Raw genomic sequence first — 61,548 nt, 5'->3', positions numbered from 1 at the left:
TAATACCTCCCACCCACTCCATGCCATGCTGGCTACTAACAGGAGCACGTTCAGTGAGAGACTGAGATTACCAAAAAGCACCACTGAATGACACAGGAAATCATTCCTGCCCGTGGCCATCTCCCTGTACAACCTCTCCATCTAATACAATGTCAACACTGCAATAGTTACACCCTTTATCCATACGCTCTTTTCTACTCTATAATGTTCTTGTCAATTTTCTTGATATTTATTTATAATCACCTTTGTTAATCCTTGATATTTATAATTGAGTGATCTGTATATATTGGTACTATTTCTTAAATGTGTAAAATCTGTAACATAATGTATTGTTTGGAGTTTAGCCTGTTACTGTTACTATTTTTACACTTTCTTCTTGGAGCAACTGTAACCCACATAATTTCCTTAGGGATTAATAAAGAATTATGATTATGATTGTTTCAGGATACATGACCTGCCATTATCCAATGACACATCTGCTTATCTGTATCTTTTGCTCATTTCTCCTCCTCTTCTTTTCTCTTTTTTCTAAACTGAGCACCTGATGGCTTTGACCTTTTCTTGTCCATCTCCCATTGGTTTTAATTTTGCACTCCAGTATGAACAAACATCCCCCAACCAGAGGATCACCACAACATAACCTAACAGACCTACACCTTAGTTCACGGATTCACTTTGTCTAGGGTACCGGTCCGTGAGTCGTTTGGTACCGGGCCGCGAGAGTTGAGGCTCAGGCGTGAAATGTATAGTTTTCAGGGTTTTTATCGGTTTTCAGCGTTATTTTGTTATCGTTTTTATCGTTTACTCGGTTTTCCTGGGTCTTTTCACGTGTGTTATGAATAAAAAAAATTTTTTTCGGTACCGGTACTAGTTTTATTTTTGTTGTATTTATCCGCGACACCTTAAAGGCCGGTCCATGAAAATATTGTCGGCCATAAACCGGTCAAAAAAGGTTGGGGACCGCTGGTCTAGGGTGTATTTCTGGGTTTTCGCACAGCCCGAGATTCAAATTATAATTATAATGGGCTTGGATTTACAACATTATGAATGAAATTTGCTCTATTTTTTATTTTGCGGGTTGGTGCTCCAGCCAGCCAGAGAGTCCCCTGCCGCCCAGCCTTCTCCTCCCTGTGCCGCAAGCAGCAACCCAACCCTGAACACACCACTCCCAGATGTCCTACATGTCCACGAGATCACAATTTTTATTAACATTTTTTATACCTGGCACGTGATCGGCAGATGTTTTCAAGTAAGCAACGGGACTGTTTTAAATCTGCAGGAGGATCTGTTGCCAGCTCTCTACTGAATCCGGATGTTGCGTTTAGATTGCAGCTGCCGAGGGCACACAGCAGAGATTCAGCCCAATGGTAGCCGCGGAGGGCGGCGTGGGCTGGACCCGTCACTAGGAGTGGTTTGTGCTCGAGTATAAATACACGCTTTCTGTCACTACAACGCCCCTGGAAACTCGGTGAGATAAACTTCTTCTCTTTAAGGCAACACGGTAAGTCTTTTGACTCCCAGGAAATCTTTGGCGTTGTAGATTCTGAACTCAGCTGAGTTTGGAGCGAGATTTGATGGCTTTTGGTCTCCTCTCCCCGATGAGATCTAAAGTTGCAGCAAGGTATATTGATTGGTGCAACTTACGAGGCGGAGGGGAGTGTGAGGTTAACGTTTGTCTTGACGTGCTCGGCTGTCCCAACTACGTAGAGAAGTCAAATTCTATCATAAAATCAATCGATATAAATAGATATGTTCTATCCCACATTATAATGTATGTCCGTATCAGAGATGAGAGTGGGTGTGGCCAGGGTGTTTGCTACAGATGCTTGTCATTATAGAAAACTGCTTATTGTAAATCAGAGTAGATATCTGGACTTGCACTTGACCTCTCCAACAGCAGATAAAAGAAACCCCTTTTTTTTTTTTTTTTTTTTTTTTTTTTTTTTTTTAGTTTAATGCTTTAGAACTTAGAAGATTGCCAAAAGAGTCACTACTTTGAGCAACATTTACAAAAAACTTTATTTTTAGATGCTCAACTGTTTCTCACAAGGAGAAACAAAACTTTAAATGCTATGATAAATGTTCATATTTGGATCAAACACTGCTGACTTTCTCCTTCTCCTCCTCTCTTACAGACAGACCACTCCCCACCATGTCTTTCATCCAGGCCTTCTTGGAGCAGAGCGTTTACTTGGGCATGCCCGATGATTCAGTACGTAACACTGTGGTTCCAGTTGCTAAGGCCAAACACCCTGTTTTTCTTTTTTTCCCCCCCGTCTCTTCCTGTGGTATGCTAGGGTGGAAAAACTGATCTGGCAGTACAGCAGAGTAGAAAATCGCTGCGTAGGAGGTGTCGATATAAAAAGATTGAATGAGTTTAGATGTTGAAGAGAGGAAGGAAATTAACTAAAAAAAAAAATGGTGGTAGATTAATTATAGAAACATCATTAAAGTAAAAAGGGGCCTGAACTGTAAAGATTATATGCACAGAGAATGATAACCAGAGAGAGTTTTGGGAATGTATGAGTCACTGAAGCCGGAATTTGAGCTCCTCCCTTTATAAACTCTGCAAACAGAACAAAATGGTACTTCTCCTTTCACCGATTTCTTAAAGTAAGTTTAGAAAAAGTTGCACAAGTTGTAGGATAACAGTTTGGACTCTTTCATTGTTCACTTCAGTCCAAACAGGGCATCTGCCAACATTTTAAAAGCTTTGTGTTGACATCTGAAATAATAAGGGAGGAACCGTAGGGGCTCCTTTTTTTTTCTGCCTTAATTTCAAGGATACAGTCACTGGGTTTCAACACTTTTGTAGTTAAAACATTTGAAAAATGCACCCCTGTATCCCACCTTGTACATTCCTCTAAACTGCAGACAAGTATTTACCAAACACAATAATCTGGCACGTTTCAGGCTTTAAAGAATGAAGGAACGGTGAAGCCAGCGCTCAATTTCAACCCTAGTGGAGATGCAGCAGTCTTGGACAAGGCCATCAAGACAAAAGGTGAAGCTGAAATGCATGAGGGACGCTTTGGAGCGTGTGCGAGCATGCTTTGGTGTTGCAATGTGTATCTAAGTGTTAAGTACAGACTTTCTTGTCTTCCTTGTCAAGAATCTTAACACCCTCTGCTGGCCATCATATGTGATTACATTCTGTTCTCTGTGGGATCACACACACCAAACAATGAATGCTGAACAGTCATACTGCTGCAGAATGACAGGAATGCTTGTTTTACTCGCTTGTGCAGGTGTGGATGAGAACACCATTATTGAAATTCTGGTCAAAAGGAGCAACGAGCAGAGGCAGCAGATCAAAGAGGCTTACCAGAAGGCCAACGGCAAGGTAATGACAATTAGACAAACACGATCGGAGCAAGAAGTTCCAAAACTGACAGGAAACATTACTTCCTCTGGATCATACATTTAATCATCCGTTGATACCTCATAGCCTCTGGACACAGCCCTGAAAAATGCTCTGAAGGGAGATCTGGAGGAAGTCGTGTTGGCTCTGTTGAAAACTCCTGCCCAGTATGATGCCCAGCAGCTAAAACTGGCAATGAAGGTACACAAACACACATTACTAAGATGAGCACATTGACAGAAAAAGCTATTAGAGTACTTGACTACATTTGTGTAAATGCTTTCTCTGGTATCACCATGATCTCTTATTGTTGGCACATGATGATATCCACCCACTTAAACATATTAATCCTTTGTTTTTCTAAAGGGAGGTGGCTAAAAGGTGTTTAACTGGTTTTGTGAAGCATTAAGAGACTTTGTCTCAATCCTTCTATCTGTGCATCTCTGCCTCAGGGTCTGGGAACAGACGAGGACACTCTGATTGAGATTTTAGCTTCCCGAACCAACAGGCAGATCGTAGACCTAAAGAAAGTCTACAAGGAAGGTTTGTGCCAAAGTTCAAGCAACAATCTTCAGTTTCCAGAAGCTAAAATTTGAACAACGACACAAGTGTCAGTGGGAAAACTAATTCCACTTTTGCGATTACTTTGCCAAGAATACAAGAAAGAGCTGGAAGAGGACATCAAGTCTGACACTAGTGGAGACTTCAGGACGGCCCTCATTGCACTCTGCAAGGTACTTGAGTGTGTTTTATTTACTGATCTGTTGCAGGATCTCAAAATCATTTATTCTGTCATAGCACCAGGATGCTCTAAGTTCTGAAACAACATAAGACTCCCCACTGAAGCTGGAACACTGAGCTGATTATAAAAAGCAAACTTACTCCCTAGACATGCACACATACAGTCACGTGTACTCTCATTTGGATATCTTACAAACTCAGTTCACATTTTAAAGTTGAAAGCCACATTTTAATTAAATTTTGAGAAATGTGAAGCTTTCTTGGTGAATTCAGTGGCATTAAATAGAACATTGTTTGTGCTTACTGTGCTTTTTCAGCTTTCCAACTCTTAAAAATATCTATGATTTATTAAATTAGCTAATTAGCTAGTTTGATTCCATCAGTACACCAATCAATCTGTTTCTTCATATCGCAGGCTGCCAGGACTGAAGGAGTTTGCGAGCAGCTGGTTGACAGTGATGCCAGGGCTCTGTATGAGGCGGGAGAGGCCAGGAAGGGCACGAACTGCGCTGTCTTTATCGACATCCTAACCAGCAGGAGTGCCATTCATCTCCGTCAAGGTCTGTTTGATGCACCGTTAAGACTTAAAAAATATATATACTTATCTTTAACATCTCCTTCTTAGGAATAGCACCTAATCTGTATTCTATTTCAGTGTTTGATAGGTACAAAAAGTACAGCAAAGTGGATGTGGCCAAAGCCCTTGACCTCGAACTGAAGGGAGATATTGAGAATTGCCTCACAGCAGTTGGTAAAGTCAAACCTCTGTTTACGAAACCTCTAAACTCTATTACTTTAGCATTAAATCAGTATATTCTGGATGGACTGGATTAAAACTTTAAAAATATATATATTCACAGTGAAGTGTGCTGGAAGCAGAACTGCCTTCTTTGCAGAGAAACTCTACTTGGCCATGAAGGTACAGTATATGTGCTGCTACAGGAACAACTGAATATTACAGGGAAAATAATTCACAAGTGGATTAATGTAGAAGTACTCCTTAATTTGGATGATGCCAATTGCCATTTGAAAAAACTGATTGGCTGTCAATGTGGCTCAGGTTTTAGAGCCAGTTGTCTGCTATTTAGTAGGTTGGATGTTCAGTCCCCAGTTTCTGCATCTATATATTGACGTGTCCTTGGGCAAGCTGTTGGTGAACAATGCTGGGCTGCTTTGGATCAGAATTTGCTAACTTTGGCTAATTCACATAAATGATCTAATCTGCTAAGTCACATAAATAATAAACCACTCAGTCAGTGTCGGAAATAGGCTCCCATGAACTGGAGAAGTGTCCCAGCATGAGAAACTTGAGCCATGGACAAAGGAGTCTTCATGCATTTAATACATTTATCACTGGGTGAATGTCTGAACATAGTAGCATCATAATGCTGAAAAAGGGTATTCCTTTGCCCACTGGAGCTCCTTTTGACATGTTTGATCTGTTTTTACTAAACAAGATAACTAGGTGGATGGTTTTTAAGTTACAAACTGACTTTCATTTAGTCAGTTGCATAGATATAGAGAGTAAATCCCCTATAATTTGTCCAGTTCTTGAAGTTCTGTAGCAAAACAGCTCTTCGCTAAATAGAAATAATAGTCAAATCTAAAACCTTTTACTTTTAAAAATTCCCATTAATCTCATATTTCTGTTATCTTTTCCACATATAATATAATCAATGGTATGTTATAATATAAATGTTTCATGACTGGCTCTTTTCTGCCCTTCAGGGTAAAGGTACCCGCAAGCCTATCTTGACCCGCATCATGGTGAGCCGCTCTGAAATTGACATGAAGCGGATCAAGGAAGACTACAAGAAGAATTATGGCAAAACACTCTACCAGGACATTCTGGTGAGCAAACATCTAAAAGTTAAACCCATTCCAGATGTTCAGTTTTGAATGGATTGTGCATATGACGGTACAAAAATGTCAAAAGAAAACATGTAAAGATTTATGGATTTAAAAAAACAAAAAAAACAAACTTGTATTTTTCCCCATTTAGGATGACACCGCAGATGATTACGAGAAGATTCTGCTCGCTCTCTGTGGGGGTGAAAACTAACAGCCTATCGCTGGGATCAAAGCTCATACAGCAGAATATCCATGCCAGTGTACAACTGTGGAAAATCGCCTGTTATCTCTTAAATACATAATGTGCCTTTTGTGCTTGTGGAGACCTGACAAGACTGTCTTTCTTTGCAAGACGTCATGATAGTTAGATGATATTGGCAATGAGCGAATACTAACCTGGAGTTGGCAGAGTAGATAGGCCGTTTCCTTTCTGAGAAATCCTTTTTATTTCAGCGCAGATCTCATAGCATTATGCCAGAAGATCTATGTTCTAGACAGACTTTGCTTGCACTTACTAGGTTCTATAACTAAAGTCCAAAGAGAAGCTGATGTGATCACAGTGCAGCTCATGTATCCAGATCACCACATGCCAATAGCTTAATGTTACCATTGCTCTTGAAGGAGATTTGATGTTCTGCAAATAAAAGCTTTTTTTACTGAAGTGGTCTTGATTATTTATAAATTCATACAACACATATCAGACATGAGAACAAATAAGTGGTCAAGGTTTACATGCATACATTATGGGTGTGAATGTCTTTGAATTGTTATGTTTCCAGGGTGGAAGGAGTTGTGCTGAAGGTTCTACAATGTCTTTAACTGGACAAAGCCAAGGCCTATTGACTTGATCGTGATTGACAACTAGTAGTTTACTTTTGCCAGCATAAACCAGATTTGTTAGAGCTATTTCTAAAGGGGGGGGAAACCCTGATAATTTATCATTTGTTATGAAAATTATACATAAGTACAAGTTATTTGGATATATCAACACTTTACCAAGGTCTGGAAGAAGACCCAAACTGTCACCCACAGATGACAGGAAATTGGTTAGGATGTTTAGGAACCACCAAGGGTCAAGCTTGTCATGAAATGGAAACTGCTGGAATGCCAGCGTCACACTCCTAAGTGAAGTGAGTTTTACATCACCATGAACTACAAGGGTGCCCACCAAAACAACAACCCTTGTTCCAGAATTGACAACCTCGAATGAAATTTGCAGCTTCCCACACGGACGAGCCAAATGTCTTTTGGAGATGTTTTATGATTGGATGAGAAATGAGCTTTCAGGCCATAATTACAAGATATCTGTTTGGAGGAGTAAATGTGAGGATTTCAAACCTAAGAGCATGATGGTGGTGGTGGCATCATGCTCTGATCTAAGTCATTAAATATGTATTCTGTGCAATAAATCCACTTTGTAAAAAGAAAAGTTCAAAGAAATTATTAAAATTTTCATCTAATCTAAAAATTTCACCTAATCTAAAAAAAACCCCCCAAAAAACCAAAAAACTGAATTTCTCGGAGGAACCCAGCCAAGGGATTAATAAAGTTTCATCTAAAAGCCCAAATTACCATGACATACATTTCCATGACATTTTATATGATGTTGCCAAATATTTACACATTGGTAGTATGAGTACAATATGAGTACATTTTAAATGATGGGAAAACGTGTTTTCCCATCATGTGCTATATAGAAATGCTGGTGTTGATTTGAAAACCGAGCCAGATGCAGAAAGCGTGTTCAGCCGTTATGTGATTACTAGATGGGTAGTAATGAAAATATCTTGCGTAGTAATTGTAAAAAAATTAAAAAATAAAAATAAAAATATTTAACCTCCTAAGACCCGAACTCTTGCATGGCATGCATTTTTTATTTTTCTTTGATATTTGGGCATATTGGGGCCCGATGAATGTAAAAACAAAGAATTACCAGATTATTATTTTTTACCTTATTTTTGTTTTTATGAAAAATAAGAGCCACATATGAGGATATTAGTTTAAAACTTTGATAGAACAGTAGCAGTATAATGTCCTCGTAAGTGGATATCAGGCCCTTGTAGAGCAGAATTGAGTATTTTGGTCTAAATAACCCACATATGTGGACGCCAGGTCCTAGGAGGTTAAAAGCCGGTATATATCATTTCACGTCAAAAAAAAAAAACAAGTTTAAATGATGGAAGAAACTATTCTTGGTTTAGCATCGCAGAAAGGGGGATTGTTTGGCCAGAATCTGGCAACCTCAAAGCTCATCCCGACTGAAAACAAGCGGAGCACCCTCTCCGGTTAGCTGGCACAGAGCTAACTAACTTTCCTTTAAGTATGCTTTAAGATTTTGCTTAGAACAGACGCTGATATTTTTCTAGTTACTTCCGGGTCAAAATAAAATTCCAAAAATAATACTGGACCTCTGATGAAATATGTTTTAAGCTAATCGCTTGAGTACGTTTAGCTTGAGAGCAAGCTAGCTTGCTAACGGTAGCCAGGCAACAAACTTAAATTGTGCACCTGTAGTGAAATGTAAACGATGCAAAGTCGTGTTTGAGTTGTGATGCAGGGTAAACGATGAACCAGATGCAATGACAACAGTACTGAACATGATTAGCACGAGTCATTGACTTTGAGGGGGCTCTCGTTAGCTGGGGCAACGTTGCTGGTAACTGAGCTGGGCAGAGAAGCAATAAAGCAGCAGTGAAGACCCAGCCTTTTAAGGCTGCCTGTATGAGCTGTGGACGTTCACTGTAACAACCTTTAATTTCACACTCTGTCTTTTATTTCAGGCCTGCGCACCTGGAACAACCCGTCCATTTGAGGGAGTCCCCTTTAATCAAAACAATGACGATGACCTGACCAATGGACCAAGCCAGTGTCTGCTCTACCACAGGGTCACGTTTGGGGATAGATCATGAATGACAAACTAGTGTTCTTGGGCCTGCTGTACTTTGTCCAGGGCATTCCCTATGGTCTCCAGTCATCGTTGCTTCCTGTATACCTGCGAGGAGCTGGGCACTCTCTCACACGCATCGGTTTTACCAAGATCCTTTACTTCCCCTGGGTACTCAAAGTCCTCTGGGCGCCTTTGGTGGACCGAGTTGGTACTAAGCGTCGCTGGCTGGTGGGAACAGTCTCTGGCCTTGCTCTAACATGCCTCTCCAGTGCTGCCCTGGCCCCAGAGGCACATATTTGGGGTGTAGCTGGAACCCTGCTGGCAATGAACACCTTGGCCTCTGTTCAGGACATTGCTGTAGATGGAGCTGCAGTGGGGTTGTTAAAAGGACGTGGGGAGCTGGGCCTTGGGAACACAGCACAAGTTGTAGGGTATAAAGCTGGGTCAGTGTTTGCCGGAGGTGGGCTGCTAGCTGTGATTGACGTGGCTGGATGGAGCTGGATGTTTATGCTGCTGACATTTGTGTATGCTGGTGTAGCCCTGTTTGTGTGGGGGGCCCCTGTGTTGGATGATGAGACTGTGAGGGGCCAGCAGGCAGACGGCAGCAAAAAGGGAGGGCAGGGAGCAGACGCTGTACGGCCGTGGAGGGTGTGGAGGAAGCTGCTGGCAGTGCCTGGCACACCTTGGACAGTTCTCTATGTGCTAACATACAAATTGGGTAAGTCTGATTATTATTCAAGCACTGGTTTAAGTTTAGGTAAAGTGATCTGTTGTGATAAATGTTCGCTTATTTTCCAGAAGGGCAATAATGCTCAGTATTTATTGTCAATGTAGTTATAGATTTGTTTTTTAATTGTTCTCTCATAGTGTATGGTTTTTTTTTCTTTTTAAAGCAGAATTTTCCTTTTTTGATATTTTCACTTATACACTTAACTGGCCACTTTATTAGGAATGCCTTGCTAGTACGGCTGCCACAAGCGATTATTTTGATAGTCGACTAGTCACCGATTATTTTTGCAATTAGTCGACTAATCAGATCATGCATCCATTGAACGTAAAACATACAGCTTATTGCACCAGCATGCATCTGCTCTTATATAAATATCATTAGCTTACAGGGCTCTAGACTAACTTTTTGCCATGGGCGTACCGGTACGCCTAACTTTTTAAAGTTAGGCGTACACAAATTTTATAATAATTTATATAATATAATGTGTTTTTCTGGATACACTGTGCTTTTTCAGCATTCAAAGATTGATGACACCGTGTCAGAGCACTGGCTATGAATTTCAGAAGGATCAGGCCTTAACTTAACAGAGAAGTTAGCAATAGTTCTTTTCCTATTACAGCTACATCCACTTCTGTCGTGCCTAGGCTGCTCACTAGGGCTGGGTATCATCACTGATTTCTATAATCCATTCGATTCTGGTTTTCAAAGTCCCGATTCGATTCAACTTAGCCCCAGACAGTCAGAAATATTATAATTCTGATCATTTATCAGTACTGACTTCATCAGAATTGTGAACATCACAGCAGATGCCTTTGTGTGAAAGTAACTGAGAATAAAACACAGAAAAACATGAAGGAGATTTTCCTGGTCTGGCTTTTTATAGCAGATAACCTTAAAAATATTCTACAATGTTCTGCATATAAAGTTTAAATTTCTTCAGTATTGAACAACAGAAAAAATAGGCTTTCTTGTCCGAGGTCATTTAAGTGAAAAAAAGAAAAGAAAAAGACAGCAGCCGACAGCGCTGTAAACAACGGTAGACTGGTGGGTAATAAGCGAATGAATAATACAGAAAACAGAGATTGGAGACGGGAAACTGTTCTTGAAGTACAGAGAGAGAGAGAGAGAGAGAGCTAGCTGTGCATGGAGTGTGATTTTAATAGTCGTGGAAGCAAAACAGCAAAATTCATGACGACATTGATCAGCGTGTCGGTCTACGGGCTGCCCGAGAAAGACAAAGTTGATTCTGATGAGTCGGTCCGCTCTGTGTTTACGTCTTTGTGTGGAATCCGTGTACCTGCTCTCATTTGCTGTTTGGTTGTTGTTGAAATGGTTTTGTGAGCTTTAATCTGAGAATCTGGCATTTCTGGCCAAACACAGTTATATTTAAAAGTCTATTCAGGATTTAATGAATTGATATCGCTTTATTCAAGCTACTCACCTCCCACTCCCACCTGCACTTTCAACTGGACCACGGCCAATCAGAGAGGTCCCGCCCCTTACTATCTCTGATTGGTTTAGTCCACGATAGGGGCATAATATGTGTCTGTTGTTGACCACAGGGAAGGTTGCAGATTTCTTTATTTTTTTTTGCTACCCGAACAGTTGGTCGCACAGGTGCAACCAAATGGTTTTTTTTAGTCGCACCACTGAAAAATTTGGTCGTATTTGCAACCAAATTGGTCGCACTCTAGAGCCCTGGCTTCCAACTTGAAGTGTTTAAGGTACATGCTAACTAAAAATAAAGACAAGATGATAGTTTATTAAAGTTTAATGAAATCTGTAGATTGTTTCGGTGGAGTTTAATAAACTCAGTCTCGTCTGCTCCTTGCTATCTAAAATATAACAGGACACCGGAGTATATTCTCAAGCATCTCACACTTCTGATAATCAGTTGTCTGCTTGACGTTTATTCAGCTGTGTAAAAACTATAACTTTATTTCTCAGCCAAACCGATTTACTCAGGAACAAATAAAATACTAAAAAAAAAGCCAAACAGTAACATTTTTAAGTTATCTAAGTGACTTATATTACATGTTTAACCTGAGTAGCGAAAGACAGCAGTGGGTTTGAAAACGATTTGCTGGGAGTCCGGTGTTCTCACCGGCTCTAATGAGCCTTGAACCCCGGCTTGGTGCTGTTCCCAAACCAGGTGCAGATGTTTGCCGTCAGGACGCTCTCGATGGTGCAGGAGTAGAAGTTCTTGAGCACCTTCAGTGGCAGATGGAAGTCTCTAAGTCTTCTGAGGAAGAAGAGACGCTGACGGGCTTTCTTAACCAGGGTGTTGATGTGACAGGACCATGACAGGTCCTGAGTGATGTGGACACCCAGGTATCGGAAACTGTCCACTCTCTCCACTGGCGTGCCACTGATGATGAGGGGTTTGTAATTCCTCGCCTCCTTGTACATGCAGTGTTGCCATCTTCTGTTTCAGTCCGTTATTACACTCTTAAATACTACTACTTATTCCTGCGTCTTCTGAGATCTTACAAAGCTTCAAACAACGCGTCGACTATCAAATCAGTCGTCGACGATTTTAATAGTCGACGTAATCGTTACTAGTCGACTAGTCGTGGCAGCCCTACTTGCTAGTATCAAGTTAGACCTGCTTTGGCCTTTTGGAACTGTCTTAATTCTTCATTGATCTGGTTCATTAAGCTGCTGGAAATATTCCTCAGAGATTTTGGACCATATTAACTTAGTAGCATCACACAATTGCTGCAGATTTGTCAGCTGGACATGCATGATGTTAATCTCCTGTTCTACTACATCCCAAAGGTGCTCTTTTGGACTGTAATCTGGTGACTCTGGAGGGCACTTGAGTACAAAGAACTCCTTGTCATCTTCAAGAAACCAGTGTACCAAAAAGATGAGTTCACTATGGTCATATGGGTATTGACATAGTCAGTGTCAAGGTATTTTAGCCCAGAGAAGTGCTGCTCATTGGATATTTTCCCTTTTCCGACCATTCTCCATAACTTTAGACATGATTGTTTGGAAAAAAAATCCCTGTAGATAAGCAGCTCCTGAAATACTCAGACCAGCCAGTCTGCCACCAACAACCATGACACATTCAAAGACCCTTAAATTCATTTCTTTCTGTTCACTTCAACTTCAGTAGGCTGACTCGATCATGTCTACAAGCCTAAGTTTATTGTGTTTCTGCCATATGATTGTCTGATTAGATATGTGCTAGTAAACAGTTGAACAGGTGTATCTAACAAAGTGGCCAGCGAGTCTATACTATTGCAGTGTCGGATTATTATATCAAAAAGTTTATGTATGAGTTTAGCAGTTTTCTCAGCCTTTGTATCATGTCAAAGGTAGGAAATACCTCTAACATGGTTTAACATGGTAAAAGTTGCAAGTGGCACCCGGCATGGTGGCACGGTGGTTAGCACTTTTGCCTCACAGCAAGAAGGTCCTGAGTTTAATTCCACCATCAGGTCTTTCTGTGTGGAGTTTGCATGTTCTCCCTGTGTTTGCGTGGGTTCCTCCCACAGTCCAAAGACATGCAATTTAGCTTGATTGAAAGCTCTAAATTGCCCATAGGTGTGAATGTAAGTGCGAATGGTTGTCTGTCTTTGTGTCATCCCCCACCCCCGAACCTAAAAAGGATGAGAATGGATGGATGGATGGGTGCAAGTACAGAAACCCCACCCACCTGCTGCTCAACCTTCTGTTATTGATGAGAGGCCCATAAGCGCAAAGCTTAAAGGGAGGCTTGTTTAAGAGAATGGATGAATTGAGAGGCTGTACCAAGGCCCGGTATAGGATAAATAAGTATTAAACATAGAGCTGTATTTGATTATAATACCAATTTTAGAAATAAAAACACTTGATTTGTTTTTATTTCTTTTCTGTTCAGTCCAGTCTAACTTTCCAGAGGCAATAAAATGCAGAATTTTTAGAAACAAGCCCTTTTTCGTCCCAGTTTGAATTTCTGAAGTCGCTGCTGTGTTGATGTAGGGCCCAAAGATCACCACTAGATGTCTCTGGTGGTGTTTCTGTGAGTACTGCACTCACAAGCGCAGTGAAGAAGTTAGAGAAGTGATCCTTGCAAGGCATGTCCTGCGTGCACATTGGGAAATGGAGACGTTAGACAGATAAAGCAGTTGTTTTTAAAGTCACAGTGACACACATACAAAGTTGAGATGAAAATGCATTCTTAATTGAATGCACAGTTTTGAATTTGAACAAGTTTCTTCCAACAAGAAGCAAAGAAAAAGAAAAGAAAGGGAAAAAAATTAAAGTAGTTTTGAAATAGTTGAGCTTGTGTGTATGGGGGGGAGAGAGAGTTGATGTGGCCAGAGTTTGGTGTTTGGTAGCAGAAGGGGATTATGTAAGGATTAGAGTGTCTTTGTGTCTGTGGCATTCAGAACCTGAAATGGAAGATGGCGCATCCTGGTGATGTGTGTTTCTGTGCGTGTGTTTACACTGTGCGTGGGTGGTGGGAATATAATTGTCTCCTCATATTTTCATAGTCTTGAGGTGTGTGTGTGTGTGTATACATGTACATATATGTGTGTGTGTGTGTATATGTACATATATATATATGTGTGTGTGTGTGTGTGTGTGTGTGTGTGTGTGTGTGTGTGTGTGTGTGTGTGTGTGTGTGTGTGTGTGTGTGTGTGTGTGTGTGTGTGTGTGTGTGTGTGTGTGTGTGTGTTGGGAGAGTGTTAAGGGTGGCTCAGTAATCGGATAAGCCCCAGCAGACGATACTACTAGACAAAATATGAAGGCTGGCTGGACCCCCTAATCTGTCTCGGGAGCATCCCCCTCCACACCCCACACTCTCTCCGTTACATAGCATGCACGCACACACACACACACACACACGTGCATGCCATTGGCTGATGCTAATGATAACAGCAATAAATGCCTTTGATATACATTTAAAGTCTTCTCACTTGTTAGGTTTTCATATTGGTTTGATTTAAACATCCCCCTTCTTTGCATTACAAAAAATAAATGGTTGTGTAATATTTTAGATTAGGCCTAGATGTGCCAGCATAATTGCCTATGTGAGACAGTATTGTTTTTGTTCAAGGGCTATGTGGGTATGTTGTGTGTTACACCCCTCTCCCTCATCTATCCCTAATGAACTCTGAGTTTGTGCTGCGTCCAACACTGTGGCCAATCTTTGGCAGCCTTGTGTATGAACTGTGACCCCTGTGCCATCTGAGGCTACAGGCATGATGGGAGAACTGTCTGGGTAGAGCAATGGACGGAGGGAGCGAGGGGGAGGGAAGCAGACGGAGAAAATGGGGGAAAAAGCCAAAAAAAAAAAGAGACAAACAATGGTGGATATGAGTTCCAAATAAGCTCAGTGTTGGACACAAACATTTTGATGTCCTGCTGTCATCCAATATTCCCATGGTGCATTTGGTCACTTTGGTTGTTAGCAAACTTCCATGAGGTTCCTTTACATCAGTTCATTAAATATCGGATAAGCTGGAATTTGATCCATAGGAAAACACATTTAGCTAAGTCACGATACTACGAGTGCACGTGGCTAAACAAAAGAGTGTTTGGACATCAGTGTGGGTATAAGGCGAACTGATTTATTAGATACTATATGTATGTGAATGTGTTAAAGACACTAAAAGTCAGCTTTCTATCCTTGGAATACAGATGCTTTAGTGTGTATGAATAGATAAATATAGAGGAAGTTAAAATCTGATTGTGTGTCCATATAAGCACTTTTTGCTGTACAAGTGTGCCTGTGCCACCTTTATTTATAATAAGTAGAATTTTTAAATACTAAATAAATACATCAGAGCAGCAATTTGCAGTCCACCACTTGTCAAACAGAGGCCCTGTATGCTTGACAAGTGTGAACCCTGGTGACTTTCTCCAGGAAACAGCTCAGGTGTAAGGATGGATGGATGAACAGTAGAAGTGAAGCTTTGTTCCTGCTTTTAACTTTAGCATTTCCTGCTCAAAAAATGGCTTTGAGGATATATGAATTTAGGAAACATAATATGAGAAACTGCAGCAGTGTACTGTGATACAGCTCATTGGCACCATCAACTAATGCCTCCAGGATAACCACAAAGTTGCATCAATGCCTCAGCAATTTAAAAAATATATAAGGTTTGCAAGGAAAGAATTTAATGCAGCACTGCTGCATTAGATTTAGCTAGCAGATTTAGAGAAAAACTTGGAGAGAGAGTGGGGGTTATTTTCCAGAGGGAAAAGGAAGGCCTGCAGGAAGGGAGGCTGAAGGAGGGGATGAATTAATGAACAACCGCCACATGGTGCCCTGAGAAACGGAGAGCAAAATGGAAAGAGAAATAAACACATTTATCCATGGGTGCATGATCATTTTAGACATTTAAAGATATAAATCCTCCTTTTTACCACATGAACCACAGGTATTTATGATTGATTTGCCTTAATGAACTGAAATCAACATCAGCTGCCTTTATTAATTGACAACTATTGAGGATATTCCCCTGATTGCTTGAAATGCTTTAAAAACCTAAATGGAAACTGTGCAGCTGCCTTAAGATGGAAAGGATGTGCATAGTAATACTGCACTCAGAAAATAAACACAAGTGACAAGCATAAGCAGCCCAGTAATGTAGCAGGTTTGAGTTGGAGTGATGATGTATCGTTCAGTGTTCAGTGTTCGTGAGACCTACGGGCCATGGGGAACATCTGCATCGATCTGCAGGGACTTGTTTGTGTCAATAGCCTAATATACACAGGATTATATGTAATTGTGTTCAGAGAGGGTTCTGTTTACTCTTCTGTCCTGAGGGAACCCAAAGAGCTGAAGGTGTATGTGTGTGTGTTTATACCTATGTTTGTGTGTGTGAGTGTGTGAGAGAGTGTGTGTAGTGCTTTGCTGAGACATGTAGTATGTATGAACCTGTCTCCTTTTACCTTGCTTTCACCAGGGAGTGATAAAGGGTCACTAAATGTTGACTGTGTGTCCTCGGTGATCTCTCCTGGACCTGCTCTGCCAGCTCTTTTGTTTAAGGTGCAGCATGAATGTCAGCATTTCACCCCAATGTCCTCGTTGACCTTTTCCCCTCATCTCAAGCTTATCTGTCTGTGATCCCTATACGTATAACCTGTTATCCCCCGTCTGCTGCAAACACGCTTATACAGACAACCGAGAGGCTTAACTCTTTCCCCCATAAAGGCGACATTTGATGACCTGCCCTATATCCTTAATGACGCTTTTTTGATATTTCTGTATATCTCAATAAATACGTGGTTTAATGACCAATAGTTTTCAGGTTTTTCCAAGGCTAGCCGATGCACTTCTCATGGACACACAGTCATTTTCTATAAGCAGGCCTGACATCTGACAGAAACCTCTCAGTTCAGAAGAGAGCTTCAAAGGTTATTCCTAGTAGACTTTTAAGGGGGTAAAGAGTTAAGGAAAAGTTGACCAGTTCAGTGAGAAAATCTCTGTTATGCATATTTTGGGCCCACTTGTCCTGCTTGATCTGATCACTTTTATCCTATGATGGCATGTTTTTGTCATCTGTTCTCCATCCATAGGGCACGTGGGTTCACTGAATGGTTTTGATATCTATCAGAATGATATGAGTCATCAGTGTCATCGATCAATGCCAGGTTTTGTATTTTTGTTATTCGTTTGTGCACTGGCACTTGCTAGCCACCCACCCTGATTCATACTGTGTGCCCCAAAAAACAACAGTGTTACTGCTCCTGATGAAAGAGAGGAAAAGACACACCGGGGAGCTTATTTCCCACTTCCAGCACAAAGAGAAATAACAAAGTATACCAGCAGGAGAGCTTTGTTGTCTGCTGTAATTAACAGAAGTGGACAGATATCAGCTGGACAGCTAAAACAGTATTATGTCATAACATTTGCCTGGCTCTTTTTGATTTCTTCCAACTTCTTTATGTATGTTTAAAGTAGCTCATCTGTCTGTCCTGTACTCTTCACCTACAGTTTTTCTCTCACGGCCACTCACACCAAGAGCTAAAAAGTTGAGGAGACATGATAAACTGTCATATGAATGCAATATTGATGGTAATAATTTCATGCTTTGATGAGAAAACAAAACATTCTCTTGGTTGTCAAGAGATCGTTGCTTATCCCAGAGATCATTGTCCATCTGCACCACCCTACTATAGGGCACTTTTTAAATTAGTAGAATAAACAGAGCTTCCTTCATGCTGTCACTCTTAATGTTAAATAATGCTGTCTTTTTGCTCTCTCTGTAAACACTTTTCTTTGAGCCTGCCATTCCTCCTCTGTTTCCTCTTCACTAACCTCCTAACATTGTCTCTGTTCATCTGCCCCTCCTCCTCTTCCTCTGTCTCTAGCAGTCTCCATCCCTGTCCTATCTCTCCAGTCATGTTTAACTCATATCATTTTATGTATTTTATGTATTTGCCCTTTTCACCTATTTCTTTCTTCGTCCTTTTTTTCTTTTTTTTGTATTCCTGTTTTCTCTTAGTTTTTCACCTTTTCTTTATTTCTCCCTCCTCACTTTCTTCTTCTCTTGCCATCTCTCTCCTTCAGTCTTGTTCCATTCGTTCTGATTTTCCCTCCACTCTGTTTAATCTTAGCGGATGTTTAATGAAATCCCTGCTGAAATGGACAATTGTTGCTTTGAGAATATTTATAGAAAGGAATAATCAGCCTTGTTTTGTGTGTGTGTGCATGTTACCACCCCTTCCCCCCTTTAAAGAAATAATTAGTTGAAGGCAGGACTGTGAAAGCTCTGAGCTTTGAGCTGAACAACAGACAGACAGGCACAGGAGCGCAGAACCATGGGTAAACAACTCTGGCATCATGGGTACTGCTGCTGCCAGTGTTTACTTTATTATGACTAACATGGTTATTGCTCAGTTGATGCAACTCAGAACAGTTCAGCACAGAGGATGACAGATTAAAATGTGAGTAATGCACAGACATCACCCACGGAGTGCGTGGACTGAAAGGATTTTACTGTTTTTTGTAGAAATTTGCTGCTATACCGTTTAAGTTGCACTTGACCGCTGAAAAAAATGTGCCATACTGTAATAAACAATAAATTCCTGTGTCACTGTTCATGAGTGTAATCTCTATAAGATACCAATGATCAAAACTAATATGATCTCCAGTGTTTTGGTTTTTTTCCTCACGAGGTGCATTAAAGTTCAAGGATTTTAATGTCTGCAGCATCGTTGTTACCACTCATTTACTCAGATTTTCCCTTTTCGCCACCGTTTAATTGCTTTGACTGCAGTAAAATATGGCTTGGGTTTTCTTTGTTTGTTTGGGGGGTTTTTTGTTTTGTTTTTTACAACCAGCACTCAAAAATATTTACTTTATCAGGATGTAGAAAAAGGGAAAGCATCATGTCTTTACATTTGTGTGGCGGGAACCCAAAAACATTCTGCTCTGAATCTGAATTTGCTCCTTGAAGAATTGTCAAAATTGTTCTGAATCCATTCTATAATTAGTCAAACTTTTTTAGATTTATTGTAAAAATAGTTTTGAAATAGTGAGACATTGATTAATTTTTAGTGATGCATCAGTGTAATATTATTTTTCCTTAATTATTATTATTATTATTTATGCACAAGTTCTGGATATCCTTTGTGAAATTTAAACTTCTGGTTTTATGTGTTGTTAGTACATGTGACTTATTCATTTCAAGTTAGCAATATAAATCAACCACTATTAAAATTGCACATTTTATGGGGTTTCCCTCCTTTGTGTGATGTAAGAAACCTTTTTAGATTTGCTGCAGTGGCAGTTCTTGGGTCAGTTTCCCATATTTTCTGAAGCACTAAACAACAAATATTTTACAGTCAAACACTTTTGTTTTAGAAGTAATCCTTTCTGACTAAATGACCTTTCAGGACAAGCTCGAACATGGTCATTCCCATCTCTGATAACCATATGCAAATTTCCAGCAGTAAAATATGAGTGACAGAGGAGGGAGACGTGGAGAATCCACGTTTCCTTCCCCGAATTTCCGCAGGCTTGTCACACCGCTGTTTCGGCAGTGACACTCTAATTCCGCTGCTGCACTCCCTACCTAGCTCCTCGGCTTTCTCTTATTATTTTTTTCATTTCAGTCTGTTTCATCTGTCTTTTTCCCCCCCCCTCGTTCTCTATTTTTGTTTGTCTCCTGGCTGACTGAGTGAGTGAGTCGTCGGTTGTGTTGTGTCGTATTTGACAGCAGTCTGGGAGCCAAGCTGTCACTCATACAGCTCCTTGGTCCCACTGTCTTTCTGAAGTCAGTCTCCATTAATATAATAATGGCGTATAGTCGGCACCACTGAATATTTTACTGTAATGTTCAGCAGAACATTACCCCCACACTCAATACCACACAGAGAAAGTCTTACTGCCTGACAGAAACTTTTTATTTTGACTGAAAGGTCTTTGTGCGGTCTGTTTCATCTGTGGAAGTTTCTGTGTTTTTGTTGTGTTTTCCTTTTTGTGCTTTAGGAAAAGTGCTAGGCCCCGTTTGATAAAGTGACTGAGGGTATTCTTTTTCTTGTCAGGCATCTATTATTGACACTTTCCAGGAATAGGCCTGGGTGCGCCACATGTTCCGCATTTGATTCTGCAGTCGTCATCCCAGGAAAACCATGTTTTATTTTTCAGTGTTGCAGGCTAAACAGTTTGATACAGCACCCTCATAATATTTGACTGTGATTGGAATAGGCATGTGTATTCAGAAAGTGTCTCTTATATTTACCGTTGGTGAAAATAGCAATGCTTAGTCAGATGTATACGGTAGATAATGCGTCTTTTACTCATTGTATCCTACAACCCCTAAACCACCACCCTGACCCTTCACCCATTTTAATTCATCATTCATTTGGACGTCTTCTTCTTGTCCACCTCTGTCTACTATCACTGTGTATGCAGGTGAGCAGGGTGCAGTAACCATGTTTCCTCTGTTCCTGTTGGATCACCACATGACTGCCAGGGAGCTCGGCTTCTGGAACGGCGTCATCGCCATGGGTTTCTCCATCTGCGGATCGTCCCTGGGAGGCCTGCTGCTCGCTCAGTTTAGGTAGCCTTCATCAGCACCATCATTTATCACTGGTTTCACCATGGCCTTTCTGTGGCAGAAATATTTTGTGACTCTTTTAAGTGGTCTCACTTTGCAAAACCCTTCAATTTAAGCGGCGTCTTTGGGGGGTGTTTGCCCTTGAAAAATGTGTAAAATGCCTGTGAAAAACTTTAAATTGCATGTTACTAACTCCACATTCTTCATGAAACTGTGTAATAGTCACCTGGGCTTGAAACTAAGATATTTAATCATGAACTAACCTGGCAGGTAGGTTTCTTCAGTTAATCGATTATTTAATATCAAGTGCTAAAGAGTACTGAAAAAAGTCCATCACCATCAATCCAAGAAGACATTGCAAAATCACTTTCTTATAGGTCTATCCATTTCTGTTATATAGTACTGTGCACTTTTTAAAGTGGTCTTGAACAATAGTTCTTTGGGTTTTCTGAAGGTCTATAAAATGTTTCTTGGGACATTGACTGCTTTGTCATTCATTTTCGGTCTCGTCCTTGAACCTGACCATTTTCAGAGTATGTTGTTGGGGTTTCTTATTTTTGTTTAGTTGTTTTTTGTTAAGCCACATAACACTGTCCCCTGAATCATTCATACATAAAAAGACTCCTTACTCAAGAGATGAACCTGTAATTTTTCTATACATAACAGACAACTGTAGCAAAGAACCAATTTTAAATTGTAGCTTTAGGTACTTTGTTACAAGCAGGCTGTACCAAAAACACATAATTTTTACCCATTTCTTTCTTTGAATCCAAGAATAAACTGCAGAGATAATAGTTTGATAGGCACCAACAAGGCTATTCTGTTGTTTCAAAAATTGGAGGTGAAGATTTGATTTACTCTCTAAACAAAAATCTTAAACTATTACTAATGTAGTCAGAAAATACACAAAAACCACTGTAGATTCAAGTTTAAATTGCATAAAAGAGTTTATTGAAAAGCAGTTCCAATAAACCCAAAGCTCAGACAAAAAAGAGACAAAAATGCCCTGGGGGATGCAAACAGTAGACAAACAAAATCAAACCCTATTAAAGACAGACACACCGGGCGGTAGGAGGGGGGGTCTTAATTTATAGAGAATGGCCTACTGTGCCCTCCCCCTCCTGCCTCCATTCTAGCAGGTATTCAGCTCTAATAAAATGGTACTCTCTCGTTTGTAGTTTATTACTTTTAGCTAGGTCAGACTTCAACGTCATACTATTTGTCAAAACATTCCCCTTTGAAGAACCCATTCCCTTTTGATGTAGCCATGTGTTCTCATGATCACCATCCGATGAGCCCAGGTGTTAGTCTTGTTGGATGGGTTTCACATCTGGTGTCCAAGCATAACGCACACACAAAACAATCACCTCTTTAGTGCAGATACTTGAGCACAACATGTCGCTAACTTGTGCTCTGAACACTATGCATGTTGTGAGAGTACAGTACTGGGCCATTATATGGAAACTAAAGTAAAGTGTCCTATAGTGCTAATCTTTTATAATACTCCAGTATTTATTGTAAATTTATAATGACTTTGAGTATTTCCAGTGTTAATTACTTTTTAGTGTTTACTTCAGTAAAACTGAGACAAAATAATAGTCCAGTAAACACACTGATTAACTAAGGATGGTGAAATAAACAGTAGTAATACTTTTCACAGTATGCAGTGTTGCATAGGCCAGAGTGGTTTCATAACGTGAAATATCAAACAATTCTCAAAGAGCTATTAGCCTTAAAAATTGTGCTTTGTGTGTATGTAGTGAGTCCTTAAAAATTTGAGGAAACTGGTGAAAAAGTTCACTTCACTTGTTTCACCTACTGTTCACTGAAGCTTTATCAGAAAGGGTCTAAGTGGAAGAGTGGCTGTCAAGAAATTACTTACCCACCATTATTTTCATCTGTGATTTTGTGTGCACTGACTGTCTCCTTTACTTCTCTATCTCATGTTTTAAGCCTCGTATCACTCTTTATATGGTTTGCAGTAATTTAAGTAAACACTGCCTTGTTTGAGAGCATGGGAACCCTCTCTCTGGAGCGTGGACATGAGCAGCAAATCCATCAGACAAACACTGATGTGTGCAAAGACACAATGCAAACACACACACAAGGACCCCTCAAGTTTGACACAATATCCACCTAGTTTTTTTAATTGTCACCTTTACAGACAGGTATAAGATGCTAGACTTTCTGCTACAGGTGACAGACAGGTACCTGTTAGAACATTCAATTGTAAATTACAACAGTTTGAGATGAATAAACATTGTCAGGGGTGGGATTACATCAGGGATCTGCTCTTAGCCCTTACTTGTTTCCAATAGTGATGAATAGGTTAACAGAGGAGTCAGGAAGGAAGACTGTGCGCTATGGTCTTTATAGATGGTAATGGTGATCTGTAGTTAGAGTAGGGAAGAGGTGGAAGATAGACTTCAGAGGTAAAAGTATGCTCTGGAGAAAAGAAGAATGAAAGTCAGAAGCAAGACAGAATGCTTATGGAATGGAGAAGGGTAGTAAAGGAGTTTGAATACCTGGAATCAACCGTCCAAAGCAATGGACAGTAGTTCACAAGAGAGGTAAAGAAGAGAGTGCAGGAAAGGTGGGGTGGGTGGAGACGAGTGTTAGTGGTGATGTATGACAGAAGGAAAGTGGCAAGTGAAGGTTTGCAAGATGTTAGCAAGACCATCTATGATGTATGGATTGGAGATGGTGACACTAACAAAAAGAAAGGTGGTAGAGTTGAAGATACTCAGCTTTTCACCGGGAGTGACCAGAATGGATAGGATTAGAAACAAGTACATCAGAGGGACAGCTTAGATGCAGTTTGGAGACAAAAAGGGGCAAGATGGTTTAGGCATGTATAGAGTACAGATACTGGATAAGATTAAGTTGCCTGGCAGGAGGAAAAGAGGAAGACCACAGAGAAGATTTGTGGCTGTGGTGAAGGAGGACATGTGGAGGGTTGGTGTGACAGAAGAGGATGCTAGGAATGGGGTGAGATCAGGTGAGATGGAGGAAGATGATCCACTCTGGTGACTCTTGAAGGGAGGAGCCAAAAAAGTAATCTATAAAACTTTTTAAAGATTCGTAAAGTTATGAGATTTGTTAATTACTGTTTATACCAAAAACCTTTTCAGGAAAAAAAACAAAACCTGTCAATCTTACAATAATAAAAAAAGACAAATTTCCATAGACTCTGGTGTATTTGAATAAACATCTTTTGTGTTAATAATATGATTTTTAAACATTTTCCATGTTAAATACAGATGACATAAAATTGTGCCATTTGCACCTGACCACAGTTATGTAAGATTATTCGATCTGCCTATAGAATCACTTTGTAGGACGGCCCTGCCTATGGCCATTGTGATGCGATGGGAACTGTGACTAACAACAATACCTGGACAGAGGATATTATGTTAGTTCCCACTCCATGCAGTGATGTAGTCTTAATATAAATCCTTATTCTTGCTATTAATTCACATCTTTGCTGATTAGAACATTCTGCACCTATGTGCATAAAGTAATTAGCATATGTTAGATGTACATGGTATAATGACGAGCTAATGGATAAGCAAAGTCTCTGTTGCCCTGTTTTGTTATCTGCGTCAGTGCTGTATGAGTGTGTTTGCTTGCCTGTTTGTTGACATGTATCAGTTGCCATGTGCTCTCTCTTATGTCAGTCTGTTTGTCCTTTTTCTTCCACTTGGATTCCAGGCTTTCTCCACTTGTCAGGTGACACTAGCAAACACAAAGAAAGCCTCCAAAGGCAAAAATTTCTTTTTTTTTTTTTTTTTAGGGAAAGTGCTTTCAAAAGATGTCATTGTCATACTTTGGCTTTTGATCTTTCACTCTCCCTCTCCATTTCACACCTATGTAACTTGTAAAGGCGGTAAAATCTTCACACCCTCACAACACAGAGAATACTCTCTAAATGTGTTATTTTGCACAAGATAGACAGATTTAGCCTGGAAATTATACCTTTAAATTTGTACAAGCCATCAATTTCATTACCAATCTTTTTTTCGTTTTGCAAGGTTTTGCACTGACCCAAAATATACTTAGTAAGTATTCTTGGTGATGTTTTAGGTTTAAAACCATTGTACAATAAAATTCAAAGACTGTACATTGGGAAATAAATCACTGGCTTCATCCAGTCTCAAACTGTCTTCCCCTGAAATGTATAGTAGTAATTTATTTGAACTGTGTGTAAAGCTCTGGGTTTGAGCGTGGGGGTTGCACATTCTCCCTGTCCCTGTGTGGGTTCTTTGCAGGTACTGTGGTTCTAGTTTGTCTCATCCGACCAAAGGATGGCCTCCAGTCTGCATAATCTTTTTCCGGGTTGTCCTTGACATGCTTCACTCTGGCTTGAAAGTGTGTCTTCTGCAAAAGTGATGTTTTTACTGGATTCTCACAGTCCATTCCTGTACAGGTGGAGTGAATATTTCGTATAATCATCTCCTGTTTTGTGAGAATCAAGAATTCTTTTTCTCAAGTATGAACTGTTTTTCTTTTATTTTTGGTATGATGCTTTCTCATGTGACCGCTGAAGATAACCCCTTAGTTTTAACTTGATTTTACAAGCTGTGAGAATTAAAAAGTGAAATCACATCATTGCACAGCAGTGGTTTGTGCCTGTGGGTCTGTTATGACAAATGTGTAGTAGATTCAGTGTTAAAACTAGTTTCTGATTGTACGTACACTCAGCTCCTCCACTTGGTTACTACTTCTCATCACCTGCACGTACACACACATACGCACACACAGAAAGGGCTGTTAGTTAGGCTGGGCTGTTGTTCCTCCTCTAAAAGCTCCGTTGGAAGGTATATCCTCACTACCATCAGAAACGGCTGAGTGGTCAGTGAGTGACCCCCTTTACAACTGCCCCTGGCAACCTGAGAACGTAGTTATTCTTATCTGGGCCTGGCCCGTGTGAGGTGGCAGCCAGGGAGGTTTCTTTTTCTCACACACACACATCCCTCAGCATCTCTTGAGAGCGCGTGATATGAAAGGCTGTCATTGAGAAGGGAGGCAAAGGAGCAACAGAGAGAAGAATGTCTTTAGCATGTGAATGATGCAGGATTGGTTTTCCAGTAGAGAGGTAAGGAAACGCTGGGTGCAGGGGGAAGAGAGAGCCAGATAAAGATACAGGGAAGAGTGAAAGAAGAAAGAGGGGGGGTCTTGAACAGAAATAAAAATACATTTAAATTAAAAGAGTTTATGGCATCAACTTGGGTTTTAGGTTTTGAGATGTTTTGAAACGCACAGGTTTTAATCCATTAATCATGTAATCAAATAACTTATCAATATAGTCGATAGCTCCGCTGGAAAATATAATCACGACAGCCCTGGTACAGATCTATTTGGGAACCATTATTTCTCCTCGTTTCCGGTCACATTTATACTGGCAGACATGTTTAAAGAGTCTGTCTGAATATGAAAGATAAATTCAGATTTTCTTACCTAACTAAATCAGATAACCTGTCTTGTGTGTCCCTTTCTTTCTCACAACCTTTTTTTAAAACACATAAATAATTACATGCAAAAAAACCCCATAAACAAACACACACAGTCCCTTGAGTGGCAGGTATCCTCTGAGTGATTGGCATTGTTAATCCCTGATGTCACACAACAGTGTGAGTGCGTGTGTGTGTTTTTATGTATGTTAACAGTGATTAATTATCTTTCTCATGCTGGGGATCTCCTTAGGTTATTGATTACGTCATGAACCAGACCCACAGGGGGATGATTTTCTTGCACTAACAGGGAATCAATTAGTGTCTGGGGACTTGTTTACTTATGCACGTGCACGTATGTAACTGTGTGCGCGCGTGCGTCTGTGAAATGCGAAGAAACAAACAAAGTGTCTCTAAATTTAATGATATTAGCTTGGAGTGGCTTTCATCAGGTATCACACTGCTCATCAATACACTTAAAAGTTAGTTAACAGCTCTTTGATGATCTTCTTGTTTGCTGGTTTTTCCTCAGCATCGGGGCCCTGATGCGGCGCGTGTTTGTGTTGCGAACAATCAGCATGGTCTTCCAGAGTTCTCTGCTCACTGTCCTCGAACCATCACCGCTCATGAAAGGTGAGAAGCAAACCCACAATAAGACAATGGTCACAAAGTAAATGATTTCAAAATATTTTAACAAATGCTACAATTCTGGATTATTTAGTCCGGTTTATGTTTGGTGCTCTGATGTAAATATGACAGAAGCGGGCAATGAAAACAAAGAGCTACATGTTTGGTCATCATGTCAATGAGCATATATGCAGTAATCAAATAAACAAGTGTTAATACTCACTGACCCGTATTAACCTAGAATCTTTATATTCTTTGTTTTAAAAATTGTGAATGGCAGTGAATAATATCACACACACACCAAACACAGTGAAGCTACAAAGCCTAACAGTGGCCACAGTTACAGTTTTATCAGCAGGGAATGAAGTCAGCAAAAATAATGCTGTTCAGTGCTTATGGCAGGCTCAGCAAGACACAAGCAATGATAGTCCCCAGGTTTACTGCAATGCTATTGTTTTATGGTATTTCTGCTAGTGCATTTAGGTTCTGGATATGTGTAAAATGAGTGTTAGTTCTGTGGTTAAGCAGCTGATATTTATTTATTTATTTGTTTCTTTGTTTGTTTATAGTGACAGTGACAGGAAAGTAACTTGATATTGAGGTTAAGTAAGACTTCGGTAGCAGGGTTTTACATTAGACATTTGTTGTGACAGGATAAGATGTAAATCTTTCAGTAGATTCATTCAGATTTAATGCATTTCCATGTGCACTTGAAGCTGACCTGTAGTCATTGGCCTAACACGTCATCGCTCCAGTCGGATATATAACAAGAGACGTTTAGAAGTAGGGCTTCCAAAACCTTCTTCTTTAAACTGGCAATTTGTATAGTGTGTGGTAGGAGTGACAGGTGGGTCTGAAGTGAGGGGTGCGATTACATCAGGGATGGGCCCTGAACCCCTTCTTGTTTCCAGTGGTGATGGACAGGCTAACAGATGAAGTTAGCTGGAGCCTATGGAGAGACTGTGATGTCTCCAAATAACATTGTGCTCTGTAGTGAAAGTAGAGAGCTGATGGATGAGAGCCTGGTTAGGTGGAAGTGTGCTCTGAAGAGAACAGAAGTGAAAGTCAGCAAAAGTAAGACAGAATACATGTGTATGAATGAGAGAGAGAGAGACAGGTATAATGATTTTAAATATCTCAAGTCAACCCTCCAAAGCAACAGACGGTACAGAAGAAAGGTGAACAAGAGGGTGCAGGCAGGTTGGAGTGGATGGGGGAAAGTGTCAGGGGTGATTTGTGACAGGTGAGGGCAGCAAGAGGGAAAGGAAAGGCTTGCAACTTGGTAGTGAGTCCTTTTATGATGTGTAGTTTGGAGATGGCGGCCCTGACAGAAAGACAGGTGCCAGGTGCTTAGTGACCAGGATGGACAAGATTAGAAATGAGGATATCAGAGAGACAAGGGTGAGATGGTTTTGGCATGTGCAGAGGAGGGATAGTGGGATTATTGGACAAAGGATGCTGAACATGAAGCTGCCAGGCGGGAAGAAAAGAGGAAGATTCGTGATGTAGTCAAGGAGGACATGCAGAGTGTTGGAGTGACGGAAAAGAATGCAAGGGGTTAGATGGAGGCGAACAATCCTATTGGGATCCCTTAATGGGAGCAACTAAAATAGGAAGATTGGGGAAAAGAGAGTTGTTGAAATCATGAATGACTACAATATAAAATGTTTGAGATTTTGAACACTTTTTGTGTCAGCTGTATGACAAGTGAAGAACCCTTAGAAGGAAAAGTGGGTCAAGTTTGAAAGGTCAAACTTTGGATGTAAAGCCTGGTACTAATGTCACTGGCAGTTTCAAATGCTGTTAGACCTTGTGTTAACCAGTGGCCTATAGTTCAAGCGTTCAGTCTTAATGCATGACGTGGAGGACGTCTGTAGGAGAGGTCTCCCTCCAGACAGTTATTCATTTATTAATGTCTGAATGACACATCTGATTGCGCTGAACAGCCGGTCGGGATTCACATTCACACCATTCATCTACTCCTGAGCCCGTCTCTTACCCTATCAAGCTTCTCCAACTCAAAGTAGAGGCATCTCCCGCCTCCATTTTAAACCCAGAACAAAGATTTCAGGAAAACTTGACTAAAAACCCTCAAAACAGAAAAAAAACATTCAGTTTCAGATTTTTCAATATTACATGATAACCCTCCGCTTCCCGTTCTTCCAGTCTGATCAGTCGGTGTATCTTTTTGACTCCACCAGTCTTATGTCGCTGACTGAAGAGTCTTGCTCGGCAAAAACTCTGGCGGCTTGAGTGAATAATTCAGTGTTAGTGGGAGCAGAGACAGATAGGCTCTGTGGTTCCTCTGTTTCCCCACTAACACTGCTCTGCCACTTCCCCTCAGAGGATACACTACATGTGTTTTGGGGACTGGGACTGAGGGGGGGGAGCTGCACTTCAGCAGATTACCGTTTCTCGCTGCTTTGTCTCTCTGCTTTCACTTTAACATAGAATTGTAAAGTGAGTAGTGTAGCAGAGAAAACAACGTGTAAAGCTGCAAGCTTTCTGCCTGCTTTCAGAAAAGGAACTGCTGGGTTTTCTGTTGTCTTATTGTAGTTAGACTCAGATGCGTCAAGGCTGGTTTTGATCCATTTTACTTGCGTGTGTGTGCTTTCTCAGGTATGGCAGTCTTGAGCATGAGTGTTCAACACTTCCTGGGTGGTCTCATCACCACGCTCACCTTCACTACCATGATGCATTGCACTCAGAGGGCCGAGGAAAGCATTCAGGTAAAAAGGAGTTCTGTCCATTCCCGCCAACAAGCTCATTAACTAGCCCAGGGCTGCTTTCATGTACAAGTTTTGCTCTGTTGTCATCATCTTTTTTAATGTTTATTGCGTTGTGCTTTACTGTTAGGTCTCCTGTGGCTCAACAAGCCAACAATACAGTCTTTTCATTGTTTTCACCCTCTGTCTTTCTCCCCCCCCCCCAACCACCTCTGTTTAGGTTAAATTATGTAATGTTAGCTCATTTCCTTTGGTTGTCAAAGTGATGCTGGAGAGGGAAATCTTTCAGCATTAAGTGCCATACCTTTTGTCACCTGTACCTGTCAGTTTTCATCAGCTGTTTCCACCTGGAAAATGTCAAGTTTCAGCAGCCCCAGTTTCCTTGCATTGCTGGCCCCCTTGCTGACATTGTCCCTCCTACTGCCTGTCTCTTTGTCATTCTCTAGTCTTTTAAACGCTCTCTTTTCCAACTCTGAATTTTTTCCTCTCCTTGCTCATTTTCTCCTCTTTGACATAACTCCTTTTGTCCCCGTCGTATCTGGGCCAGCGTTGCCTGGAGGTGATCGTTTTTCACACAGCCATTCAGACGTCACTCAGTCAATCTCTGAAGGTGACAAATTATCATTTAAATTGCTGTCAGTCCTAACGTGAAAAAGAAAGATGAAGGGGGAAAAAATCACAAGCTGAAGCACAGACACCAGGATCCAGTTATGAAATTTAACTTAATGAAAGGAGAGAGAACAAGTACAGCATTTCACAAGGAGAGCAGAGGTTAATCTGAGAGATTCTCATGACACAGACTGGCTGTTTTTCTTTGTAGTGTCGGTGTGGGATTTTGGTCTGTGTGTACATACATGAGAGGAGAGCATTAGCTCACCTGCGCTTGGTGTGTAAATGTGTGCGTTACTGAAGGTAGTGCTATCCAGTAACAGAAAACTGATACTGTGAGTGCTTGTTAACGATCCCCAGGAGAAAGAAACCGAATCCGTTAAACAAGTTGCTCAGAATAAAGGCACTTCACTTAACTGTGGTTACACAGGCTCTCAGAGCGCTCTACCTCAGCCTGCAGACCACAGACCCCACTCACCACTCATCAGATTCTGATATGATTTTCAGTCTTTGTTTTTTTCCAGTGAGAAATGCCCTCAGCTGATTTAGTGAGCATGGTCCATTCTCCAAAATCTAAAAAAAAAGTCATAAATAAGAAAAGAAAAGACGGTAGTGAACTGCAGAGTAGAGCAGGGCGATATGGCCAAAAATATTTATCACGATATATATTTGAAAATTTGCGATAACGATATAACTGACGATATAATTGATGCGAGACAAAATACAACTCCACAACATTACTAGCGCAAAAAGACAACCTTCCATTTATTTTCACTTAAACAAGAAGCTGGTTTTTATGTACATTAAAGCTTTATAAAAATGTAACTGTGCAAATGCAAATTCCTTGCTGAAAGTTTAACCAAAAGGCATTTCCAGTAGAAATGGGCTGACATATCCTGAGCATAACCATGTATAATATCCACTGAAGTTAAAAAGAGGTGCTTTGCAACATTAAACTGCAGTGTGCAGTACGCATTTTTCGGACCATAAGGTGCACGGGATTATAACGCACATTAAGTGAAACAAAGCAGTCAGATAAATCAAACTTTATTAAACTCATTCTTCTTGCTTCCTCCACTTCTGTACCATTGATTCATTAATGTTGAATTCTCTGGCAGCTGCTCTATTCCCATGTTGCTGCAGTATATTAATGACTAACCTCGTATTGTGGATGGATTATCTCAGTTGTTCTCCTGACTGAAGTTTGGTCCGTTTACAGCATCCTGCCATGCGATTGCATTTGTCTCTAACTATGAGGAACCTTCACGTTAACTTTTATAAGTGGAAAAGTGTTAGTGTTCGTCCTCCAGCTTCACTGTTTATGTTATGCTAACATAGCTGTGTCGCTAGCGATCAGGTAGCACATCATTATATACCAGCTAGCCCAACTTCAGTAACCCTACAAACGTCACTGCTGTTTAGTTTCCTGTCTTCATTTATGTTGGAAGTGAAAGCAGAGCTGTACGTTTGAATTTTTTCAGAAATCAGTCAGAACATGCAATATCATGCTTAGGTAACTAGCGAAACTAGCGAGCTAACTTCCGCTAGCTTCTGCTAACTTCTAACTCCATTAAATGTAATAAATTTTGTTTTCATGGATGCCTGGAAGTTAAACTTCATAGTTACACCTGGTAAAGCAGCAATGCTGATCGTTTTATTAAAGATGAAAGAATTTAGACAGTTTTTAACTCTCAGTGATGCTGCAGTGTTCGTTTGACCTGAAACATACGGAGTTTAGGACCCAGATTACTCCCAGATTTAAGAGCATCTTAGTCCGACATATACCACAATAACGACGGCCGCTTGCATGTTCTGCAAAAAAATGTGCTTTGTTGTGTATCTGACGGACAAACACCAAACCAGTTCCACATCACTGAAGTTGCACCATTTTTACAAACCAATTCTGGTTCATCTGTTTCACTCAACAATCTGCCATGTGTGTATGAAAACAAAGGCACTGCGCATGTGCGTTTTACTCATATTCTGTCGCGATATTTCATTTTCCTATCATTGCCTAACATTATACCGGTATTACCGTGAACGGTATAATATGGCCCAGCCCTACTGCAGAGAATATTAAATGTTTTTGCTTTAACAAAAAACAGAAATCAAAGTGATCCCAGTTAAGGGTTAATCTGCTGATAAATTATTGGACTAACTGTCATGGCTCTGTTCCTACAGTAATACAAATAATTTGCAGGAAACACTTAGTCACTTAGTAAGAAACACTTACGAGTATTTCTTGCAGCACGGGACATTTAAGGGATTGTAATGTTACCCTTGTTTATCTCGTTGACAGTGTGCAAACAAAAGCACAATTCTGAACCCGACAAAGTTGTAAAAACGTCCTATAAAGTTAAGTGTGGTATCTTTTTCCTCTTGTAACACAAAAACTAATTTGTAGATAAAATATTTCTTTGTCAGATAAGATAAGATTTCTTTATTAGCCCCAGAGTTGGGAAATTCACAATTAACAGTGCAGGCTTCTTGTAAATGTATTCTGATTATAGGACTCGAAGCATTTGTTCTAATGAATTCTGCTTTTCTTAATTTTAATTAATGTGCTCAGGTAATGGTCTAGGTGTCACTAGAGTTCCATGTTTGTCAGAGCTACCTGCTGCTCTTGGGCAGAGGGAGGAGGCTTGGGGAGATTAGGTAATCTTTTTCCTTCTTGTTCTCCCTCTCTCACTCCGCTCTTGAAAGCCTAAGGCTGAGATCAGATAGCCTGCTTCACTTGGCCTTTTTCCATCATCTCAGGCCATGATCTCACGCTTTCTCTTCCAGTATTCCAGCATTTTGGATTTTTCTCTTCTTTTGCAGTTTGTTTTTCCCAGAAGTTTTCAGATCAAATCTCTCGCCCTGTTTCTCCCTGTAGTGGTTAATTGTGTTAACCATGTTAATGCCTAAGAGACAGAAGGTGATAAGCTGTGCTGGTGGATAGGATGAAGTCTCACGTTGTTGTTGTTTTTTTTTGTAACTGTGTTGCACTCTACTCCCAATACTGCTATCTCTTTTTACTCACAATGTGTCTTTCTTTCCCAAACTCTCCATTTCCCCTTCTCTCCTCTCACTTCCTTCTACTTTACCTTCCCCTTTTAATCTCTTTTCCCCTCATCCTACCTCTCGGCTGCCAATTCTCCCTGTAGGCGACCCACTACAGTTTCTTGGCTACTCTCGAGGTGCTGGGGAAGCTGATGTTCAGCGCTCTGGCCGGAGGCTTGGTGGATTGGTTTGGTTTCCAAGTTGCCTTCCTCTTCTTCCTCACCCTCTCTGCCGGAACGGCCCTGCACGTGTGGACAGCTACCTTCACCGGTGCTCTTAGGGAACACCAGCAGCCCAAATGAGATCAGGGTGAAACATCCTGGCTTAGGTTCTGAAACAGTGGTGAAATAATTTGAGTATTTGGACTCATTAAAAAGCTCTTGAATCCTGTTAAATGTAACTCACATGACTTCAGAAACTCATTTCAGTTTACGAGATCTTGAATAAGTTTATCTCAGCCATTTTTAATGGAAAATCAGCCATGCTATTTAAGTACTCTGTCACAGAGTTTTTTTCTTGTTGAGTGTTTTCTTAATTGCACATCATGTCCCTGGCAGATTTGCGATATTTTATTTTTGCATATATAAAGTCTTAAAAATACTGGAGTACGGCGAGGCTTGCAGATACTGGGTAGGTAAGGATTAGTGTGTAGAGTTTTCTGAAGGGAGGATGATGAGGTGTGGATAATGTTGGGCAGTTTGGAGTCTAAAAGAATCACTTGGAATCAAAGGGGAAAAAAATCAAAGCCTTTTATAAAATCATCTGAGCTATTTTAATATTGTCATAAGACAGCAATAAGAGCTGTAGCCAAAAGCAATATTGCTTCTTTGTTATGCTTGTTCGGTCATAATGAACTGTATGTAAATTTGTTAATCATTCTCCTGGGTTGTATGGTTTACAGCTGTAAATGGAAAAAAAAATTGCTACCTCGTATCAACGCTGTATGGTACGATGCACAGGAGGAAAATACAGAGTAGCCAGACTGAGTAGAGCGGCAACACATACAACATGCTATCTAACAATTAACCAATGTAGAGTCATATTTACTGGGACTTTCTCATTAAAAAAAAAAAGAATTAAGAGTTACAGATTTAGTATTTACAGTCAGGGTCGTATATTATGGGGAAATAATGAGGACCATACAGCTCATGTAGCCCAGGAACGTGGATAAACTGTTTGTTACATGGCTGTAATACCCAAACACTTAATATTTTATCGTTTATTTATCCTAAAACTTGGGAAAATACTGTGTCACAGCAGCCAAAACATTAAGCACAACATAGCTTAAATAAAGTAGAATAGCTCTGTGAATAGCACAGTAAGGTAAAATGTTAAATTAAAGCTGAAAGTCTAAATTCAAATCAAATCTGTACTGCTTCGTTAAAAAAAAAAATCCATTTGTGGACTTTTAGAGTAAAACTGCAAACAAACAACAAAGGGCGTCTCTGTCCAAACACAAGCCGACTGGACTGGACCTGACTGTATTCTGTTTCATTTCTTTGCAGAGTACAATACTCCTTAATACTTCTTTTCTTTTGTTACCAAATACATTCATCCTTCACTTGGCTTCTTGTAGGAAACCTCAGCCTTACACACTGCATGGTGCCATCTCGTCTCACCTTTGAATCGAACTTGTTATTAAAGAAAACTTGAATGACCAACATCACTGGGAAACTGCAGTTCTTGACAACATTGTACTTTTTTTGTGTTTTTTCATGTTAAAAAAATATCAAATGCACAATATTACACGCTCTATATGCTGTAACTCTTTATGGTACTGTATCCTATAGAAAATAATTTTCTCCAGTTATAATATACGAATGAAACAGCAATGTAGAATGTTTTTCTTACAAGGCTCGGTGAGAATAAAAGTAAAATCCTTCACATAGCTGAATGTAATAATAGAAATTAAGTCTTAAAATTCATTGTTGGACAACGATGGACTGGTTTTAAATAAAGGCAGTAACCTCAGCACGTTTATCTAAATAAAAAAAGACTGCTTTCACTCACATGGCACATAAAGGGATGCCATAGCACATCTGTACTCTTTTATCCATGTAGCCAGGTCCGATGACTTGTGGTACGTATAAGCAAAGCATATCTCTTGTCTCTCAGCTACTGTGTTGCCTGAGATTTGCACAAAAATAAAGCTGCTGAGTAAAACGTTGAGTCTATTTTTGTCTTCCTGTTATTGAATTTTATCACGTTTTTATTCTAGAAAAAAAAGGTCCTATGTGGTCTTTGAGGGTACACCTGCCTTTGAAAATCCACTTTTGACTTGTGGCAACCCTGAAAACCACACTGGCTCTCTGTTGTGTCCTAGCTAAGGGCTACAGAAGTCAATAGGCCCCATGTCACATGATCCCCAACCCCATACAGCTTTAATGACACAACAAATGCTATGAAGGAGGATTAAACCAGCTTACATGGCACCTGAATACACCTCCACTTTACACTTCTTCACCCACTGTTGTTATCTGGGCATTTTGTTGTCTTGCGGGATAAAGGGGAGAGTTTCAAGTGAGCCTTATATGTATCTGTTTAGTTAGGTCTCCATAAGCCTTTCCAAAGTTTGCACTTCTCTCCATAAAACAATCCCTTCTTTCCTTTAATTTTTCCTCAGAGATCACTGTAAATGATTTCGTATGAAGAAAGAGGTTTGAAACAACTGCAGGCAAATAATTTGTGAGCTCTATTTTAAAGCCTGTGCAGATGAGAGTAAAGAAAGGTAAGGAAGTGGTCTTGATCCAGCAGTGCTGATGAGAGTGAGACCTCCTACTGCAGTTGCCAGATTGCCACAAACCTCCCTGTGGTGAGAGTGAGCATCTGAGGGCTGACCTCCCTGCCACAGTTGCCCATTGTAGTGACAGACTGGTGGTTTTGATGTGCGTGTTGGTGCACATGTTAACTCCTAACTTTGTGGAATAAAAATCCTGGGAATTGCATAAGAGCTGTTGCCAACTCGACGACAAGATGGCTCAATTCATCAGGCATTTGCTGCACACACAGAGCTGTACCTATTCTTTGAATCAGCAGTGCTTTGTGTTAGTCTATGTGTGGATTTTGTTGAGCTGTTATCACCAGAGATGCATTCCCTATATGGGAAGGTAAGGGTGTTTTGTTTTGTTTTTTTCCCTTTGCTTTTTATCAGCTGCGATTGTGTTTCGTTCATTAACAATTGGGTTGGGGCACAAGTCTGGTCACATCACCAACTTTATACCTGTATCACACAGGAGGCACAGCAAAAGGAGATGCCCCATTCACGCTGTGCCAAGCCTGATCAGCTAATCACAGTGTCACAAGACTCGCCACAATGACACCGAGACAATAGGAAACACGGAAATAATAAGGCGGATTTTATGCGCTGCCTAGAACGGAGAGAGTTCGCTGACAGTCACATCTCCTGCCTGGTAGAGTTACCTCTGGGGAGAGAGGGAGGGAGGCAGAGAATGCAACATGTTTTAATATCGGCAAACAAAGGTGTTGTATCGCTTTTTTCTCCCTCGCTTTTGTGTCCGAGTGCTTCGGGGGGAGAGAGGTGTTGGCTTTTGGTGCTGCTTTTGTCCTGCGGTTGGCAGAATGGTCTTCTGGGAAACCTGAGTGGGCAGGTGGAGGAGCGATCAGCAGCATCAAGTGTCACAGTGTTTCCTCCACCGGTGTTTACTTTTTGTTTATTTGGAGAAAGAGAGTCACGGACACCTCTCTCTCCCTCTCTGTCTCCTTCTCCTCTCACTTCCAAGCTCATCTCTCCTTCCCACCGCTTTGTCTTTAGTCTTTGTATTCCTCTTCTGCCATCTCGACTAACTTCACTCTAGGACATTTTTTGATGGGATACACAAAGATTTCAGACACTTCCTGTTACCTGAAATAACCAAAGAAAGATTAGGGAAATAAATACCATCTGACCATTTAAAATGCATCTAATGTTGATGGTATAACCAAAATGCCAGCATATTAGTCTTCAAGGTATTATATGTGTTACAGAATACTATGTTTGCCTTCTGTCCCCAAGCATTTATAGGCAAGCTTTTATTCTAATGGTTATGAATGCGAAGGCCAGTTACTGTCCTGTTGGAGCACTTTAAAAACATATCATATTATCATATGGATATCTGTACTAATGGAAATTAAACTTATCAACCCAAACAATCAGTGTGAAAAATTATGTGGGAAATTTCATGCAGCAGTTCAAAATGATACTCAGTTTGTATGCCCCCTCATGCTTGAATGCATGCCTAACAAAGTCTGAGCATGACCCTAATGAGACGACGGATGGTGTCCTGGGTGATCTCCTCTCAGGTCCGGACCAGATCATCACTCCTGGACAGTCTGATGTGCAACCTGGAGGCACTGGATGGATCAAAACATAATGTCCCGGAGGTGTTTTGTTGGATTTAGGTCAGGTGAGCGAGGGGACCATTCTGTGATATCAAATCCTTCATCCCCCAGGAACTGCCTGTGTATTCTCGCCACATGAGGCCATACATTGTTGTGCACCAAGAGGAACCCAGGGCTCACTGCACCAGTGTAGGGTCTGACAGTGGGTCCAAGGATTTCATCCTGATACCTGATGGCAGTCATGGTGCTGTTACCTAACCTATAGAGGTCTGTGTGGCCCTCCATGGACATACCTCTCCAGATCCTCACTGACCCAACACCCAGGGCTGAACAATGATACAGGCAGCATAACGTTCTCGACAGCTTCTTCAGACACTTTGGCATCTGTCACACGCTAGGTTTGACTTGCTTACATCGGTTAAATGCATAAGGTGCCAGTAGTGGACCTGCCAATTGTGGTATTCTATGGCAAATACCAGTCGGGCTCCACATTGTCAGGCAGCGAGCACAGGGACCACTAAAATATGTCGGGCCTTCTTGCCAATCTGAGGTGCTTAGCAGGCTCTGGCAGCTGTTTCTCCTTGCATAAAGGAGCAGATGGCCAAATCCAGCTCTTCTAGAGTAACTACCTGTCTGCTGGAATGTCCTCCATGTTTGTGAGACTGTGCTGGGAGATACAGCAAATGTGGCAATCATTTGTATTGATGTCCCATCCTGGAGGAGTTGGACTACATGTGCAACCCCTGTAGGGTCCAAGTATCGCCTCATTTTACCAGTAGTGACACTGGCCCTAGCCAAATGCAAAAATAGTGAAAAACAGTAAGAATAGGTGAAGTGGGTAAAAATGTCCAAATCATCTGAAACTGATCAACAGCTTACTCTGCTACTTAACAGACCAGATCAATATCCCAGAGGTTTAACTGACTCGATGCTGCACTCTGATTAAAAAGAGTCTGAAGTGTCTAAATGTGAAGGGAGTAAATGCACAATCAGTAAGAAGTCTGACCATATACTGGAATACAGGAGAGCAACCCTACTTCTTGATTTGTGTCACCAACAATACATTTCCCAGTTTATGGTCTTTGTTGCTGGTTTCAAGTTTTCTTCAGTTCTTCAGTATTGCACAGAGTTTGATTGATTGATTGAATCTTTATTTTGAACATGTTGAAAAAGTACAACAACATAGAATTAAAAGAGACAAATAAACAAAGCAAAACAAAAGGAAAACGAGCAACCACAACTCCAAATAACTTTCATGTTCAAAAAGGAGCAGGAAGAAGCATAAGCTTATTTAATCCCACCCCTTTTCCACTATCTAGTAATCAATAGACTACGGAAATACTTCCTTGCAATTTCATTATGTCATGTGTATTTTTTTTTTTATTCTTTTTTATATATATATACATATATGTTTCTATCTATCCATACATACGTATATACACATACGCACATATACACATTTTCAATAACCCCATTAACACCTCAAAGGATTCACAATCTACAAATATATATATACCCATACCAACATACCCGTGCACCCGCACACACATAAAAATATTAGACAAGAACACCCTATCAAATCTCTACCTCTTCCCTGTACCCTGTAAAAACCATGTCCTTAAACCGCTTTTTAAACTGCGCCATGCTCGGACATTGCTTCATATCTTTACTTAGTCTGTTCCACAGTTCATTTTGTATAGACTTGAAGTAGACTGAACACTGTTGTATTATAAAGACTATGAGATAAATGACATGAAAATATTTCACTCAATGTCATTTTTGAATGTTTCTGCATTTCAGCGACAGATCTCAAAAAGTTACTAAGACCAACAGTTTCAATTGCACAGGTCAATTTATGGGAGGCAACTACAGCAACTACACTATTATTTGGGGAGGAAAGTTTTAAATCGGTGAGGTTTGGCTGGACTAAATGTAAGTAGTCATTTCTATTTAATGTCAGGTTCTGTGAAGATGGAAAAAGATTTTCAATGTATTTTTATCAATTTATGACAGTTGACCACATTGCATGTAATTGCCTGATAGCAGACTGATTGCAGAATCTGTGTTGATGCACCAAAGCTGCCCTGAAGACATTAACTGACTGTTAGTGACCTAAGACCATGTTTCCCATCTTTGACGCATCCAATTCAAAAGCAAATTTGCAAATTCATTGCACAAGTTCACAATAATTTTTATTGTTCCCTGGTCAAAAACAATACAACAATAAAATTTTCTGTAAGAAACCCAGACAGACTGGTAGTCTTAAAATAAACCTTCAGTACTATATAATAAAAACAACCTCGTATGCAATGTCCTCTGTTTGCCTAAAACACTGCCGTTCCAACAATTCAAAGAGAAACCCTAACACACTCATAGGTTTTACAGGTTTAAGCACATTAGATATGTTGCAGTATTAATGTTCAAACTTCCAGGTGAAAGGCAATAGAAAAAAAAAGCAGAAGTGGAGCAGAAAGAGATTATCTGAAATGAGATATCCAGTGACTGAAGTGCTAAGAATGTGCAACAAATTAGTTTGATAATGCTGGCATAATATTACCTTATCACCTTACCCGAAAACACACATTCAACAAAAACTTTTTCCTATGAAATGGCAAATGATCCATCTTTACTCTTTACTCTGTCTAATAAATAGGTATTGTATATTTTGGTAGGGTTTTTTTTTTTTTTTTAGCACATAGACATATTCAATGGGAGTTTAGTAATTTAGGTAAAAAGGAATCCAGTGATCTTCGTTCAGATGGTGCTACTGTGGGTTCCTTTTTGCTTTAACTTGAGTTTGCTGTGTTCAGAAATTCTCCTTCAGTTCTATTGAAAACTATTATTTTATGTTTTCAAAATTGAAACAATTTGTCTCATACACATACCAAATTTGTAAAACACAGCCAGCACATGACCATCTATCTTATTCTGTCATTTCAGGGTTTCTCATAATCGTGTTTTGGAGAATTTTCTTTTGGGGGAATTAACAGAAATTCAATGCAATTCATCAAAACACACACGCACATGCACATAGACACACACATAATCCCCTTAACTTAATTGAGAAACAGCCATTTTCCATTTTGATGAAAGCCTGAGTAGAGTTTTCAATTAGTTGCTTCTGAAGTGCTACGAGTTCACCTTCTGAGCAGCCGTCTGAGCAGTAACAACAAGCCCAACCTAAATGAATAACTTAATGTAGGGATAAACTGTATGTTGTGCTCCCATCTTATTATTAATACACAGCTAATTTTCATTCAGGATCTCTGCTCCCTGCCAACATAATCATAGTAGTCTATTTTTAGGAGCGGGGTTTTAATTGGCATGAATATTCCAATGAGAGACAATGAAGCGCGTGCTGAAGGCGGCAGTGTAAACAGGCATTGAAAGCACAAGACACCGAATTTCACAGACAACATTAGCAAGCCACACACCAAGTGTGTCTTACTCATAGGGTGAGAGGTGAAGTACAGCCTGATCGGGTTTTGAGTCTGTCGCACCCATACTCAGTTGGGTTGGTTAACCCAAGAAAATATCCCCAACACCATTACACCACCGACCTTTGAACCCTTGATAGAAGGCAGGATGGACCCGTGCCTTTGGGTTGTTTACAATAAATTCTGACCCCACTACCTGAATGTGATGGCAGAATTTCAGACTCATCAGATCAGGCAGTTTTTATTTAAACTTCTATTATCCAAGTATGGTCAGCCGGTTTGAGTTGTAGCCTGAATTTCCTGTTCTTAGCTGACATGACTGGTACTTGGTGTGGTCTTCTGCTGTTGTAGCCCAAGCTCTGACATGTTCTGCATTCAGAGATGCTCTCCTGCATATGTGGTTGTAACGTGTGGGTATTGGAGTTATTCCTGCCTTCCTATTAGCTATAAGTTTCCTATCAGCCTCTGACCTCTGGCATTAATAAAGGATTTTCCCCCAGAGAACTGCCGCTCACTGGATATTTTGTATTTCTGGATCATTCAAGGTTCAAGGGTTCAAGGTTCAAGGTTCTTTATTTGTCACATGCATAGTTATACAAGTATAACACACAGTGAAATGTAGACTGATACGCTCCTCGACATGTGCAAAAATTGGGGGGGGGCTGTAGAGGAAAAACATTATATATATATATATATATATATATATATATATATATATATGTGTGTGTATATATATATATATATATATATATATATATATATATATATATACATTTATTCATAGATTCTTTGTAAACCCTAGACATGGATGTATGGGTATATCAGCAGTTTACTCAGAGCATCTTGTCTGATACTAACAACCATGCCCCATTCAAAGTCCCTTAAATCACCTTTCTTTCTAGTTCCAAGTTTAAACTTCATGTAATCGTCTTGATCAGAGCTGCATGTCAAAATCTATGTTGATGCTGCAATGTGATTATTATTATTCATTAGCTCAAATGAACAGAAGAACAGGTATCATTATTAAAAAGCAAAAATATTTGAGGATTCAGAAAAGCAAGCTGTGAGTAGCATCATAGCATGTTATTATCAGTATCATAGCTAGACTAGTTAATAGTTTGCATACCAACAGAAGACCAGTGTTGCTAATTAACTGCAAAAACAGTTTCCATAGCCGTGTACACCTATTAATACAAACCAACTGAGACACTGTCTTACACTTCAGGTAACTGAAAGGCTAAATGTCCTATGGTAAGAAGTAGAGCTGGGCGATAGAACGATAACGATATGTATCGCGATATAACTTTTACTCGATAGAGAAATTAAGCTATCGCGATAGACCTCGCCGCTCTTGTCCTCTTTAAAAAAAAAAAAAAAAAAAAAAAAAAAGGTCAGCCAATCCAAATTAAGTAGCGCAGAGCCGAACCAATCACAGCCGCAGCGTCACGTCGCGTGACTTGTTACGTACAGCACAAGTGCCAAGCCACACGTGTGTTTGTTTGGGAAGCAGCCAGCGCGTAATGGAGGAAATGAGTGTGCCGACTAAAAAAAATCAACCGAGCGTGACCGAAGAGAAAACAGATGATGGTTGCAATGCCGGAGAGATTGTCGAACGGAAGAGCCATAGAAGTTCCGTAGTGTGAAGGTATTTCGGCTATTTCAAGTCTGACAAAAAACAGAGTAGCGTGCACTGTAAATTGTGCCGAAAGCAAGTCTGGAAATACAATAAGCTGGTGCATGCGTCACACTGTGCGCCACGTTATTGTTTCGGTGAAATGAATTTCTACAATACTGTTACTGTTAATTCTACTCTCTGCAGTGTTTAAATGCTTACATACACACACAGTTACTGTCCCTCCACACATACGACTCGGTTCTGCTTCTATGCCCCAGCTTTGTTTACTTTTTCCCACCGAGGCTTCTAGACTTCTGATTGGCCAACATTTCTGCACGGTTAGGAATCTAGCGCCACCTGCTGCTTTGGCATGTTCATAGCAGCGTTTTCCTTCATTTCTGCCTTTATGTGTGGACGGGATTATTTTTAAAACGAAAACGGAAAATCTCCGTTTTCAAAAATACCCGTGTACGTGTGGACGTAGCCTCAGTCTCTGACTGGAAGCGCTAATTCGTCATTCGGCTTTTGTCAGACTAAAGTAACTGTTAAAACTGTTTGAAAAGCTAAGCTATACAACAAGGAGAGATTGAGAATTTCCTTTTAGTTCTCAGTTTATTTGATATTGACAAAAGTTAGTCAGTTTTGTCTGTTCTTCTGTAAAACAAACTAAGATTTATTTTTAGAATTTATATTTTGTTTCTAAGTGGAATTGACAATTTAGTCTGTTTCGTTTGTTCTATTTTGAAACTTAAACGCTTTAGCGGCTGCCTTTTGTGTAGTTTGCAATATTTGCCTTTATCTATCTGAAAAAGTCTCATGTTCCTTAAGTACATCTACCCTGTTGAACTTATTATGGGAAATAAATATTTAAATAAAAACAAGCTGCTGATTATTTCACATTTTACTTGTGAGCAACGGCACATTTAAATCTTACAAATATAGTTATTTGGCTTATATCGTGATAGATATCGTTATCGCCTGAAATGAAAAAAACATATCGTGATATGAAAAAATCTCATATCGCCCAGCTCTAGTAAGAAGGTACTGATCGTAGTGTATTCATCGAGACATCAGACACATCCTGCTTCTTGTTCCTCCTGTCCATTCTCCCGATCCTGATAAGACTGGCACTCAAACATGTATTGATGGATTTGAAAAGTTTATATTTTCAGTCAAGAATAAAAAAAATTATATCTTTTGGTAAGTTTGGCTGACAATTTACCATTGGAGCCTGCTTGGTTTTAAGCATCTGGTCCTGTTTGTGGAAGCCAGGTGAGCAGCAGCCAACCAGAGGAAACTGATGTTACAGCAAAGGGGTGGTATAAAAAGGCATGAGCTCACTGAATGATCTGAACTTTTTTTCTCAAAGTTTGATGCGCATGTGTTTTATCACAGCTGTATTTCCTGCAATGCAGCTTTTGACGTTTAACAAATGAAAGATTTGCTCAGACTCAGAATAATTTCTCCTCAGTTGAATCCAGTGATCGTAGCATTTCCTCCACACTATTCTGATTTTACCGTGATTCTTTTTTAATGAAATTAAATAAATAAATGAAAAAATAACATTTAAAAATGAAATAATCTAAACCACATGTGTGAGAGTTTGAAGTGATTGGAGCTGCTCTGTGGCGAAACAGCCTCTGCTATCCAGTCGCTCGGTGACGGGCTGGGATGTGACAAGCTGCCAGCTCATATGGTGCCTAGCCTGAGTCACTTAGCTCTGGTCTGCCTAGACCCCTTCATCCTATACTCTTCCACGTCTTCACTATCTCTCTCTCTCTCTCCCACCACACACACACACACATACACAGCATCCTCTTCCCCAGCCTCATTTGAACCATTAGAGCCAGGACAGGAGAAGCCTCATTCTTGTGCACACACCCCACTTTTTCTCTTTCATTTTCTGTCATCTATTTTCTGACGCCTTTGGTACACTCCACCATCTCACTACCCTCACATGTGGACAACCCATGGAGACTAACTCCTGACCTGATGATGGAGCCTTTCTAGGTCGTCTGTCTGTCCATCCATCCAAATGTTGTCTCTACAATGTCGTGGTGAGTGATGGCTTAGGAGCATCACTGTAACTGCCCAGTTATTTGTGATGTCATAGTGTTATAAATTCAGCAGAAAGGCAAACTAGTAGTGCTTTTTAAATATATGATTAAAAGAAGGGTTTATGTTGATGGAAACGTAAAGTTGAACTGAGCCAAAATTGAAGGCAAAACTTTTCAGGCTTCTATTATCTAGCTTTGGTGAGCCTGTTAAAATCATAGTCTCAGTTTCCCATTCTTAACTGACAGGAGAGTCACTCGGTGTGGTCTTCTACTGCCGCAGCACATCTGCTTCAAGGTTTCACGTGTTGTGTGTTCAGAGATTCTCTTCTGCATACCTTGGTTGTAATGAATTTGAGTTACTAGTGACATCAACAAGGCATTTTCACCTTAGAGATGGTTGTGTGGGAAAATCTCAGCAGATCAGCAGTTTCCAAAATACTCAGCTAATGAATACGTGAGATAACCATGCCATGTTCAAATTCACTTGACTCACCTTTCTTCCTTTTTTGCTGATTTGGCTCAGTTTGAAATTCAGCAAGTGATCTTTGTCATGTCTACACACCTAAATGCATTTAGATGCAGCTATATCAGCTGATTCTGTTATTTGTTTTAAATTGCTGCTGAAAACTTATTTTACAGGTTAGCTTTAGCCCTTTATTTTTGGCTATAGTTTGCAACTATTTGCCTGTATGTGTGCGTGTATGTTGTAATGAATGTCTGACTGTATGGTTGATTATGTGTCTATATGTATGAGCATGTGTTTTTTGAGTAATCCTATACAATGAAAGTTATTATTATTATGCGATTGGCTGATTCGATTATTTACGTTAACGAGCAGCTAAAATTTGAAAATTTTTGTCCCCATCCTGAAAACGTGACTCGATGAAAGAAGCTGGTTAGGGCATCTGGTTAAGATGCCTCCTGGGCACCTCCCTTTGGAGATTTTCCACGCACCCCTAACTGGTATGAAAGCCTGCAGTAGACCCAGAACGGGAGAGAGAGATATATCTTATCTGGCCTGGGAATGCTATGGGATCCTCCTCTGGAGGAACTGGAAGTGCAACCAGCAAGAAGGACATGTGGAACACCCTGCTTAGCCTGCTGCCACTGTGGCTTCACTTTGAATAAATGGAAGACAATGCATGGATAATATTCCACATTTCCTTTTGGTCTCGTATTGGACAGAATTCCAAGTCTTTTTGATGAACAACCTGTGTTTGATCTGTTCATCCACAACAACATCGCCTTTATTTGTCACTCTACACTTTTTACACTGCAGGACAAGCTGCACTTGACTATTTTTCCTCCACCTGTTATCTGCAATGACACAACATTAACACTATTGTGTGAACAACAGCAACAAGGCAAAATCAGACACACAAAATACAGTTAACTCTTGTTTTCTTTTAATGGATTTTATGCTTCTATCTATTTGCTTTATGATATAACCACTAAGAATCTGAAGCATTGACAAATTAAGACAAATTAAGAGCATGAGTCAGATATGTGTAAGTTTTAATTAAGCACAATTAACCATAACACCTCCTCCAGCTTGTCCGGGGGAACGCCAAAGCATCCCCTGGCCAGGCGAGAGATGTAATCTCTCCAGTGTGTTCCCCCAGACAAGCTGGAGGATGGATGGATGGATGGATGGATGGATAACACAGAACACCAAGCCTATTTTTAATCAACTAGGATAGGCCATTTAACATTTTTTCATTGCAGACATTAATATCTGCATCTTCATCTTTTTTCAATTTTCAGCATCTTCTATTTCCTGCACATGACTTGGATGTAATAAAGTGATAGAGTGAAGGATTGGTGGAGAACCATGGATTAGAAAAAGGAAGAAAATAAAGGCTAAAGGATAGAGGGGGAGGTACAGGACCATTACTGGGCTCTCTGGCATCATCAGGGATTCAGCCTTGGGTCAGAGCTACTAATGAATGTCTCTCTGCCATGCTCTCAATCTTCCCCAATCTCACATACACAACAATCATATTCAAAATGCACACTACATGTACAGTTACGCATTCATGCACGCTTGAGTGCTTTGAGCCATACAAGCAGACACATGTGAAAACCCAAGTGCACAACTACGTACACAGACACACTCACAGCTGAGCCGCCATGTCCAATCCAATAAGGTTTTCACACAGTGTTAAAAAAAACAAATAGCTGAATTTATGCTTCCTTCTGGGGTCTCAAACTGTTTCCATCTTAATTCTGGTGCAAAGCCATTTGTTGCGTACATGTTATTTTCTTGCATCGAAATCTCTTCAGTAACACAGCACAGGCCTGTTCATCCCATTTTCCTGTTGCTTCATGGAGAAACTAATCTTGTATTATCATTCATGTAAGTCTCGATGTGTCATCTGCAAGACAAAAGAAAAACAGTTTAGTCACCTATATCTCCATGTACCTTGAAAGCCACACCACTTGTGCATCTCTGCAGTCTTTCAGGGAAAAAGGGCTTACAGTGCCACGCTGCTGAGAAAAGCCAACTCATCCCCACCAGCATTTGTTGTGCTCCCCTTAATCTAATTCAACAGCTAGAACCACTGTGACAGCAGCTTCTTGCTTCAAGCACTAAATTATAGTCTTGCAGGGAAACGGCAGCAAAAATAAAGATGATATGGAGAATAAGCAAGAGTGGAGACAGAGCAACAGAGAAGATAATGCACGCGGATAAATTAAGATGGATGTGGGATAGAGAGAAACAGGGGCAAGTATACAACAGAGCAGGGGTGTATCTGGTGGGACCGTCAGAGAGACAGTGCATGGATTGATGTAGACAGCTGGACATGGGGTTTTTAATCTGTCTAAATAGGATCTGCCCAATGCAGGTTTTTCTCCCAAACAGCAGGCCCAGCACTGGGTTTGCGACAGCCAGACAACAACTCTCAGAAATGACACCACTGTTCTGCGTGTATGTATGTGTGCGACTGTGAGAGTGTGAAAGTAAACAAAATATATTTATGTGAAGAAGATGAGGGAGAGAAGCAAACGGTAAGACAGGCAGTCAAAATGCCTGCAAGTCTTGCTGACAAAAGTGTCACATAAACTTTGTAATTTTCATTTCGAGTTTCTACCTGATGCCAAACATTTGGTGATGCAGATTCATGGAGCTAATTTCAGTTGATGTCTGTGATGTAACGTAGATACAGCAGTGAAGATTCCAACTAAAAGCAAAGCAAATATCAGTTGAGTTTCCAGAAAGTCTGCAAAAGAAATTGTGCATTAATATGTGATTCTATCTACTGTCATTATGCATATAATTTGTCTAACTCCCTAGAATTAATGAAATAATACTCGAGCCAGGTGACAATACTAAGGAATAAGAGAGTGCAAGAAGATGCGATAATGACACGATGTAATAGGTGTCTGAAGTTGCAAAGGTCAATAGCCATGCTATTATTATCCCAAAGAAAACTCTGCTTCCAAACCTCCAAGTTTTTCATAGGTGAAAAACAGACTGCAGAAAATGAATATCATCATACTTCGTAGATATCTGTACTCAGAATCCTTTTTAGGGTGGACAGAAACTGGAAGAGATAACTGTGGCCACCATGACTTCATCCTCTGGTTAGTTCTGTTGTGAAACCTCAAGCTAAGAATTAAATTCTGGTTTGATGACAGGAGCACAGCACTTCACTGGTGGGTCACTTGTCAGTCAAGCATACCCTGCTTTATCCTTTTTTTATGACTACAGTGGAGAGTATAATTTATAAAAATACATTCAGTTTTCATTTTATTAGACTTGAAACAAGTTGCTGAGATATAAACTCCATCAGAAAAGTGCTTAATGCAGTCACAGAGTGAGAAAACTAACGGCTTTTTGGAAGCTTGACCCATTGTTCATAAACAGTAGTAGTGTTCTGTCAGGGGAAGCAAGGCAGCAGTGCTTGTCCAGTGAGATCAAAAAATAGGCATCGAGTAAAACATGCCAGCGTTCTGTCATAAAGCTTCTTGCTTGTTTGCATAAATCCTTGAAATTAGTGCCATCTTAAAGCTCCAGTTGTCTGTAGAAGCAGGTTTGCCACTGGAATCTACAGTTTCTGTTATTTTCATGGGCGTGTCCCTGTCCTATTACCAGAGGCTGAAGCTTGTCAAACTGAGAGGCCAGCTGCTGTTTCTGGCTGTTTGTATACACACGTGAGGCCAGTACAGGAATTATGTTGCCAGTAGTACATTTCTATGGATTGAGTTGTTTACATAATGTGGCACTACTGCTATTGCTAAAGGACCACTTCAAAAAGAAGGGAAAAAAAATGGGACTTTGGAGATTTGTACTGCAAGTCTATGCTGCTTGGTGAAACACATTATTACAACACTATAAGCTACTCTTAATCGTCATTGTATACAACCACAAAAACAAAATACAAGTTGACATTGCATTACCAGCTGCTGTTTTGTCCAAAAGTGGCTTATTAGTCCTGTGCAGGGCTTTTTGCAGCCCAGCAAAAAAATACAACAACAACAAAACAGAGAGAAATCATAAAAAGAAAAAACCTTGGGAGAAGAGGGGATTGAGAAAGAAAACAGAAACACATATACTTGCTAATTTTGTAGAAAAAGAATACAAATATCAGTAAAGAGTTTATTAGAGATTTCTGCCAGCGAATATATAGCTGAGGTTTAATGTGGGTACACGGGTATGTGTGGCACATAGTCGACTGGGTGTGTCAGCCTGCTCTACTGTCAACTCTTTCAGACAGGCTAACAGGCTCTTGGGTTCCAGGACGCAGAGATTGTGATGGGAACACAATTTAATTGGGGTAATCGGCGCGCTTTTAGGGACCTGCTTATTAAGGGAAACCCCTCACACAGACGGGCACCTCAGCAAAGGCAGACAGGCAAGCAAAGTGACAGCTCGGCTTCACCATCCAGTGTCTTTGCCCACATTCCTGCATCAAAGACCCCAAATCAGCGGGCAGGGATGCAGTGTATGATCGCTGATGTGTGTGCCGATGTGTGTATGTGACATCTCTGTAACACTAACAATGTTTAACAGTACTTAAATGTGTCAGTGATACAGTGCCTATGCCTGGAGATGAGAGGGCATAAAAGGTGTGGCGGTCACAGTAAATACAGACCTCCATGAAACGTCCCAACCAAAAATAAATTACATTTTTCTGAACATTGTATTTGGGTTTTTTGCCATGATGCAATAGTTAATATCAAAAATCAACTCAGAGGCTAAAAAAAAAAGATTTGTTTAAAATCACAACCTACTAATTAACTTTTGAAACATGTCAGTGTAAATAAGTACCTTCAGTATAAAATCATAAAATCTTAATTCCCATAGACTGAATATGCTTTGGTTTTGTTTTACTAAAAAAAAAAATCTCACTGAGCATGCTCAGTTTGACTGAAGCCCAACTGAATCGACAGACAACAGTTTAATTCATTGTTTAAGGTAACAATAACTGAGATTGTTTTATCTCGTCTCATCCGCATTAACGTAGTCATAAGCGAAAGGGCTGTGAGGATTAGACACTGTCTGACTCTGCCCCCAACACACACTCACCTACAAACTCATGCAACTCACGCAATCCTTTCCCAACACCCCACGTGCGGTCTTTTTCCTCTCCAATATGAACGAATCAGCCTCCATGTTGAAAAGTGTCGATACAGTAATCACATTTAGCATTATTTCAGTCTCCTCATTAGGGACAAACCTTCCTTTTAGTTTTTCATTTCTCTCTCCACATTAAATGTTTCTTTGTTTTTCCTCCCTCCCCGCTCTTCTCCCATTATCCATGCATTCATAACTTCATGAAACTCCACATTAAAACTCTTTAGCGAGGTGGGAATCCAGTTTTCTGAATCCCATTTCCTGTCCTAACTCCCTCAACCCAACACAAAAGGGCTTTTATTTTATGCTGTGTTTTCAGTGGTCTTAGAGATGTTGCCCCATCCTGACTGAGGGTCAACACATATTGTTTATGAAAAACAAAAGGATGATGACGTGATGTCATGTCTAGACTCAATGCAAATGAACAAGGTTCTTAAAAAAAAATCTTGCAAGCTTGCGTACAGTATTTTCAAACCCATGTGATCACACACACACACACACACACACACACACACACACACGGATATCTAATAAACCACACGCACACACACATACACACAGTAGCAGACAAAGTGGGAATGATTATGGTAATGATAATAATCATGGCTGTCATCACCGTCTCCTCCACAATGTTAAAAATTAATCTGAGTTAACGGTAATCCATGTCTCCTCATTAGATTACTGGTGTGGGGAGTGGAGACTCACAGGCCATCTGTACATCATTAACAGAGTCTCAGTGACAGCTCTCTCCTCTACTACTACCTTCCTCCATCTCTCTCATCCATCCCTTCATCTCACTCTGCGTTCCTGTTTGTCCATCTCATCCTGTACCACTGTCACTCGTTCTCCTCTTCCACTCCCTCATTATTCAGTGTGTCAGTCTATGTGTGTGTCACGTTCACAAATCAAACCCAGTGACAGAGAGGATTTAAAAGCCACACTGATGTGAGACTGTTTCTCGATCTCGCAGGGGTGTCATCATCAGCCAGCCTCATTATCAGCCCATCATCATCATTATGATGATGATGATGATTATTATTATTACTATTATTAAAACACATCTCTGTTAAGTCACTGGACACTGTTGCATCTGATGCTCCTGCTCTTACTCTCCTTCCTACACACATCACTGGTGAAACAAGTCCAAGCAAAGCTTTGATTCATGATAAAGGTCAAAGGTCAAGGTCAGCGCTGTTTGGAAGTGGACAGGGGTTTTTCTCAGAGACAATTTACTGATGGCTTTAATCTCCAGGAAAAGGTGATCTTTTTACATAACCGACTGGCTCCTCAGCTGCAAAAAAAGAGAAAATTTTGACACGTCCATCATCGAATGGTGTTGCTCATGTCACCGGAACAAGTACAGACAGGCAGAAAAAGAGAAACAGAGGAAGATGCTGCAAGACATATACAAAAAATGTCAATGACATTGAAAATGACATTGAATGGTGTTGAAATCTAGGCAATTCGCATATTTTATTTATTTTTGTAATGTTTGGCTGACCACATCAGGCCGTCAGAATATATATATATATATATATATATATATATATATATATATATATATATATATATATATATATATATATATATATATATATGTAAAAAGAAGTTTTTGGCCAGATAGTGGTTGACTACCCTGGAAGCTTCAAAGTATTGAACATTTCCCCAGAGGCTAACTCATCAGTAATGGGCTCCCAGATCAATCTCTCATGATAAATGCAAAACAACCATCATTTGCTAGTTAACTTGTGTGACTGTCTCTCTTTAAAGGCAGACATCTGCTGTGTAGCAACTAAGAAATTACTGTAGCTAGCCAAGAGCGAGTAAAAACCCCTTAACAGCAGTGTATCTTTAAAATATAGTTAAATGCATTAAAAAACACTATGAGTCTTGTTACATACAAGGAAAACTGAAGCAGCTGTTTCCCATGTATTCCCTCACAAAATTGAGGTGATTGAAGTATCTTTATAACACCTAAAATATTGTTAAATTCTTTAACAGAATTAGTGACTGCAGACTAGACAGATTCATAATTAAGCAAAAGAAAGTGGTGATGAGGATACACAGTGCAGTAAATGACTCCAAGGCTCTTGATAATTGATAACATCTGTACTTTAATTTCATTGCGGGGCAAGTCTCCTCTGCGGTCTGTCCTGCTGTGGGCAAACATTCTCCACAGTCTACTTATTTCCAGTCAGACATGCTTACTACAGGACAATGCCGAGGTTACACCAGTGAAGTGTTTTCTGTGAAGACTCGTGGAAATCACTCCCCCGGTTGTTTCCTGCCTGAGCTTTTGAACTGTCAAGACTCCCAAATCAAAGCATAATCTCACACAGCACAATGCGAAGCAGCCACTGAATGAAATCGACAGCAGAGTCCGTAAGACTCAGGTGTGGTTTCACATCGCTTTAACCTCAGCCGGTTCCCCGGCTATCTCATCTCGACAGGCGTTTGGGACGAGAAGCTCATCAACTTTTCCTGTGACATCTGCCAGTGAGGAAACTGTGAAAACAAACGGAGAAGTTCAGCTGCTTCTGCTGCAAGATCTTTTGTCTCTGTCAGCACAAATCTGTGGATTTTTTTTCTGCTAACTTTATGTTCAGCTTTTATTCTTGTTTCAAGGTGGAGCTCACAGCATTTGTGAGTGTGCACTCATGAGTGCGTGTGTTTGTGTATGTGTGTGTGTATATTGACAGATGGCTGTCATTGTGTGAGACCCGGTGTGCACATTCATATAATAGAGGCAGAGAAACATAGTAAACATATGTAGTGGACAGCAGGGTTCACTGACTGGAACTAAAGGATGCACGTTCAAAACACACGGCACACACACTTTGATTGCATCAATTATATCCACGCTCTGCAATATTTCAGCTGCATGTGCAATGCAGGTTGTGTGGCTTGTGTGTAACATGAGTAGCAGATAATCTGTATTTTTTGTAGGTTTTGTTTTGTAAATGAAAGCGAGATGAAGAGAATATCAGGGAAAAGACTGATACACCACTATTATGTATCAAAAAGTGACACAGCTGAGGAAATCTTTAAAACCACGAGGAAAGGAAACAAACTGAGAAGTCACCAAAGAAGTCTCTGGACCAACTAGCTTTTTGTATTTATGTATGTATGCGTGTGGAGGCCTCACCACTCCACTGGCCCTGCGCAGCAGCCTAACCGTTCCTGACAGCCAGTGGCTCATTAGAGCTGCTGTTCTGTGGTCCTACCTCCATCCGCCTGCTCCCAGTTTCCTGGACCCAGCCCGCAAAAAAAACAATAGGTGTGTGTGTGTGTGTGTGTGTGTGTGTGTGTGTGTGTGTGTGTGTGTCAGCTGGCTGTGCTCAGGCTTGAACCAGGACAGGCACAGGGGGCAGTGGGGAAGAGCGAGAGAGGGGGGGAGTCAAGGCCTATTCACGGGCACAAAGACATAATTAACCAAATTGGCAAATGGTTCGAGAAACTGTCTCTTGAACATTGTGTGCTAGCCTTCTGTTGCTATAGCAACTCTAAATTTGCGTCTACGTTTGTGTGTGTGTGTGTGTGTGCGCGCGCACGCGTGGGAGTTTGTTCAATGTCCACATTAAAAGTCACAAATGATTATCAATCACGTCTTCCAAGACCACACACGCATATTAATCATCCAAAAATGCTTCGGTTTAATGCTGCAAAATCATTTTTCTGACAAAAATCTAGTATGTTTTTTAAAGACTTCCCCTGTAAAGATTTTTAAAGATTACCCGATAAAGAATATATAAAAGTATTAAACAAACAGATGTGCTGAAAGCGTGTCTGTTTTTCTGTCTGCCTGCTTCATCCCTGTCATTAGAATGATGACGGAAAAGGCGGCAGCGTCACTCACGCTCTCACACATCTTCATCACAGGTGTGTGCGTGCGTGTCTGTGTGTCAGTCAGCTGACTCTTCCCCAGTTCGTCAATAAAACATTGATCACAATGACAGTGGGGCAGACATCAAGGACAAACTGTCCACTGATCAATGGATGCACGGCTGCTCTGTGCGTTTGTGTAAGTGCGTGCTGAAAGCTTTCCTACCACAGAAGATAACATTTCATATTCACACTGAAGCTGCATAAGAAATCGCTGTATCTATCAAATATAAATTTCACGGCTGTACAAAAGTTGGAAGTTAAGGATTTGTTCTTCAGAGCTGCACTAAATTTAATCCATAGAAAGTTGCTCTTCTTCAGAGTTACAGTAAGGTTGCAAGGTTTGTTTGTTTGTTTTTGTAAACTTGTCTTCCTCCCGACGACTCCAGCCCCGTTTTGAGGTTAGTTTCTGTAAAGTTGTGCCTTTTGGCACCAAGCAGCATTGTGGTTTGGGAGCTCGAAGCTTGGTTAAAGATAAACTTCAGGTCTGACTGAAGAGTTCACTCTTTCTCGCTCTCTTCCCCTCCCCTCTGTCTCTCTCCCTCTCTGTTTCTTCCCCTCCCATCCCTCGTTCGGCCCCCAGAGTCACAACAAGAAGCAGCAAACAGCTTGTGCATCCCTCGTACCAGGAGAAAATGCCCCATTTTCGTCTGTTTGAATCTGACATTTTTGGCACATTAAATATTGGACATTAATAAATTAAACGTAATGAACTTACATGAAAGAAGAAAAAAGTCCGTTGGTACAATGCAAGAAAGTATAAAAGGCAAGAGTGCAAAAGAAAGAAGCACAACAACAACAAAAAAGAAGGCTCAAACTTTTTTCTTTAATTCCAATTAGCTATTGCCTTCTGCAGCCATTGGAGATTATTTTTCATGTTCATTTATTCAAACAAATATTGAATAATTTATCGTGGAGGGAATAACAACATGAGAAATCACAAGCACTCAGTGCCAATGTAGGGAAAGAGGTCTGTCTATGAGGAGTGTGGCTGATGAGCGCGCTTAATAAGTGCAACTTATTGGTCATTTAATCTAATTAGACCTCCGCTGGGTGTTTTGTAACATTGAAATAATCATAACTGCTTGAAGATGCAGCTGATGCAGCTGATCCGTGACCAACAACAGCATCGATTTACTATTTAGTTAAACTTATTGGAAATTATGAACTACTGTGCTTTGATCAGTCATTACAGACTATTACCTTCCGTATCACTGATGGCATATTTACTGTAACGTTGACAGACTGCAGCCCATTATGTGTGGCAAGGGGCATGTGTTTCTAACACCTGTGTCTACTTTCTGGTGCGTGGTTCGGTCTCATTTGCGTCAGTGTGCGGATGTGTGTCAGTGGTCGGTACACAGTATGTAGGTCAGGGTAAGTGAAACCAGGGTCACACCCGACTATTTTGTTGCATAATACATTGACTTCCAAAGATCCCATAGCACTCGTCTCTGTGTTGCCTGCCGGTCCAGCTGCTGGGATCCCTGCAAAACTCCTGCTGTTGTGGTTTCAACCCTCGTGGCTAACAAGGACTTAATTATTGAAATTATTCAGCAAAAATTATGCTTTCAATTACCAGTTTTTACTACTATTACTTATTACTTCACTGTTTCCAAGTTTATAACCAAACGGATTGTTTTCTGATGACCGCCTCACACACTGCAGCACTCTGTTTTAAGGTTTAATCAAGTTTAACGCTACTGAAAATTTTCCGGATTAGAAAAACATAGTTAAGGTTATTGAACAACTTCGGCTAATAAAAGATGCTGATTTGAAACCGCCATGTTAAAGTCGAGGGGAGTAAAAGAAAACAAAAAACGGAAACAGTCACATTCTCTTAGTTTCTTTAAACATGTCGATGTCAATAACCATTTAAGAACATGAATGGATTGCAGGGAAACTGCAGTTTAGTAGTTTGGTAGCTTGGATGGTGATTTTTGCATCACCAAAATCATAGAGGGTGTTTGGTATATAATGGTAAATTGAGACGTTCAGACAAGCTTGTGCTTAAGGCGTAGCTAGGATTAGCATATGGCATAACACACATAAAGCGCCTGGTCTTGGTCACTAACCAGTTATTAAACCCAAAAATGAATCATTAAGACTAAAAAGTGCCAGTGTGGCTATGCTGAATAGCCACTTTGCATTAGTATTTTGTAATGTGCAGTGCTTGTAAGAAGAAGAAAAAAAGTACAGGCTTCTAAAAAACTTGCAAGGATTTAAAAAGACAGCAAAAAAAGACAGTTGCAGATCAGCTTTTTTGCCCATAGAACCTGTTTTAGGAGTTTGAAGCACTAACAGACTGGCCAAAAACTCAAAGAAAATAAATAAACAATGACATGGATGGTGACCTGCTCTTGCTTTTGCACATTGCAAATTGTATGCTCAAGGTATATTTGAATTGGGGTGCTAAAGCCCCAATTTTTACTTTTTGCATTGGCAATGAAGGCTTAAGTCATGTGGTATAAATCTTTGAATGTTGTTCCCAGGGCACTGCTTATTTTCACGTCCAGTGTTCTGCTTACATTGTTGATCATTCGCAGGTGTATAGAATCTAGAATCTGTTTCTAGTTCTCACGAAATAAACGGCACATAGCGTCATTATTTGTTACCACAACACATTGCCCTTTAACAATGAATAAAAACAGCAGAGCCTCTCTATTTTGCATTTTTTTAAGACCGGTGTTTTCCCAGATGAGTATGCAGTACCATGATTTACAGCACCTTGTTAAAGTGAATAGGTGTGAGCTTCTTGGGTAATTTGTAAATTGTACATGGCAGCACCTATGAGCCTGTGTAGGCACCTCAGGACCAATTATCTCTTCCTCTCATCGTCCCATCTAAGCAAAAGGCCCCATTAGAGGTCCATAAAGATATCACAGACAGACTAGAGACCAATTATGAGTCCCTGAACTAATAACAGGTACACCAAGTGACAATATGGACATCCAGTCTACATCTTTCTCTCATAACAGCTTGTGAGAGAGTAAGAAATTGTGACAAACAAATTCCCACGGCCCTTTCTTCACTGCTACACTGCTACACCTGTAGAAAGGCATAGATAGTTTGACTGACAGATCAATAGTGTTTCTGTGCATTTCCCTGTGATTAACGGACATTTTATCGTCATTAATCACGAACATTTCTTAGATTTTTATATCAAAAAAATGCTGTGAAATTATTTTCTCCTGATGTTTTTTTTAGAAGTTTTAGATGCATCCCATGAATTTAATCACATTCCCAAAGCCAGCTGTGAGTGATTTTTATTTATGCTCAAGCATATCTGCGCCAAAAAGTGGATGCCAAAAGTGGCACCAGTATCCTGAATCTCCTACCCGCACCCAGTTACTCTGTCCAAACCTCCCTCTCACCCTCTGATGGATTGGCCATCTAGAGAGGGTAAGTCCAGGTCGGGTGCTCATCAATGAAAGAGCCATGAGACTCCGGTACAGCGATGAAACCAGAGGGGGAGGAGAACGGAGGGAGACGAATGGCAGCGATGGAGAAGAGGAGGAGACGGAGGGGGGGGAATGGACTTCAAAAACAACAACGGCAAGAAAACAAACAACAGGGGGAAAAAAACAAGTGAGAGAAAAGAGAGAGGCGCAGAAGAAGCTCAGAAGCACCCAAGGTCCTCGAACTAATTAAGATGATTTGCATTTATTTATGAGGTTTAATGAGCAGCTTTTCAATGGTTTGTTTTCCCCTAATATGAATATTTCCTTTTCATTATGTTACATAGATGGAAAAACTCATTCTTTCCAATAATCACATCCTGCCCTTTCAGTATCTGTAGATACCGTAGCCATTAAATGTGTGTGCATTTATTTGCTACTCATAAACTTCTATCTATCTTGTAAGTAAATAAAACCTTGGAAGAATAACAACACAGGACATGGTACCCATGTTACATGTCACTATTTAGTACTCTTTTACTTGTTCCATCAGAATTCAGAGGGTAAGTAGCAGCCAGGTGCTGCTAAATCAAATGCACTAAATTAACTGATGATCACCAGTAAGTATAATTATCCATAAAAGCAGGTAATTGGACTTTAAACTTTGTTACTCTGGAGCCAAAATTCCCTCACAGTGATGTGAGAGACTGATAAAGTCATACAGAAAATAACAACTTCAAGTTATTGTTATTTCCTTATTAAATTTCGACAAGCTCCTGGGTGTACTAACACAGTGCTTCTCCTTGTCATCTCTTTGTTCAACAGTGAAATATCTGGATACTACAATCACCAATAGGTTGTGTGCACAAACTCATATTTTTCATGGTATAGACAGTATGTGATTATGTACAATTGTGGCAAAGGTTTGCATACACTTAATGTTGGCATGAATCTGCATGATTTCTTTGAACTATTGTTTGTTGTTAGAGACCCAGCTTTTCAGCAAAGTCCAAAAAATGCCAATTCGGTTGAGGTCAGAGTTTTGGGAACTCCATTCCAGAAGGTTAATCTGCCATTTCTAAACAACTGCAGATTCCAGGACCATGAGCTTAAATAATTGTACGTAAGTAAAAGTTATTCAGATGTGTCACCACGTTTCCAAAGACTGGAAGAAGATCCGAGATGAGTGAATATTGGTTATGATGTTCAGTAGCAGCCCAGGAACCATCAAGGCTCATGTCTGCCACAAACTGGACACTGCTGGAACACCAACACCATTATCCACAGTGAAGCCAGTTTTACAATGCTATGGACTGAGAGGGTACCAAGCAAGCATGGAAGCTCTGCTCCAAAATCAACACCTTCAAGCTTGACTGAAATTTGCAGCTGTCCACAAGTTTTATTGTCAGATAAAACAAAGCCGTTTGTTTGGAAGAGTAAAGGTGAGGATTTCAAAACTAAGAAAACTGTACCAACTGTCAAGCATGGTGGTGGTAGCATCATACTCTGGGACTATTTTACTCCCAGTTGTACTTGTTTCACAAAGTGGCTGGAATAATGAAGAAGGAGGACTGCCTCCAAATTCTTCAACTTCACCTCAAAACAAACTTAAACTTGGACAGATGGGTGTTCCAGCAGGACAATGATCCCAAACACATCAAAGCTGGTTTTGGATAAAGCATGCTAACATTAACCTTCTGGAATGGTGTTAAGAAGGCCCTGACCTCAACCCTATAGAAAATGTGCGAACAGTGCTTAAAAACTGGGTCTGTACCAATTGAAATGAACTCTACCAAAGGAAATTTTAATTAAATATTAACTGGTGTGTATGTGTATATTTAAACCTATACTTATACTTTATCTCTGTGTGGATAATGAGCTTTTTTAAAAAAAATTTCCTTTTTTTTTTCAGAATTTTAACTCTTTGTGGTCGACAATCATTCAATCATCACTGAAAAAGAATATTTCAAAGAAATCATTAAAGCCTCAAGAGTACGATGACATCCATGCCAGTGATGAGTTCATGTAAACTGTAAGGTGCCACCAACAGTTAAAAGTTGCACTTTGGTGTGTTTTGTATAGATGTAAGAATACAATTTTGTATCGACACCAACTTTCCATTAATCCAAAATGTATAGAATCTGGATGTTCTGTACAGTGTTTGCATATGCCTTGATTTATGATGAAATGTTAACAAAAACAACTGTACTTACGTTCATGGTCTTTGGCATCACACTGATGAGTTATTGACTTTTCATCCAGGACCATCATCACAGTGATACGACTGCTATCTGCAGAACTAATAACATTAGTGCCACTCTTCTGTCTATTTTGTGTTTATTGCCTGTCTGTAAATGATCAGCACACTAACAAGAATCATCCATCTCCTTTAAATCCTGTACTCTTTTTATTTCATTTTTTGGGTTTACATATAGGACACTGGCTCCACAAATTCATCTGACTCTTTATGTCAGGACGGATTGATCGTTTCCAGCAACATTATAATCGCCACAAAAACAGGAGACAAAATCAATGAGCAATTCCCATCAGATGTTAATCACAATCCTGTTTACTTCCTGCCGTACAGAGGCACAAATCTCTGATCTTCATTAACAAAAGTCACATTATCTAGCCATACTGACCTGTACACTGGATTTCACTGGGAGACCCTGTGGCGGCGCTCAGGAATATGAATCAATGAATGAGAATTAATCCACAGTAACACTACTGAATGTGTATTCTGCAGCATGGTTGTGGATGCATGTGTCTTCTCCTCAGAGCTCAACCCTGCTGGCCTGCCCAACAGTCCCCATGACCATATGGCTGACTGTAATTATACATAATGTACTTCTCCATCAGGTTGGGCCTGATCTGGAGACTATATGTTGGTGAATGTGAGCTGATACCGTGTGTCTGTTTTAGTGGGTATGGTTATACAGGTGATCCCTCAGTTCATATACGTGGGTGCATAAATGTGATTTGTGCTGTTTCTTATGGTTTATATTCTCTGTAGGGGTTAATTAAAGAGAAAAACATAGTTACTATATAACCTAATCTTAACTGTCAGTATGATTAGGGTGGAGAATTGTTGGCGGATGTTACAAAAACATGTCGTATTCCATGTTTGCACTTTTAGAAAGATTTATGGAAAATGCTTTATTTGAAAGTGATTAGTTACTTAACTGCAAGGTAACGTTATTGTTTTGTGCGTGTCAGAACAAAGCTCATGAAAATCCAGAGACTTGCTCAGTGAGTTTGGGTGTTTTTCTCAATCCTGACAGTTTTTGTTCAGAAAGTTAAAATAGGTGCATCTGGTGAGTTCACACATTGTGAATTTTAAATTATAACCGTCTCTGAATGTTTGACGGGATCCCTACCAATATTCCTCCTTTTCCAGCACTCTACTGTAAGCTTATGAATAAAATGTTGATTTGAATAAAATTAAGAAAATATGATTCAGTTACTAGGGAAATTTTTTTTTTCAAAAACTCAGTCATAACAATTTCTAGTTACCACTTTTCTTATGTCACTTGTGAGAGTTATATACATTAAATGAATAGCTTATTTGTAAGGAAGTGGTCTGATGAGTCAAAAAATGCTTTATGTAAAGATAAAACCAAACTGGCCATATTTAGTCCTGTTTGGACTTTATGATATCTGTCAGTTATAACAGTTAGAAACTAACCAAAAATCTTAAATTTATAGGTCATTGTTGTAATTAAACAATTATTTTTGTTAACTGTCACTTAATCAGCCTTGTATCAGTGCACTTTTTATTTTTATTTTTATTTTTTGAATTGATGTTGGTACTTTAAGGCCGTCATATTTACCAAGACTAGACAGCAGTTAACTTACGTTGAAAGAAAGACCCAGTGCATGAATAGAAAGGAGAAGGTGGCTCCTAAGGATGAAGGGGCGGCCTAAGAAGACAACTGAGTTGTGGAGAATATTTTGAAAACCGCCCCTGCTTTCTAAAACACACCCACCTCAGACACCGTGCTCTCATACTGCTCTCCTGTGTGTTTTATCAACATATATGTGTGCACAAGCAAGTATGAGTGTGTCTATGTTATGTATGAGTGCATAAATTTCATAAGACTCTGCGTGTGTCCATACTGCGTCTATGCCTTTGATGTGATTTATTCTGTAGCCTCTTCTTTCTGTGCGTGTGTGTGTGTGTGTGTGTGTGTGCGCGTGTGTGTGTGTGCGTGTG

At 40.2% G+C, this 61,548-nt stretch overlaps 2 protein-coding genes across 3 annotated transcripts; both read left to right on the top strand.

Moving 5' to 3' along the window:
* The first annotated feature begins 1,418 nt into the window (after positions 1-1,418).
* On the top strand, positions 1,419-6,614 carry anxa1a (annexin A1a). The gene is made up of 12 exons (XM_085474940.1): positions 1,419-1,501; positions 2,136-2,212; positions 2,914-3,004; positions 3,249-3,343; positions 3,449-3,562; positions 3,814-3,904; positions 4,016-4,095; positions 4,518-4,662; positions 4,758-4,853; positions 4,963-5,021; positions 5,831-5,953; positions 6,105-6,614. Exons 2-12 carry the CDS (start codon positions 2,153-2,155, stop codon positions 6,162-6,164), a joined length of 1,014 nt encoding a protein of 337 aa, XP_085331066.1. The 5' UTR covers positions 1,419-1,501; positions 2,136-2,152; the 3' UTR covers positions 6,165-6,614.
* Positions 6,615-8,164: 1,550 nt separating this feature from the next.
* slc33a2 (solute carrier family 33 member 2) lies at positions 8,165-33,430 on the top strand. Of its 2 annotated transcripts, none has more exons than XM_085474939.1 (6): positions 8,165-8,238; positions 8,734-9,558; positions 20,432-20,579; positions 26,559-26,659; positions 29,273-29,382; positions 33,135-33,430. In XM_085474939.1, exons 2-6 carry the CDS (start codon positions 8,859-8,861, stop codon positions 33,330-33,332), a joined length of 1,257 nt encoding a protein of 418 aa, XP_085331065.1. In that variant the 5' UTR covers positions 8,165-8,238; positions 8,734-8,858; the 3' UTR covers positions 33,333-33,430. The 2 variants fall into 2 exon arrangements, with proteins under 2 accessions (XP_085331065.1, XP_085331063.1); XM_085474937.1 differs by having other exon boundaries at positions 8,175-8,273.
* Positions 33,431-61,548: the final 28,118 nt, after the last annotated feature.

The sequence above is a fragment of the Copadichromis virginalis genome, linkage group LG12 (assembly GCF_057382275.1).
Source record: "Copadichromis virginalis isolate Kocher_CV1m ecotype Utaka linkage group LG12, C_Virginalis_male_GT1.1, whole genome shotgun sequence".
In the NCBI taxonomy this organism is placed as follows: domain Eukaryota; kingdom Metazoa; phylum Chordata; class Actinopteri; order Cichliformes; family Cichlidae; genus Copadichromis; species Copadichromis virginalis.
The sequence above is the reverse complement of the archived record's forward strand: the minus strand, read 5'-3'. Positions and strand labels throughout refer to the sequence as shown.

Excerpts from the sequence above, each read along its gene's own strand:
- slc33a2 (XM_085474939.1), top strand. The coding sequence starts at position 8,859 with ATGAATGACAAACTAGTGTTCTTGGGCCTGCTGTACTTTGTCCAGGGC. Across the intron at positions 9,559-20,431 it reads TGTGCTAACATACAAATTGG|GTGAGCAGGGTGCAGTAACC; the intron begins GTAAGTCTGATT and ends CTGTGTATGCAG. Across the intron at positions 29,383-33,134 it reads GGGCCGAGGAAAGCATTCAG|GCGACCCACTACAGTTTCTT; the intron begins GTAAAAAGGAGT and ends TTCTCCCTGTAG.
- anxa1a (XM_085474940.1), top strand. The coding sequence starts at position 2,153 with ATGTCTTTCATCCAGGCCTTCTTGGAGCAGAGCGTTTACTTGGGCATG. Across the intron at positions 3,005-3,248 it reads CAAGGCCATCAAGACAAAAG|GTGTGGATGAGAACACCATT; the intron begins GTGAAGCTGAAA and ends TCGCTTGTGCAG. Across the intron at positions 5,022-5,830 it reads AACTCTACTTGGCCATGAAG|GGTAAAGGTACCCGCAAGCC; the intron begins GTACAGTATATG and ends TCTGCCCTTCAG.